The sequence below is a fragment of the Pongo pygmaeus genome, chromosome 4 (genome assembly GCF_028885625.2).
Source record: "Pongo pygmaeus isolate AG05252 chromosome 4, NHGRI_mPonPyg2-v2.0_pri, whole genome shotgun sequence".
NCBI lineage: Eukaryota > Metazoa > Chordata > Mammalia > Primates > Hominidae > Pongo > Pongo pygmaeus.
The window spans coordinates 170,335,898-170,407,986 of record NC_072377.2 but is presented as its reverse complement, the minus strand read 5'-3'; the positions used below and the strand labels follow the sequence as shown (position 1 = coordinate 170,407,986).

At 34.5% G+C, this 72,089-nt stretch overlaps 1 protein-coding gene and 1 long non-coding RNA gene across 2 annotated transcripts; one reads left to right on the top strand and one right to left on the bottom strand.

The window, feature by feature from the left end:
- The first annotated feature begins 27,489 nt into the window (after positions 1–27,489).
- LOC129036830 (NADH dehydrogenase [ubiquinone] 1 alpha subcomplex subunit 5-like) lies at positions 27,490–28,070 on the top strand. The gene has a single exon (XM_054488460.2). The coding sequence runs from the start codon at positions 27,493–27,495 to the stop codon at positions 27,841–27,843; it is 351 nt and encodes a 116-aa protein (XP_054344435.1). The 5' UTR covers positions 27,490–27,492; the 3' UTR covers positions 27,844–28,070.
- Positions 28,071–28,497: 427 nt separating this feature from the next.
- On the bottom strand, positions 28,498–63,180 carry LOC129036831 (uncharacterized). Its single transcript, XR_008502659.1, has 3 exons — positions 62,876–63,180; positions 51,325–51,477; positions 28,498–30,988 (listed from the first exon to the last, which is right to left on the bottom strand). It is a non-coding gene; the product is annotated as an uncharacterized LOC129036831 (long non-coding RNA).
- Positions 63,181–72,089: the final 8,909 nt, after the last annotated feature.

Sequence of the window (72,089 nt, the reverse complement as noted above, 5' to 3'; positions counted from 1 at the left end):
ATGAGCCTATTATTCAGTCTCCAAATTCAGAAAGTGTAATATATTTGCTTAAATGCACTCTTAAATCCAGACACACAGAACCTCTATTGATTATATGTGAGAAATGATTATCCTTAGAATATAACAAAAGCTAGAAATCCAAGAATATGGATATATACAGTCATATTCAGTGATTATATGTTTTCCAGAGATGTTGTCTTTGCTCAAAATCATTTGTCACTTCTTTTTTGAAAACAGCTTTTCATAGCATGTTATTTATTTTTTTAATGATCCAAATAATTTTTCCTGGAGTATTTTACTTTTGTTTGAAAACCATCTAAAGTTATTCAGAGCTAAAATGTGAGTGATTTAGAAGACATAGCATATGGTTGAGGCTTAAAAAAATTATATTTGTGGTAAGACTTTTAAGCTTATAGGTCACAGAAACAATTGCACAAGAGGGACTTTATAAACACATGGGATAATGGCCACGGAATCTGAAAACATCTATAACCTATTATGGCTATTTTTCCGAAGCACGTGCTTCATTTGTGCATTTAAACTTACATAAAAGGATTATTTAATCCCTCATTAATTTAGAGATATATGGACAAATGTGCATAAAGCCTACAGATATCATGGGTGTGATAAAACAGAAACTTCTATCACTTATTTTGAAGTTTTTAAGAAAATTCTGATTTGCCAAGAAACGATATATCCCCAAACCAACTAGATATTTTCTGAGAGAATTTTGAACTCTGGTGAAAATGACCAGAGTGGTTACTACGCTATAACTTGAAGTTCCCCATTCTTAACAAATAACACACATTAGCTAGAACTCAGACAAAAGAATTAGAAACTTTAAGTAGAGATTCAAATGCAAAATGGTAACCACTGCCTACATTGGTGGCTTTAAGTTTCGGTCAAGCTAGAGAGTCACAGAATTAAAAATTACAACTAAATCGCCTTTTCAGTTTACCAGAGAATTTCCAAGAGTATGTTCAAATTCCTGTTGAATTTGGAGATATGCTACTAAAATCAGTATACTTTAAAAATACACATTAAAAGGGTAAATTTATATTCAATATTCCTATATTTTAAAAAATGCAATTGAAAAAATTGATTTGAGATCTTAGGGTAGTTGAAAAGTCTCAAATTACAAAACAATGTCTACCGTAATGATAATAATAAATCCAGTATTTGCAAGTACTACGAAGATATGGTTAGAATAAAAGTTCTGCTTTTTTTATCAGTAGACTAGTACCCAGTTATGTTAGAAATTGCAGTATAACAAATATATCTGATGTCTTAATGTGTTTAATTTAAATTCACTGCTACTTGACTAAATTTCAATACTTGCAGAATGCAAAAGATCAGTAGTACATTTCTACAATGGCCAGTAACAGGTTGATTTTTTTTTAAATCGAATTTGATTACATGCAGATTGAAAGTACAGCACAAGCCAAATCTATTAAGATCCATGTACCTCAGATTTACCCTGGAGCAATCATCTTTTAGAGGTCTAGGAGAGGAGAGGAGAAGAAACCAGCAAAGGAGATTAAGAGCGCCCAGAGACAGAGGATAAAAACCAGGAGAAAGTGATGCTCTGGAAGTCAAGGATGAAAGCGTCTCAAGGAAAACAAACGTTAACTGGCATGAAATGTTGCTGATAAGTGAAATGTGGAATGGAATAATGGATTAAACATTGTGGAGAGATCGATGATCTTGATGAGACAGTCTGATAAAGAGTTGACGGAGGTAACCTGATTAGTGTGAGTTCAGGAGAATATGGGAGAGCATTAATTCTTTGATTAGTTCTGCTATAAAACAAATAAATGGAGTGGTAACTACAGATGAAAGTGGGGTGAGTAGAAGATGGTTTTAAGGTGGGAGAAATTATAGCATATTTAAGTGATGATGAAAAAGATTTGATAAAGGGTGTGAAAATACAAATTTCAAAAAGTTAAAAAAAGTTATCCTCAAACAAATGATTGTCAACTCTTTATTTAACTTATTGAGAAAATCAGTAGGTGGTAAAAAAGATTTAGAAAAAGATAGGAGTTTAGAAATAAGAATGTAGGAACAAGATTGCAAAATCATATAAAAAACTGACTGATATCTTACAGCAATTGAACTATTATTATCTTTGGGATCATTTTTTTCCCTGGGGGATAGAAATAATGTGTATCTTTACAGATGAAATAATTTGAAATTTATCAATTCACAAGTTAATGTCTAATTTTACAAGTTTGGGGATATAACCAATGTAGATAGTAAATCTAACAAAACTACAGGCCTGACGTTTACTGATTTTATGTTATTTTAAAATGCACCAAATACCAGATCAATTAATGGATGAAAAGTAAAGTAGATTGATAGATTGATAGGTGAGAAAACAAGCATGGTAAAATATTATCAATTTGGTCATGAGTTGTTCAATGTAAAATTCTTTTAATCTGCAATATGTTTGAAAAGTTTTAAATAAAAACTTTAGGAAAAATACCAAAGAGCTTAGAGAAAATGCCAAGGATTAAATAGCTCCTAAGTAAAATTCTTAGAAAGTGCTCTAGTACTACTTTAGGAGAGCACAAAATAATCTTGCCTTATCTCAAAGTTTGAATTCTTTTTTGTTCGTAACAGAGGAAAATAATAATGTAGAACAAAGAGGGGAGAATTGCTGGACTAATGGTCTAAGGCAAGCAACAGAAGAAATTCTATGCACAAGAAAATGTGTTGGCCTTAGCCAGAACCATCAGTCATTCAGAGTATTCCAGGAAGGCAGAGTGTTTGGCAAGAAGATAGTTCAGGGTACATAGCGGTAGAGGTTTATGGACATTCTCTTCTGAGTGCTTCTGCTGGAAGCCAGAACTGAGATTTGAGGAAAGGAGACTTAAAATAGTCAGTTGAGAACATGGCAGAGCACGAGTTGTGTGTGTTTCTCCACCTCTGTTCACTTGTGCAGGTGCAGGTGTGGTTTGGCAGCACGTTGTATTTGAACAAGGGTATGGTTTTATCAGGTGAAAATGATTGTGTGCAAATGCCTTTGTAGTTCAAGGGAAACAGTCTTTAGTCTGTATTGGTAAGTTTTATGAAATTATTATAAGAAATAAAATATTTTTTACCTAGAAAGAAGTTAATTCAAGTAAAAATTGAGTTGTATGAGTGCAGTAATCCAGCTTTCCATTTCAATTATTCAGTTTACATTTTTGAAGTGATTCTTTGCTCTGTAACATTAAATAGTGAGTCTTTCTGCTTAAGGATACATGTTTGGACATAGTTTCTACACTTCTCAAATAGTGCTTTTTTTCTTTTCCATTAATAATTGTAAGAGCACATTGAAAAGCTTGGTTTAGCAAACAGAATACAAATAGTTATGTATTGTTCTGGGGATGCAATAATAATCATAGGAACTGAGCTCTCATAATTGAAGGCACATTAATAAACCCTTAAAATTTAGCCCACAAGTAAGACAAGAAAATATTCATAATGGAATTTTATACTGGGTTATCAGAATATGTTTCATGAAACTTTGCATTTTAAGTGACTTTTTTTAAAGCTCTGATTAGCTTTTAATTTAAATCTGAGAAATTATCACTTGTTGCACTTTCGCCTAAAAAAATCACCCTACATTATAATGTTAACTCATATCAAACTTTCTGTTCTTAAATGCATGCATTTACCTTCTTGTTACTTAAAAAAAATCACCTCATGCAAGTTTAATGAAAAATTAATTATGGTTTTCTACCAGTATACTTAGACAAACAGTAATTGTATTATTGGTCTATCTTCTTTTCTGTTTCTCTGAAAAGTTGTGTTCCTCAAATGAATAATTACCTACAGAATAATTAAATGTTGCTGATATCGTCTGCTCATCCCCCTTGTACATAAAAACATCACATTCTGTCTTCTTGGAAATCTATCTCTGTCACGTTGTATAAGTTTACTGTCCATCACACAACTGGCATCGATCCCTACTCAATTACACAAGAACATAGCACTATATTAAAAGACAAATAAGGTTTAATTTTAATTATTGACAGTCTGTGAGTCCATGTTCCATTATAGATTAAAAGAACCAATTATTTTTAAAAATAAAGCTCTAATGAAAAGTATTATGAATACATAGACAACATGGCTCTGTGCAATCTAAGCGACACTCTCAGGAGAAGTGTGTAAATCCTTTAGACCATCATAAATATGGCTATTGCTTTTCTTTGAAAACAAGACTCTTGCAGTACCTGGGAAATTATGACATTGGATTATCTGCACTTCTAACTCTGACACAGTTAAGAGTGAAGCAGCTATTTGGACACGTAGATTACTCGGTGTGGTGATAACATTGGGCTCTGCTAAAATCATGGCAGAAATGTGATGGGGTCTTCCACTCAGAAGTTCTTGAGAGGGACAAGAGAACATTAAGTGGCAAAGGCAAGGACAAGAAGGCAGCAAATCCAGGTAAAAGTTCTAAATTTATAAAACTTGTAGACCTCTTACAGGGTGGTCACTATTGAATGTGCATGAGTATGCTTGAACTCCAAAAGGATCAAACATCTCCATGAATTCCAGGACAGGACAGCCGAGTCTTTCTGACCTGAGCACTGGAAGAGTGCCAGTCTAAAGGATGACAACTTCTCTACAAAACTCAATCTCAAAGGAATGTCATTCCTTCCACCATACATAGGATAACTGCAATGTTAGACACTCCCAAAACAAGAATGGAGCTTAGGCCGGCCGCGGTGGCTCATGCCTGTAATCCCAGCACTTTGGGAGGCCACGGCAGGCGGATCACGAGGTCAGGAGTTCAAGACCAGCTTGACCAACATGGTGAAACTGCGTCTGTGCTAAAAATACAAAAATTAGCCAGGCGTGGTGGCGGGTGCCTGTAGTCTCAGCTACTCAGGAGGCTGAGGCAGGAGAATGTCGTGTACCCGGGAGGCGGAGCTTGCAGTGAGCCGAGATTACGACACTGCACTCCAGCCTGGGTGACAGAGCCAGCCTCTGTCTCAAAAAAAAAAAAAAAAAAAAAAAAAGAATTGAGCTTAGTGAACAACAGAAGAATAACCGACTATCTCAGGAATCCTAATAGCAAGAAAAAAAGCAGATAGAATAATCACAATGCCAAGTCAAATAGAACTGCTGGAGTGCTGGAGGAGCAAGACAAACACCTAGAAACAACTAAATATATATTCTTCATATATAAATATGTATGAGTGTGTGTGTATACATATATATAGAGAGAGAGAGAGAGAGAGTACTTTGGGAAATTAAAATACAACATGCACATACACACATTCACACACACTCATACTTCCTCAACTCCCCCCTGACTGGTCTTCCTTTCTGTCTTTAATTTTTTAAATCATCTTTACTGAGATGTAAATGATATAGAATAAACTGCATACATTTAAAGTATATGATTATTATACAGTGGCAAATCCATCATCATAATCAACAAAATAAACATGTTGGTCATTTCCAAAAGAGTCTTTGTACCCTTTGGTAATGTCTACATCTCACTCTTCCCAAACACTTTTTCCCTCCATACTCCATTCCTGGACAACCAAAATGTAATACATTATGTACTCTCTTTTTCCTGGCTTTTAAAATTAAGCATAATTATTTTTAGATTCATTCATGTTGTTGTATGTATAAATAGACGATGTTCCTTAATATTTATTTATTTATTTATTTATTTTTGAGACAAGGTCTCGCTCTGCCACCCAGGCTGGAGTGCAGTGGTGCAGTCTCAGCTCACTGCAACCTCTGCTTCCCCTGCTCAAACGATCCTCCTGCCTCAGCCTCCCAGGTAGCTGGGACTACAGGTACGCGCCACCACTCTTGGCTAATTTTTTTGTATTTTTGGTAGAGACAGGGTTTCACCATGTCCAGGCTGGTTGCAATTTTTAATTTTTTAAATAGAAAAAGGTAAATTTCTTTAAAGGTGAAGACATTTTTATTATCATTTTTAGTTGACACATAATAATTGTACATCGTACAGTGTGATATTCTAACACGTTTACAATGAAAAAATGATCAAATCAAGGTAATTAACATATTTTTTACCTGAAACATGTATCATGTATCATGAAAATCCTCTCTTCTAGCTTTTGAATATATATAATAAATTTTTATTGTTAATTATAGTCACATTACAGGGCTATATAACACTAGAACTTTTTCCTCCTACCTAGCTGTATAATTTTGTATCCATTACCCAGCCTCTCCCTATACTCATCTCCCCCTTACCATTCCTAGCCTCTAGTAGCAAATATTCTACTCTTTACTTCTATGAAACCAAATTTATTCACTGCAACAAAAGAGTGAGAACACGCAGAATTTATTTATCTGTACCTGACTTATTTCACTTTACTCGATATCATCCAGGTCCATTGATGTTGCCACGAATGACAGGATTCCATGCTCTCTTATGGCTGAATAGTGTTTCCTTGTGAATATATACTACCTTTTCTCTATCCATTCATCTGTGGATGGACATCTTAGCTATTGTGAATAGTGCTCTGATAAACATGAGGGTGCAGCTATCTCTTTGATAGCTGTCTCTTTGATAGTGACTTCTTTTGAATATATACTCAGTAGTGGAATTGCTGAATCATATCTTAGTTCTATTTTTTGATTTTAGAGGAACCTCAAAACTTTTTTTCATAATAGCTGTATCCATTTACATTCCCACCAACAGTGTATAAAACTTCCCCTTTCTTCACATCCTCACCAACATTGGTTATTTTTTATCTTTTTGCTAATAGTCGTTTTAACTGAGGTAAGATGATTTCTCATGGTGGTTTTTATTTGAATTTCTCTGATTATTAGTGTTGTTAAGCATTTTTCCTCCATAAACCTGTTATCAATTGGTATGTCTCCTTTTGAGAATGTCTATTCAGAACATTTGGTCACTTTTTAAATTGGATTATATGTTTGTTTGCAGTTTATTTGAGTTCCTTGAATATTCTGGATATTAGTTTCTTGTCAGATAAATAATCTGCAAATATTTTCTCCTGTTATGCAGGTTGTCTTTCCACTCTGTTGATCATTTCTTTTGCTGTGCAGAGTTTTTTTAGTTTGATATAGTTTCATTTGTCTATTTTTGTTTTTGCTGCCTGTGCTTTCAGAGTCTTGCCCATAAAATCTTTGCTCAGATCAATGTCTGGAAGTATTTCTCCTATGTTTGTTCCGGGAGTTTCATAGTTTGGGTCTCACATTTAAGACTCTACCTATTTGATTTCATTTTTTGATATGGTGACAGATAGGTGTCTAGTTTCATTTTTCGGCATATTGATATCCAGTTTTCCTAGCACCATTTATTGAAGATACTGTCTTTTTTCCCCAATATATGTCCTTGGCACCCTTGTCAAATATCAGTTGGTTGTAAATAGGTAGATTTATTTTCTGAGTCCTCTATTCTAGTCCAACTATGTCTGTTTCTACATCAGTACCATGCTATTTTGTGACAACAGCTTTGTAGTATATTTTAAAGTCAGGTAGTGGGATGCTTCCAGCTTTGCTCTTTTTGCTCAGCATTGGTTTGGCTATCTGGGATCTCCTGTGGTTCCATATAAATGTGGGGATTGTTTTTTATTTCTGTGCAGAGTGTCATTGGTATTTTGATAGGGATAGCATTCAATCTGTAGATCACTTTGGGTAATATGGCCATTTGAAAAAATTAATTCTTTCAATCCACAAACATGGGATGTCTTTTTATTGTGTGTGTGTACTCTTTTTTACCAATATTTTATAGTTTTCATTGTAGAGATGTTTTTCTCTTGGTTAATTTTTTTCTAGATAATTTATTTAGTTTGTAGCTATTGTAATGGGATTGCTTCCTTGATTTTTTTTATCCAGTTTGTTACTGGTATATAGAAACACTACAGATGCTTATATTTTGATGCATCTTGCAATTTTATTGAATTCACTTATCAGTTCTAAAAGTTTTTTGGTGGAATCTTCAGTTTTTTCTCCATATAAGACCACGTTGTCTATAAACAGTAACAATTTGGCTTTCTCCTCTCCAATCTGGGTGACCTTTTTTCTTTCTCTTGCCTAATTGCTCTCTCTAGGACTTCCAGTTCTATGTTAAATAAAAGAGGTACAAGTGAGTATCTTTACGTTTCTCTAGTTCTTAGAGAAAAAGCTCTCAACTTTTTCCAGTTTAGTATGATGCTATGGATTCGTCATATATGGTCTTCATTGTGTTGCTTCTATGTCTAATTTGTTGAGAGTTTTTATCATGAAGCAGTGTTAATTTTTATCAAATGCATTGCCTGTATCTATTGAGATTATCGTATAGCTTTTATCTTTCATTCTATTGATGTGGTATATCACATTTATTGATTTTCATATGCTGAAACACCCTTGCATCCCTTGTACAAATCTCGTTCATCATGACGTATTATTTTTTGATATGTTATTGGATTTGGTTTGTTAGTATTTTGTTGAAAATTTTTGCATCTATGTTCATCAGGGATATTGGTCTGTAATTTTTTGTGTGTGCTCTTTTCTGGTTTGGGTACCAGGATAATGCTGACATTGTTGCATGAGTTTGGAAGAAGTTCCTCCCTTGTATTTTTTGGGATAGTTTGAGAAGAATTGACGTTAGTTATTCTTAAGTGTTTGGTAGAATTTACCAGTGAAACTATCCAGCCTTGTGCTTTTTTGTTGTTGTTGTTGGGAGACTTTTGTTGTTGTTGTTGTTGGGAGACTTTTGTTGTTGTTGTTGTTGGGAGACTTTTGTTTCTGATTCACCCTTGTTACTCATTACTGATCTACTCAGGTTTTCTGTTTCTTCCTGGTTCAGTCTTGGTAGGTTGTATGTGTCCAGAAATTTATCAATTTCTTCTAAGTTTTCCCTTTTGTTGATGTATACTTGTTCATAATAATCCTAACTATCCTTTCTATTTCTGTGGTATCAGTTGTAATGTCTCCTTTTTTACTGCTAATTTTGTGTATTTGGGCCTTACCTCTTTTTTCTTATCTAATGGTTTATAGATTTGGATTATCTTTTTAAAACCAATTTTTGTTTCATTGATCTTTTGTAATGTTTTTTGTCTCTATTTTGTTTAGTTTTGCTCTGATCTTTATTATTTCTTTCCTTCTACTAATTTTCAGTTTAGTTTCCTTTTCTCTAATTCCTTGAGAAACTTTTCTAGTTTCCAGGCCTTGAGGCATTGTTAGGTTGCTTATTTGAAACCTTTCTACATTTTGATGATGGCATTTATTGCTATAAACTTCCCTGTTAGCACTGCTCTTGCTGTAATCCCATAGGTCATGCTATTTTGTGTTTCTATATTCATTTGCTTCAATAAATTTTTTAATTTCCCTTCTAATTTCTTCATTGACCCATTTGTCTTTCAGGAGCATGTAATTTCCAAAATTGCATTTGTAAAGTTTCCAAAGTTTCTCTTCTTACTGATTTCTATTTTATTCCATTGTGGTTTGAGAAGATACTTGATAGGATTTCAATTTTTTAAAATGTGTTGATACGTGTTTTGCGACTTATGTTTTCTGGCCTAGGATATGGTCTATCCTAGATAATGTTACATGCATCGCTGAGAATAATATGTATTTTGAGCCATTGGAGGAAATGTTCTGTAAATGTCTGCTCAGTCCATGTGGTATGTAGCACAGTTGAAATCTAATGTTTCTTTCTTGATCTTCTGTCTAGATGACATATCCAATGCTGAGTGTGTGGTGTTAAAGTTCCCAAGAGTTACTGTGTTAGGGTGTCTCTCTCTCTTTAGAGCTAATAATATTTGCCTTTTATATCTGGTTGCCTAGTGTTGAATGCACATATACTTACAATTTTGATATCTTTTTGCAAAATTGATGCATTATTATTTATTAACTTTATCTCTTTTTTACAGTTTTTACCTGAAGCTTATTTTATTGGATGTAAGTAAAACTACTCTTGCTTGGCTTTAGTTTTAATTTATATGGAATATGTATTTCCATTTCTTAACTTTTGGCCTATGTATTTACACAGGTAAGTGAGTTTCTCGTAGGCAGCATATAGTTCACTCTTACTTTTAAAATCCATTCAGTCAGTGTATATCTTTTAATTGGGGAATTTATACAATTTATATTCAAGGTTATTATTAATGAGGTGAGGACTTACTCCTGCCATTTTGTTAATTTTTTCTGGTTGTTTGGTATATCTTTTTAAGGAATTCTCTCTTATTTATGTTTGCGGTTTGGCGGTTTTCTGCAGTGATAGGATTTTATTCCTTTCATTTTCTCATTTGTATATTTGCTCTAAAGTGAGGTTTTCTTTTTGTGGGGGGTTCATGATGGTGGTTATCATCTTTTCACTTTCAGATGTAGAACTACCTTAAGCATTGTTGTAAGTCTGGTCTAGTGATGATGAATTCTCTGAGTTGCTATTCTGAGAAAGACTTTATTTCTTCATTTCTGAATAATAGCTTACTGGGTATCATATTCTTGGCTTACAGGTTTTATTTTTCTTTCATTACTCTGAAGATATCATCCCATTCTCTCCTCAACTGTAAGGTTTCTGCAGAAATTTGCTGTTAGTCTAATGGATATTCCTTTATGAGTGACTTGACACCTTCGCTGTTTTAGAATTCTCTTTTTGTCATTAACTTTTGATATTTTCAATATAATGTGCCTAAGACAGGACATTTTTGTACTGAATATATTTGGGGAACTTCGAGCTTTCTGTATCTGTATATCCATATATTTCCTAAGACTTGAGTTTTCAACTGTTATTTCATTAAATAGGTTTTTTATGCCATTTCCCATTGCTTCTCGTTTTGTTGCTCCTATAATATGAATATGAGTTCTCTTAATGGTGTCCAATAATTCCATTGGCTTACTTTGTTATTTCTTTTTTTTTCTATTTGGTATGATTTTTTTTAAACTTGTCTTGAAGTTTAGAAATTTTTTCTTCTCTGTCATCTATTGTGTTGCAGCTGTCAATTGTATCTTTTAATTTCATTAATTGAATCATTTAGCTCCAACAATTCTGTATGGTTCTTTTCTACATCTATCTCTGTTGAACTTCTCTTTCAGATTATACATTGTTTTCCTGAATTTGTTGAATTGTTTATCTGTACTCTTTTGTATCTCAAAAGATTTCCTTATGATGATTATTTTGAATTTATTTTCAGGCATATTATAGATTTTCTTTTCTTTGGGGCCTATTATTGGAGAATCAGTTTCTTTAGAGTTTTGTTTTTTTTTTTTTTCTTAATGTGAGTGTGTGTGTGTGTGTTCCTGTCTTGATATCTACACATCTGGTGGAATCGTCACCTCTTCAAATTATATTGGATAGCTTTTGTAGGGAAAGGCTTTTTCCTGTAGTTGTATCCTATAGTGTTGGATGGGTAAGGTACTTTGGCTTTGGTTCTGAGTTGGTGCATTATTATAGTCCTGTGCGATTTATTCATCTGTAATCAATATTAGCAGTATCTGTGAGTGGCTCAGTAGCCTAGACTGATGGTGTTTGTGGTGGCAGTGGCTTGGCTTTACTGTGGGCAGGGGCTGCTGGGTGAGATGATTCTTTGTCACTACAGAGAAACATGCTGGGCGTGTCAGCTTTGCTGGTCACAGGGGCAGCTTTCCAAGAAGCAGTGGGTACTGGTCAGTAGAGTCCTCAAACTCTGAAGGTGTATGCAGTGCGTGATGGCCTTGCTCCTCAAGGGGTGGGATTGCTGGCAGTGTGGTCATCAAGCAGCTGGTCCTCAGGCCTGGGAATGGGGAGGGCATGCATCAGTTCCCTCATTCTTGGGGGTGGTCTCCCTGTTGTGTTAGACCACTTGTTTTTTGGAGTGTAGAGCAATGCATGGGCACAGGTACCAGGTTTACAGTTTTACCACTGGGTCTAACTGGGGTTGTGGTATTGCAGCCTTTTGTGTGGGTGTGGTGAGATAATAGCAAGGCCCGTGGAATGTAGAGATGCAGGGGCTATTGGCCCCCCAGGGAAGGATGCATTCTAGCAGTGGCTCTGTTCTCAAAATGGCATCAAGCTATAGCAGCTTGGCTCCCAAGGTAATGGGGACCCAGTATGAGTTCCTTTTCTGCAGCATTGTAGCCGTGTGGACACCAGGCAGCTCCCTATACTGGGTTCAGGGTCTGTGATAACTGTGGGACTTTTCTGTAGCAGGCACACATGGCAGTAATGGGGGCAGCTGAGGATCTAGCACTTACCTATTACCTGCAATGAAGAGTCGTTTTTGGTTCCAAGCCAATCCTGGCTGGGTGCTTTGCTTCCCTTGCTATGCTGCCATCCTGAGTTTCTGCGCTTCAGAGGGTTTCCATCACTTCCTTGCTAAATTTCAGTGTTGTGCCTTAGATATTCTACCTAAAGTTTAGTTTTATAGTTGTGTTGATTTGTCTTTGTGGAAGAGATAGGTGTTGAGCACCTTCAGTTAGCCATTTAATGTGTTTATTATGTTTTAATGTTGAATAGCGTTCCATTGTATCTACTACATTTTTTTTTTTTTTGCCATTAACCTAATGAGAGGTATTTGGACCATTTTTATATTTTCAAATAAACTAGAATTAAAGCTTCTCTTAATATTTATTGGCAAGTGTTGTATTAAAACATGCATTTGTTAAATGGCAAAGAATGGGATTATAGAATTGTTTGAAAGATCTACACTTAACTTTTTAAGAAACTACTACATTGTTTTTCAAAACAATTTTACCATTTTACATTCTGACCAGCAGTATGTGGAATTACCAGTTGCTTCATTTCCTTGCCATCATTGGTTATGGGCTTTCCTCTTAAATTTTAGACATTCTACTAGATGTTTGATGTTATTTTATTGTGGTTTTAATTTGTATTTCCTTAGTGAGTAATGATGTTGAGCATCATTGCAGGTGCTTATTTCTCATTCACACATTCTCAGTGGTGAAGTGTTTGTACAATATTTTTAAAACTGCTTTATTTAATTTGTTATAGTTGAGTTTTGAGATCTCTTTATATATTCTGGATACAAGCACAAGTTTCTGGATTATCTATTTTGTTTTTTTGAAGAGTAGATGTTTTTAATTTTTCTTTCTGTTGTATTATATTTTAATAACCCATTAAAGTGTATAAAAATTAACAGTAGATGGTTAGCATGGAACCAAACAAAGAACAAAGAGTTTGTAACAGTTTCTAAATCTGGAATACAGAAGTAATGTTTCCAAAACACAATTCCAAAATCCCTGCATTCTTTTTTCCAAATTACTTAACTACTTTTAATATATAGAGAAATCAACAGCCACGGGCCTGGAAACAAGAATACAAACCAGAAAACCAACCACCAGTCTTGAACCATAATCATGATCTTTGGCTGTTATAGGAAAGCTCAATTTCTCTCTGTCTCTCTTTCTCTCTCACACACACATACACGCAGACACACTCTTATTCACATCCATTCTCCCTCTCTCCAGTTCAAAGTCTAAGAGATTAAAAGACGTTTTTAATTCTGATTAACCCCAATTAAAAGAAAATGAAAGTTAGATAACATGCTTTCATGTTGCAACAAATAAATCCTTGCCTAAAACAAGGTCAACAAATTTTTCTCCTATATTTCCTTATACAAGTTTTATAATTTTAAACTTTATATTTAGGTATATGATTTGAGTTAATGTATGCATATAATAAAAGTTTCAGGTCAAAGTTTAATTTTTTGAAAGTGGATATACAATTATCTCAGATCGTTTGTTGAAAAAACTTTTCTTTTTGTACTGAATTGCCTTTTTATATTTGTCAAAAATCCATTGACTATATATAAGACTCTATTCCTGGACATTTTATTCTATTCCATTGAAGTATTTATCTTCTGGTCAGCACAGCCTTTATCAATAAAGCTTTAAAATGATTTTTGTAGTGTGAATCTTCCAACATTGTTTTTCATTTTCAAAGTTGTTTTATCTAGGTTTGTATTTCCATATGAATATTAGAAATGGCTCATCAATTGTTACATAAACATTATTAGAATGTCGATTAAAATTTTAATAAATTCATATATCACTGTGTAAGTAACTGACTTCTTTTTGTCTGTTTGTTTTTGAGATGGAGTCTTGCTCTGTCATCCAGGCTGGAGTGCAATGGTGCGATCTCAGCTCACTGCAACTACTGCCTCCTGGGTTCAAGCGATTCTCCTGCTTCAGCCTTCCGAGTAGCTGGGACTACAAGTGCCCACCACCATGCCCGGCTACTTGTTTGTATTTTTAGTAGAGATGGGGTTTCACCGTGTTGACCAGGATGGTCTCGATCTCCTGACCTCGTGATCCGCCCGCCTCAGCCTCCCAAAGTACTGAGATTACAGGCATGAGCCACCACTCCCGGCCGCAAGTAACTGACTTCTTAAACAATATTGGATTTCTATTCATTAACACATCACTCCATTCATTTAATTCCTCTTTAATTTCTCTTAAAATGATTTGTACATTTTGGTACACATGTCTTTTTTATTATATTGATCTCTAAGTCTTTTATATTTTCTTTTATATTATTTGGTTATTTATTTATTAGAGACTAGGTCTCAGTATGTTGCCTAGGCTGGTCTTGAACTCCTGGCCTCAAGCGATCCTCCCACCTTGGCCTCCCACAGTGCTTGGATTACAGGTGTGAGCCATTGCACCTGGTGTTTTATATTTTTTTCTATGTCACCAGAAATTGTATTTTATTATGATTTTTGAGTGTTTTTTGCTAGTACATAGAACTGAATTTTTATATTGGGCTTCTATCATACCAAATTGATAAATTCACTTAGTTATAGCAGCCTTAAAAAATTCAGTAGTATTTTATACACAGATGATAATATAGTCAATGAATAAGGTAGTTTTGTTTCTTCCTTTCTAATTGGTATGACTTTTTTCTTTTTCTTTTTTTAAATAATGCCACTGGCTAAAACATGCCATACAAAGTGAAGAAAGTTATAAGAAAGAACTTCTTTGCTTGTTTATGACCTTAGGTTAAAAGCATTCAATTGCTCCTCATTAAATGTCATGTTAGCTGTATATTTTTCACAGATACCCTTTATTGGCATGAGGAAGTTCCCTTATATTTACAGATTGCTGAGAGTTTTTATTGGGAATGGATGACGGGTTTTGTCAATGCTTTTTCGGCATCTAATGAGATGACCATCTTTTTTTTTTTTTTTTTTAAGTTTATTCATGTGAGGAATTACATTGATTTAATTTATTTAAAATAGACTTTAGTTTTAGAGCAGTTTTAGATTTAAAGAAAACTTGAGAAAATACTGTTACCATATATTCTACACCAGTGTCCTCTATTATTATAACTTAGATCACCATGACACATTTATTACAACTGATGAAAAATATTGATATATTATTAACTAAAATCCATAGTTTATTCAGATTTCCTTTGTTTTCCCTTAACATCCTTTTTTCAGGATTCCATCCAGGGCACCATACTACATTTATACATGTCACCTAGGTTCCTCTTGTCTGTAAGTTTCTTAGACTTTCCTTGTATTTGACCATTGTTTGAAGAGTATAGGTTAGGTATTTAATAAAACGTCCTCATTGGAATTTTTCTGAAGTTGTTCTTGTGATTAGATTAAGATTATGGGTTTTAGGTAGTAAAATCACTGAGGTAAAGTACAATTTTCATTACATCATATTAACAGTACATACTATCCATGTGGTTTATAACTGTTGATGCTGACCTTGATCATTTGTCTAAGGTATTGTCAGATTTCTCTACTATAAGTTTATTCCATTTATCTCCCTGTTTCCATACTTTACTTACTTATTAGATGGAAGTCACTAAGCACAGCTCACACTGAAATAAAAGGACACTCACTGATTTTTAAATGTTAAGCAAAATTTGCTTTCTAAATAAAAACTACTTGGTCATCATGCACTATGATTTTCCTATAATGTTTTTTGCAAATTTGCTAGCATTTTAAGGGTTTTGACTCTTTAGGAAGGATATTGATTTATCAATTTTTTTTGTATTATTTCTTTGTCTAGTTTTCATATAACAATAATACTGATTTCATATAGAGAGGTGAGGAATATTGCCAATTAAATTTTACAAAACAGTTTATTTAGGATTCCTTTTTTCTTCCTTAAATGTTTGACAGAATCCCTCAGGGAAGCCATCTGGACCAAGGATTTTCTTTGTAGAAAGAGTTTTCACTACAAATCTAGTTTTTAAAATAGATATAGAATTATTCCAGTTATCCATACCTACCTGTGTGAGCTTTTCTATTTTGTGTCATTTGAGAAATGTGTCCATTTCATCCAACATGAAAAATTTATTAGCATGACATTGTTCATAATATTCCCTTATTGTCATTTTAATATCTGTATATTTTATAGTGATATCATCTTTTCTCACATTGGAAATGTGTGTCTTATCTCCTTTTTCTGATTAACTTATCGAATGATTAATGTAGAATTTCATCAATTTTCTTGATCTCACTGCAACAACTTTTAGTTTCATTGATTTTCTTCTATTATTTTTTCAGATTTATAATTTATTGCTTTCCATGCTGGTCTTTATTATAACCTTTCTTCTACTTACTTTGGGTTTAATTTGTTCTTCTTTTTGCTTTTTAAAGGAAAAGATGAAGTCACTGACTTGAGTGACCTTTGAGACTTTTCCTGTTTCCTAAGATAGGCTTTCAGTGTTACACATTTTCTCCTAGGTACTGTTTTTGTAGCATTCCATTAATTTTGATATGTTATTGTATTTTCATTTTCAGTTAATGCAAAATACTATTTAGTTTTCCTTCTAATTTTTTTTGCTTTGTTGATTATTTAAAAGTATGTTATTTAGTTTGCAATGATTTGGGAATTTTTATAGATATGTTTTATTGTCAATTTCTAATTAATTTCATTTTAGTCAGAGAAGCCATGTTTTATGACTTGCATCATTTTAAACTTATCGAGACTTGCTTTATGCTTTAGAATATATCTAATTCAATACATGTTTGGTGTGTATTTGATAAAAATCTATTTCATATTGGTGTTGATTGCAGTGTTGTATAATTTTCAATTAGGTCAAATTGTCTGACTAGTTCAGATTTTTCCATAGTAATATTCTATCTACCTATTCTAGATTTTTTAGATATGGCACAAAAAGGAGAAGTAATTTTAAAGGTAATAAATTAGATTTCATTTTCAAAATTGTACTTTTCTAGCCACCATTAAGAAAGTGAAAACACAAGCTACCAATTAGGAAAAACACATATACAAAATGCATTTCTGATAAAAAATTGTACCCCAGATAAAAACTCTTACAACCCAATAATAAGACAAATAACCAATTTAAATGTTTTTAAGTATTTGAATAGACATTTCACCAAAGGCCATATGCACATGAAAAGATGCTCAATACTGTTAGTTGTCAGGGTAATGCAAATTAATATAAGGAGGTAACATGTTACTTCCAACAGAATTCCTTCAATTTTTTTAAATAATTAAAAATTAACTTAAAAAACTAAAAAACAAATGGTAACAAGTGTTTACAAGGATGTAAAGAAACTACAATCTCGTACATTGCTAGTCCAGAATGTAAAATGGTACACCAACTTTGGAGAACAGTTTGGTAGTTTCTTAAACAGTTAAATATACATTTACCATAAGACTCAGCTATTCCACATCTAGATATTCTCCCACAAGAAGTGAACATATATACCCACACAAAGACTTGTATATGAATGTTCATAGCACCATTATTTATAACAGCCAAAAGGTTGAAAAAACCCAAACGACTACAACCTGATGAATAAACAAAATGTTGTGTCCATACAATAAAATACTATTTTCTAATTGCTATAGTTTGAATGTACCAAACAAAACTCATTGAAACTTAGTTGCCAATTTTACAGTACTGGGAGGCAGAACATTTAAGGGGTGACTAGATGTCCTCATGAATGGAATAATGCCATTATTGTAGGAGTGAATACTGATAGAAATGATAGGTTTGGTCCAATTTCTCTCCCTTGGGCTTGCTTGCCCTTCCACCATATTATGTTGTAGCAACAAGGCCCTTGCTAGTTGCCAGTGGCATGCTCTTGGACCTCTCAGCCTCCAAAACTGTGAGGTAAATATACTCACTAAAAAAAAAAAAAAAGTATTCACTCATTATAGCAGCAAAAAAATGACTAATATAATAATAATTTTAAAAAGTTCTGATACTTATTACATGAATGAACCTCAAAAGCATTTTATTAAGTAAATTAAGTTAGTTTCAAAGTAGCACATGTAAGTGTGATTCCATTTACGTGGAACACTTACCATAGACCATCTATAACAATGGATATTAGGTAAGAGTTTCCTGGGGCTGGGAGGTGGTGAAGTGTTAGGGAGTGATTGCTAATGGGCAGAAGGGAACTTATTGGCATGATAAAAATGTTTTGAAATAGAATTGTGTTGATGTGTACAACTCAGTAACTTTACAAAAAAGAATTGAACTATATACTAAAAATAAGTAAATTTTATTGAATATAAATTATTCTTCAATAAAGTTGTTCAAAAGCACGTATAGGCAGCAAATAAGAAATTATATTATGTGTAATTATGTGTAATAATTATATTATGAATTTGTATAATAAAGTAGTTATTAAAAATGAAGTATGATGTTTGTGACCTATTTTCAAGTGGTTTGGCAATATATCACACATACAGGAAAAGGAAATATGCTAAAATATTAATAGTTATTGAACTACATAGAAATTAAACAGGTATCATTTGTATTAGTATTAAACACCTCAAGCTGAAATATTTTATTTTATTTTATTTTATCTTTTTTTTTTTTTTGAAACAGAGTCTCATTCTGTTACCCAGGCTAGAGTGCAGTGGCGCGATCTCAACTCACTGCAACCTCCGCCTCCCGAGTTCAAGAGATTCTGCTGTCTCAGCTTCCTGAGTAGCTGGGATTAAAGACAAACACCACCACACTTAGCTAATTCTTATATTTTTAGTAGAGACGAGGTTTCACCATATTGGCCAGGCTGGTCTAGAACCCCTGACTTCGTGATTCACCCACATCAGCTTCCCAAAGTGCTGGGATTACAGGTGTGAGCCAGCCACCGCTCCTGGCCTATTTTATTTTGTCTCTAGAGATATGGTCTCTTTCTCTTGCCCAGGCTGGAGTGCAGTGGCACAGTAATAGTTCACTACAGCCTCAAACTCCAGAGCTCAAATGATCCTCCTGCCTCAGCCTCCTGAGTAGCTGGGGCTACAGGTGTGTGCCACCACACTTGGCCAAATATATAAATTTTTTTGTAGAAACAAGGTCTCAGTGTGTTGCCCAGGCTGTTCTTGAACTCCCAGGCTCAAGCAATCCTCCCATCTTGGCCTACTAAATTGGTGGTATGATAGGCATGAGCCACCATGCCCAGCTTAAAAAATCTTATAATAGACATGTTGTAAAAAATGTCATATCATATTAAATGTTGGAAAAGCATCAGGAAAAATTAACTAGCCATTCTTTGTGGAAATTCTAACTGAAGTAGAAATAGAAGTAAATGGCTTTACATTTAAAGAAAAAAAACAATTATTATAAACTCTAAGCATATATTGTACTAATGTTGAGATATTAAACCTATTTTACAGTAAATCAGAAACTAGAGTAATATCTGCTAATATAATTTTGATTTAATATTGTATCTACATTTTTAAATGCAATGACAGGAAAATTAATAATTAGAACACATATTGAATTCTTTAATTTTTTCTGGTGACCCAATGACTTCAGTAAAAATCACTAGGTTTAATTTTAAAAATGTGTAAGATGGCTGAATAAAAGTAAAATATAGGCTGGGTGCAGTAGCTCACGCCTGTAATCCCAGCACTTTGGGAGGCCGAAGCAGGTGGATCACCTGAGGTCAGGAGTTCAAGATCAGCCTGACCAACATGGTGAAACCCCGTCTCTACTAAAAATATAAAAACTAGCTGGGCGTGGTGGTACGCACCTGTAATCCCAGCTACTCGGGAGGCTGAGGCAGGAGAATTACTTGAACCCAGGAGACAGAGGTTGCAGTGAGCTGACACGGTGCCACTGCACTCCAGGCTTGGAGACAGAGTGAGACTCCGTCTCAAAAAAAAAAAAAAAAAAAGTAAAATATAAAAGCCATGAGAGCATTTCTCTAGTCTTATAATAAGTGCTATAAATCAAAGAGAGAATAATTTCATTTACAGTAACAAGAAAAACTACAAAATTTAAAAACCCATTTAAAGGAATATACTAAGGAAAACTGTATACGAATTTATCATGAAATAGTAATTTTCCCCAAATTAGTATATAAATTCCATGCAATTTCTATTAGAATACCAGAAGTGGGCTGGGTGTGCTGGCTCACGCCTATAATCCCAGCACTTTGGGAGGCCGAGGTGGGTGGATCACTTGAGGCCAGGGGTTCCACATCAGCCTGGCCAGTATGGTGAAACCTGGTATCTACTAAAAAGACAAAAATTAGCTGAGTGACATGGTGCACACCTGTAATTTCAGCTACTCAGGAGGCTGAGGCAGGAGAATGGCTTGAACCTGGGAGGCAGAGGTTGCAGTGAGCAGAGACTGCGCCACTGCACTCCACCCTGGGTGATGGAGTGAGACACTGTGTTTCAAAAAAAATATATATATATATATCAAAAGGGTATTTTGTGAACAACTGAATAAAATAATTTTGAAGCTCAAATGGAAGAACAAGTACCTACAAATAGCCAAATAAAGTAGAAAAAGAACAGTGAGGGGAAAAAACTACCTTCCCGGGCAACAGAATGTGCTGTAAAGTGTCCGTGATACATTTAATGTGGTGTTAGTATAGAAAAATACATATGGATCAGTGGAACTGAGTGGAGAATCCAGAATTAGACCCCTATATATAGGATGTACATATAGAGCTTTGGTGGTTACTTAACGAGAAAATATTCTCAATAAATTGTATTGACAAAGCAGCTGTCCTTGGGGCGAGGGGGGTTAAAATGTCTTATTTCTTACATTTACAAAATTAAATATTATGGATGGATTAAAGCAAAACTTTAAATAATATACAATATTAAACTCTTGCAAAAAGTAATCATGAAAAGGGTGATGGTTACATGGTACACAAAGTGAGACAGACTATGAGACTGGAATTCCAGAAGTTACAAAATAAATAGAGCCAAATTTGAAAATATACAGCTTAAAAGGTTCTGACAAATAAACTGACAAAAATTCATACGTAAGTAAAGACATTAAAACAATTGAAAATCAGATGACAAAGGTTGTGACTATAATACCCGAAGAAATTTTCATTGACAAGTTGCACACAAATAATTCATTTGAGATATAAAGAACATGAATAAACATTTCACAGAAAAGGAAAAGCATATATCCAACTAGCTTATTAAAATGCTATAATTTACCAGTAGTCAGATAAAATAAAACTAAAGTGATATTTATTTTTTACAACTACCTATTTAGCATAAATTATAAGGAGCTATAACACTCCATAGTAGGAATGTGTAAAAAGGCATACTCCTGAATTGATAGTGAAAATATAAACACATATCTATGACTACACTATATAGAAGTGTATACTTGAGTATGTATACATATTTGTATGTACATGTAGGAATAGATAGGAGTCCTTGTACAGCTATGCATCCCATAACAATGTTTTTACCAACAACAAACTGCATATAGGATGGTGGTCCCATAAGATTATAACACCATATTTTTACTGTATCTTTTCTACATTTAGATATGTTTAGATACACAAATACCATTGTGTTACAATTGCCTACAGTATTCAGTACAGTAACATGCTGTACAGGTTTGTAGCCTAGGAAAAATAAGCTATATCTATACCACATAGCCTAGGTGTATAGTAGGCTATACCACCTAGCTATATGTGAGTACACTCACCTGATGTTCCTGCAATGACAAAATTGCCTAATAATGCATTTCTCAGAATGTATCCCTATCATTGAGCAATGCACGACTGTATTTATAGAAAAAATACACACTCATACACTAGGAATTATGAAGGATGGGGTCAAAGAAAATAAGACTACACTAAGAATACAAATCCAAACGCATAAGCACTGTTTGCATTCATATAAACTTTCTTCATATTTCTTAGTGAATAAAAATTAAAAAGGAAAACACAAATACAGTATTAATATGCAATGTAATATGATCCCAGTGATAATTATTTCATGCCTCTATTATTCCAGTTGCCCTCTAGCACACTTTTTGCACTCAATCACTTCCCACTTAATTTCATTGCATGCACCACAGGTTAAGTCTCCTCCAAACCTATTTTCACATTATCATCCTTCTACAAATGGCATCAGAGGTGTTATACCATCGGCAAATCCAGTTCAACTCACTCAAACTATGGTGGAAGATTTTGTCTTATCGTCTCTCTAAGACCTCCTTTTTGTTTCTCAGTTTATTTTATAAATGCATTTCTAACCTTAACTCCTCAGTATTACCCTCATTCCTACCAAATCAATGTTTGCTGTGCCAAACCGCATATTAGGCTTACTGCTATTTCCTTGATCATTACAGTTCTTTCAAATAAAATATTCCCCAGCCTCCCCTTCAGCAGCTCGTGTCATTGACTTTCCTTAAAATACCACTTTACTGCAAATTAAAAGACTTACACCCATCCTTATTCATTGATCCATTTCTGGGAATAGTCACTGGGGGTCAAAAAGATTTAGTGACAAAAATGTTCACTGAAACTTTGTTTATAATAGACACATCATCAGAAACAGCTGTATGATTAGAAGATAATAAGTTAAATAAATTCTAACACATCAATACAACACTAAAGCAGGCATTAAAAATCATGACTATAAAAATCACGGCAGTAAATATTTTAGTGTTTATTCTTAAATTTAGAAAAAAGATTTCAAAACACAGTAATTGTTTAATTGATGAAGTTGTGTATTATGCAACACTACAGAGATAATTTATAAGGAAACGTAGTAATTAGTTTCACAGGGTGGTTTCTTATTATATTCTTCATGAATGAATGATGGTGTCACTGCCAAGACCAATTTGTGAAAAGCAATTCAAAGATACTTTAGCACACACACAAAAAAGGAGGTAGGAGAGTACATGGTGCTAAGCTGGATGGCTTATTTACAGAATAGAACTTAAAGAATTTGGAATGGGCAGGCCACATTCTTCAGTAAAGCCTTCCTAAACATCGGTTCTCTTAGCCACAGTTACGTCTAATTATGAATACTTACTTAGAGACAGTGAGTTGGAAATTATATTATCTGGCATGTCTGGAGGGCAGATACTTTCTGCTATCAGTTAAATGCAATCGACAGAATTTATGTAAAATTTACATTATCAGGTAAAAATTGTAAAACCTGATGTGATAGATGCTGACCCAACAGCCCTTGGCAAACTTTTTCTTCTGATCTTTAGAAGCATAAAGTCTGGAAAACTAAGTACTCACTTTTACAGTCTTCTTTACAGCTGGGTTTGCTTATGCAACACAGTTGTATACCATGAGATCTAAGTAGAAGTTTCTTGGGATTCTGGGAATTTCTGCTTCCTTGATAATAAGAGACAGATACACCCAGCACCGTCCCTTCCTACTTTCTTCTTGCCTTCAACACAGAGATGTTGCCTGGAGCTTTTCAAGCTGCCAGGAGGGAAGGGCCAAGGGGACTGCAGCTATTAAACAGAGATTTGCTCAAATAATTTGAAGTGTTATAGTTTAGACAACTGCCTCAAAGGAAAACTAGAGAGTCTCCAGCTGGTGCTAAAACATTTGATCTAATAAATAATAAACATAACAAAATATGTGAATGCATTTTCATGATAAACATCCAAATAATACTGAAAAGTACATTAAGTGAAAAACACATACCATACAACTTTCCTCAACCCCAGACGCAATTCCCTTATCAAGAGGAATCATTGAAAATAACTAGCTGTTCAAGATCTCTGTTTAAGAATTTATACCCCTATATATGTAGCATATATGCATATATGGTTTAGTTTTATATGAATTAGCCAGAAATGATAATGTCTGTACCATTTTGAAACATTTCTTCATCATTTATTAATGTGACATGAAAAGTCCAGATGTGTCCATATAGTGGTAATTTCATTCTTTTTATTTGCTGTATTGTAACTCATAAAGGCACCACTGTTTTATATTCCATATTGAATGAAACTTAGGTGATATTCAAGTATTTCATGCTACTCAAAATTCTGCTACATTAAACATTCAAGCACACATATTTTTTGTGCATATGTGTATCTAATTCTTTGGGCTATGTACCTAGCAATACAATAGTCAGTGGATGATTAGATAAGCAAATTCTAAATTTTGATAGTTACTGTAAATGCTGTATAAGTTTACACTTTTATTGATAAATGAGATATCGTGGTTTACCACGACCTTAACAAAAATTGATTTCAATCATTTTTTGTTATTCCTGTGAATGTAATAAGCAAATTAAACCTACTTTTGTTTTCATTATTTTGTCAGTTATTAAAATATATTATCTTTTGCACAGACTATTCATATATTTTGTCTTCTTTTATATAACTGTCAGTTTCTTATTAATCTTAGTAGCTTTCTTATATTATTGATATTAACGCTTATCTATTTTATAGAGGGGAAATAGAGACTTTACCTGAATCTGTCAGTTTAAATTTTATCTTTGTTGACATGTTTCATTTCTACAAAGTATTTCATTTTTATATAAATTTATCCATCTTTTTCTTTAGGATTTCAGGTGCATTCTTTTGCTTAGGCAGGCTTGCTCTTACAAGAAGGTCACAGGAGGTATTCAAAACTTCTTATTAATGCTTTCATATTTTGGCCTTAAATTAAACTTTTTAGCCCATTTGGAAAGTATTTTTATATATATTATAATTTAGAATTTTGACTTTGTTTTCTAAAGAAAAGTTCAATTGGTCCATTTTTTTAGTTGTTATGTCATTATGAAATATTACACACATCCAGAAATCACAATGAATATTATAGCAACCAATTAGGTAGCCACCATCCAGCTGCATTTTTAATCACAACATTTTTTCTTTGAGATTATAGGAGAAAAAATTCAGTATGCATACTAGTCCCTTCCATTCTTGATATTATTCCCATCTCTATTTAGAGATTATTACTCTCCTGAAGCAGCTGGTCATCATTCACATTCATGTGATTGTATTTTTTCTACATTTGTATGTAGCCACAAAGATTAAATAGGAGAATTCTCCATGATTTTCAGATTTACATTTAAGTTATTCAGACTTCTAATAAAATTCCAGGATTTCTCTCCCCACCATTTTAATTCCTTGAAATGTTTTCCAGATTATTATATTTTACTACTGAATGACTTTCATGTTTAATCATATCACTGGTTTCTCTGCTTTTTTATTTCTCTTATTCTACATCTGCCTTTTGAATGTTTAAATCTATCTTGCTAACCTATATTTTCATAAAATGTTTTAGAATATGTCTGTGGGAGGTAAGGATTCTCAGTTCTTGTATCACTGAAACTATTCTTGCTTTTCATTCACTCTTGAATGTTGCTACAGCTCAGTACAGAATTCCATTGTTCTCTATCATTCAGTGGTTGTCATGATTCTGTTGGGACACTCTTATTCTTTGTAGTTCATTATTTTTTAAATTCTTTTTAGAAATCTTAAGATTTTCTCATCATTCTTGATTTAATGACATCTCTGCACAACATATGTGATGCAGTTTTTCATTTATTTTCCATGAGCATTTGCAGTCCCCTCCCATGAATAATTATGACTTCATTCGCTTGTAATGTGTTTTTCTATTACCTCTGATTATTTCTTTTTCCATATTTTTAATTTCTCTTCTTAGAAATCATGTTAGATCAACAATGATTTTTCTTTCCTTTATCTAGGCACTTTAAATTCCTGTATCATTAAACTTTGTTCTTCTTTATTTTTAGGAAGTTTCTTCTCATTTTCACTTTGTAAAAAAATGTGTCTATTCTATCCATGGGCCTAATTAAATGTTTTCCTCTTTGATAATCTTTTTATTTTTTCAAGATACTGATTTACAGGCTGGGTGCAGTGGCTCATGACAGTAATCCCAGTGCTTTGGGAGGCCTGGGTGGGAGGATCACTTGAATCCAGGCGTTCGACACCAGCCTGGTCAACACGGTGAGACCTCATCTCTTAAAAAGTAAATAATAAATAAAATTTTAAAAATATATGTATTAAAAATATATATTTGTATTGCCTTCCTTTTAAAATAGTCACTCCCATATCCCCAACGATATGATACCCACTCTGAATGTTTGAGAATATAAAATATATTTTTTAAAAAATTTGCATGGGCTCTGTTAACTTTGAGGCTTTGGACATTCTTCCATTTTTCACTTTGACTGTTTATCTTTTAATTCATCAGTTTCTTCAGATGCTCGTTAATTTTGGGTTATGTGTTAATATTCATATTTGCGATTCCATATACACCTGTTCTGGGGTGCTATTTCTAACTACCATATACTGCTTTTAGTGATTAAGAGTGAACCGCGATTGCTATTAAACAGCAATGTGCCAGTAGTTTGAATTCTGGCTGTGGAGATCCCTGAGTCCCTAACCACTAATAATGTCAGTTGGCTTGCTGAATGCAGAGAATCTTTAAAAATTATTTCAGTCCAAGGATAAACGTTATTCACAGCTTGGTATGGAGGAGGACCAAGGTTTCAAACCAGCCACGTAGCTTCACTGGGATATTTTCCCCAAATATATTGACAGGTTCCCTAGGACTCTTATTGTGCGTCTTATAAACACTGCCCCTGAGTGAATGGTATAAGTCATATGTGGCATCAGAGTCATTTCTTTCAGGTTCAGGCTTTCAAGTGTCACGGAAAGAATACCCATTTAAAAAATTAAACACTATATTATAAATCTTCTCATACTACTTGGGGTAGCCACATGGCCATGGGTAAGTAAGTTAACAGGAACAATTTTCTTTTTTGTAAGAAGTATAATAGCTTTATCACAGATTTGTAGTGAGGGTTAGAGATACTACATGTAAAATATCCTAAATAAGATTTGGTGCATAGCACCTGCTTAAGAAGTGATAGTTTACCCCATTATATTTAAATGCATTAAGTATGGTAACTGGTGAACAGTTGTCAAACAAGATGCTTTTTTTTTTTTTTTTTTTTTGAGATGGAGTCTCGCTCTGTCACCCAGGCAGGGGTACAGTGGCGCACGATCTCCCTCACTGCAACCTCTGTCTCCTGGGTTCAAGGGATTCTCCTGCCTCAGCCTTCCCAGTCGCTGGGATTGATTACAGGCGCACGCCACCATGCCTGGCTAATTTTTGTATTTTCAGTAGAGACAGCGATTCACCATGTTGGCCAAGTTGGTCTCCAACTCCTGACCTCAGGTGATCCACCCGCCTTGGTCTCCGAAAGTGCTGGGATTACAGGCGTGAGCCACCGCACCCAGCCAAGATATTAACGAAGAGTTTACAGAAAATGTTTGCAAAACTGTGGGTACCATATAGGTAAATTTTACTGGGTTCAGAGACTAAGAAATATTCATTGTAGGGCGCTGTTATGGTGGGTGTGCTGAAGAAGACCACTGGCCTTGTGGGATTGGCTGTGTGCAATACTCCACACGAGAGGCTTAGAATATTGTACACAAAGATTCTTGATGTTCTTGAGGAAATCCCTAAAAATGCAGCATATAGAAAGTATACAGAACAGATTACAAATGAGAAACTGGCTATGGTTAAAGTGGAACCAGATGTTAAAAAATTAGAAGAGCAACTTCAAGGCAGTCAATTAGAAGAGGTGATTCTTCAGGCTGAACATGAACTAAATCCGGCAAGAAAAATGAAGGAATGGAAACTATGGGAGCCATTAGTGGAAGAGCCTCCTGCCGATCAGTGGAAATGGCCAATATAATTATTAAGTGACTTTGGTGTGTTGATGGGAAACTGATGTAATTAAACATTCTGTTATATTAAGAGCATGTTCATATTACTGACATTTTATAATCAAGAAAAGTGATATAGAAAATATGTAGGAGACTGTTAAAATTGGTGATTCTGGTAATATGGTCATGTGAATCCATTTTTGATTTATAAAGTATTCACACAAGTTATTTCAAAGATGATATTTCTATGAACAGAGGGGTCACGGGAAGATTTGAAAATTATTAAAGAAAAATTCCTACAGATCTTCAATGCAGAGACCATAATCAAAAAGTAAAGTTTCTTTAGTAGTATGTTCAAGTCATCATTAATTTTTTAAGTTATCCTGAAGAAGAAAAGGTCCTTAATTATTATAATCTGAACAAATTTATAGATCACTGTTTGAAGTAAATAATACGAGTGAATATTTTCAAACGTGATAAAATAGCACAAGTGGCTGGTGATAAACTTTGAAATTATGGTTAACCTCAGCTGTGATCTTATGTATGTAAAGTAAAATTTAAATATATACTTATAGGTTGATTACAAAATCCATAATGTCATTTTATTTTAGTCATTATTTGAATCATACCATTTACTCTGTTTTCTTATAGTCTTAATTTTATTATATTTTGTTTTTACTGTATTATATTTGAAAACCTTCAAATTAGAATACATTGTACAGTTGAAGAAATTGACTTGGTACTTAAAAGAAAGATTTCCCATTGCATAGAGGTTACTGGAGAAATTTTCCTTTTGTTGCATTTGTGGAAGTTAGTTTTCTGGCCCGTGGCCTTTAATTTTCTTAATCAACCTAATTACATAAGGATAGAGGTAGAGGTTCTGTAAAAGAAGAGACATTAAGAGTTCCTGAAGTTTATATCTGGCATACAGATAGGCTTATATTCAAAACACCTTAGTCATATGACTATAAATTAAAAGTGGAATCACTAAATAGTTTGCAGTACGTTTCTAATATAAGTGTAGGTGGATATCTAAACAAGACAAATGCTGTTCAGGGAAAGAAGTTGGCAAGCTTAAGGTTAAACAAAAATAAAATTACATGTGTTTTCGCCTTTAAAAAAAAAAAGAAATATTCATTGTATGAGATGCATTGAAAGCTCCAATGAGTAACAGTTTAAGACTTTGGAAGAGGCAAAAAACAAAAAAAGAAATCCTGCTTTTCAGCACTGACCTTGTATACTGTCTTATCTAAATGCATATACGTGATTCACATTATTACTGCTTTCATTTCAGATTTCATGAAGATAAGCAAGTGTTTGTGATTAAACATTCTTACTGTGATTTAAAATAATTCCTAGTTTATGCAACAACTTTGGATACCTAGTTGAAAGAGTAGGAGAGAAGTCACTCAAGAAGCAGTGATTTATGCAGATACCTACAAAGATAGGTAGTTTATTTGGAATCCAAATATGTTTTTCCTTACTATCATTTCGAACTTTCTACAATTTATAGACAAGGGTCAGTTTCTGAAGCTGCACGGCAGATTAGATGCCATGATAGAACTGATTCACTTCATCCATGGTCAATGTGATTCACTTTTCTAGAGCAAACAAAATAAATAGACCAATTGTGCAGATGGTTTGTGATCTAGATAATCTTACTATCTCAACCAGACCAATAGGTTAGTATCTAATCAATTTTATTAGTTTAATTTATAGAATAGTTTGAAAATACCAATTGGATTTCCAATTTGCTAAATTGTTTCATATGGATTCAGTTATTACACAATTTCTGATTCTACTAAGCTCTTAAAATACAAACAAGAGAAACTACAAACTTTAAAAAATGTTAATATGCATAAATTACATATTTTAAATAGCACATGAATCTTTTCCTTCAAAAATGAAGTGAAAAAAATAAACAATTTTTTTAAATTAAAGAAAATATGATGGTAGAATTATTGGCTGTTTATGTATACTAGCTTTGAAGTCAAATTACGCAAATAAGTTTTGATTTACCTATTTAAAAGCCACATGAGTTTAGGCAATTTCTCTGACCTCTCTAGGTTAATTTTTTATCCAGTCTGTAATATAGAGATAACAATAAAATACTGCGTAGGGTTGGGGTGAGAGCTAAAGAAGACAAGGTACACAAAGCATGTTAATACAGTGAAAATAATAAGCACTGAGTAAATATTAGCTATGATTATTTTACTTGCATCTATTAAGCCCTTTTCATTCCACATTTTACAGTAAGAATAATAGACAAGTTTGACACGTTAAGCAGATTTTGTTTTCACAAATACTTAAACCTGGCAAAGAAATCTCACCCAAAGATGGACAGGTTTTCTGTATATTTTTGTTCATCCTTGAACCAATGTAACATAAGAATTGAAGAAAAAAAAACCCTCTAAATTAGTTCTCCATGTAATCAAGACTGAAAATTAGATTAGCATTTTGGAAAAATAATGAATTTGTGAAACAAACAAACAATTGATTAGCAAGTAAATAGAGACATCAACTTCTTTATTTTGTGATCTTTTTAATTACAAGTTAAGTTACAGAGGATCAGAGAAGTTAGAATTTAGGATCGGGAAATCTTTATTATCCTTAATTATAATACAGAAACTTACATGCTAGCCAAAATCCTAGTATAAAAAGTCAAACCATGTTTTAAGTTAAATTTATGTTGACTGGGTCTTTTTTACTGTAACTAAGTTCTTTTTACTGTTCTCGTTTCTTCTAAATAGCACTGAACACAAAATCACTAAATATAGCTAAATATTTTGAGTAGATTCAATGACTGTATAAAAAACCAGGCACATAAATAATTTCTTTTATATATTTTCATTTCTAAAACAATTGCCGGATGTGAGTTGTTGACACTTAGTGTAAAATTGTGATGGCTGTTTTTCATAGTATCTTAAAATTTTAAGCTCTTATTTAGTTCCCTTATTTTTGCTTTGTCAGGAAGATTTGTTATTTGTATATGATAATGAACTTAATCATTATTTTAACACTTGAGTATAAAGATAAGAGGACCTGAAGTCTCTCAGGATGATTTAGACAGGTGTTTATACCATATCAGGAGTCAGAGCCATTTCCTTCTTCATTTAAGTGTTCACTCCATGAACTGTTCATGCCATGGAGACAGACCATCAAAAGTTATTCAATCTGGTATTGGGGAGGAATAGAAAAGGGCTATTTGTAAAACAGAAAGTTACATTTCTCAATTTCCTGAAGCTTTACTTAATATTCATTTAGAAAATACCTAAATCAGCCATTATTGAGTCATTTTAAAAATACCTTTAGCTTTACTGTTAATTTTTTGATATTCATATTTTTAAAAAATTTTGGTCACTTCACCAGCCTCCAGCTTTAAGTATATTAATTAAAAAGTCCTGCATATGATGAAGCGGTTTGGAAGAGACCAAAACTCCACTGAGAACAACTAAAAAAGCTGAACATATTTTTAAAAGTATTTTTGGATGCTTAGGAGTACAGCTAAAGCAGGCAGAAATGGAGGGCTCAAGATAATAGAGAGAAGGTACAACAATGAACCAGGATTCTACACTCAAAACTGTTAAGCGTATTTATAGTGCTGAAAAAAATAAATAACATAGAACTCTATATCAATGAAAAGTGGCCTTAAAAAATAGAAGTGGCTCCACTTCTGAGAAAATAGCATGAGGAACTATGCAGACTTACTTCTCAGAGAAACAAGAAAGCTGATGAAAACTATTAAAAAACGCAAACAAAACCCCAAACCCAACAATTTAATATATCTGGCATTGTTCTAAGGGAATAGGGCGAATTGTAAAACATGTATTAATGAAAATGTACTAAAACATGGTTTAAAAAAAATCAAGAACCTGTGGTATTTTAGCCACCGCATGATCTCTACCGTCCCACTCCCAACTCAATTTGATACAACGTCCATTATGGGAAGATGTGGCCCACAAAACAGAGCACTCTTCCCCATCAGTTCCCAGTCAGGCTTAACTATATCTCACTTGGAGCAGTAAGCCCCCAGCATTTCTTATCTCTTCTAACTCCAAGTTGAAGAGGCTAAATTCCTCATGAATATGGCTAAACGTTTGGGGTTTATGTCATCCACCCAGCTTCCACCCATAGGACAGAGATTTTGTCTCCAAAAATAATTTTAAAAAGACATATAGAAAACAAAAACTAAAATGGAAAATATCAATCCAGTGATATCAATAATACCATTAAACATACATTCAATAAATAATCTAATTAAGTCAAAGATTGTCAAAATAAACTAAGGACAAGATACAACCATATTCTGCCTACAGGAGACCCAGTTTAAATTCAAATATACACAGAGGTTGACTTTGCCACTCCAGTAAATTCACTGAACCCAAAGTCATGGGAAATCCAGCTTGAAACCAGTTAATCAGAAATTTCGGAGGTCCAGATTTGTGACTGTTGCTTGGGGTTGTGAAGGACAATATTGGGGACTGAGCTCCTAGCCTGTGGGATCTGACACTCTCTCCAGGTAGATGATGTCAGAATTGAGTTAGAGGACACTCAGCTGGTGTCCACTGCTCAGAGCGTGGGGAAAAGCCCCCAGACATTTAGTCATGGAAGTCTTCTGTGTTGATGCTTGTGGTGTGAGAGTAGAGAAAAACATGGTTAGAGAGAGCTTTCTCTACACAATAGTAAAAGGAAAAAACGAAAGCTGAACCTAGAAATACCCAATGGCTCATCAATTTCAGTCTAGGAGAATACTAAATAGAAATATGTAAATATGTGCTTAAAAGGCATATACAAGAATATTCAGGGCTGTGCTGTTTCCAGTAGTAAAACCTCAAAAATATCTGAATCTATCAGCAGTAGAATGGGGAGAGAAATTGCTATATGTTCACACAAAGTATTCTATAGTATGAGAATGAAAAAACTATTTTCTTTATGCAATATAGACGACACTCTCAAACATAATATTGAGTGAAGAAAGTCAACATAGCAAAGTTTATAAATAGAAGGAACTAATCTATGGAAAGCAATATCAGAAGTCAACATAGTCGTTTCCTTTTACGTCAATAGGATAGAGACTGAGACAATGTTTAAGTGTGGCCTCTGACATTTTGGTCATGCTCTAGTTCTCAATCTGTTTGGCTGTTGCATGGTGTGTTCACACCGCAACAATTAGTTGAATTTATGAGGAGCAAACTCTTCTGTATATATGTCAATAAAATTCAAAGATAAAAATAAATTGAACTGGCTGGGCTCAGTGGCTCACACCTGTAAATCCCAGCACTTTGGGAGGCCGAGGCAGGCAAATCAGCAAGGCCAGGAGTTGGAGGCCAGCCTGGGCAACATAGCAAAACCCCATCTCTACTACAAATACAAAAATTAGGTGGGCGTGGTGGCATGTGTCTGTAATCCCAGCTACTTAGGAGGCACAGACACGAGAATCTCTTGAACCTGGGAGGCGGAGATTGCAGTGAGCGGAGATCATGCCACTGCACTCCAGCCTGGGTGACAGAGTGAGACTCTGTCTCAAATAAATAAATAAATAAAATAAACTGAACTTATTAAATATATCTACTGATATATTTACACTAAAGTTTAAAAATATATATATTTTTTGCTTTTAAGATAAAGCTCACCAATGATTTAATAGAGTTCTGGTGTTTGTGAAATGGTTCCTAACAACAAGTAATGAACTCGACTTTCATGGTTTCATTACCATTAATGTATCTACATTGAGCTATGTTTAAATGATGTGGGCTTTTGTAAAAATATATCTATACATATGCCTCATCAGATATTTTAAACATTATAGTGTACTTAATTACAAAATAAACTTTCTAAAAATTGACATATTTAGTAAATGTATTTTAAACAGTATTTTAATCACATTTCTTCATAATCAGATCCCTAAATAAAAGTGATAGTTAAAAAAATTAATGTCATACACATACACTAAAAAATAGCTTTAAAGTTGCAGAAATACACATTCTAACTCCAGTATATACTCAGGGGCATAATCCCAGGTCTTTCATTCTAATTTCTATTCTAATAGATCTTGTGAACAAAAGAAATGTGTGTGTGTGTGTGTGTGTGTGTGTATACTTTTCTATCACCACCCTTAACTAATTCTTTTGAATATGTTAATAGTCAGAAGTGTAGTTCATTTATTTATCTAATTTTATTTTTTCATTTTTTTGTTTTCTCTCCCTTCCTCCCTCCGCCCTCCCTCCCTTCTTTCCCTCCCTTCCTTTCTTTGTTCCTCTTTCCCTCCCTCCAAGCCTCTCTTCTTTCCTCTCCTCCTTCCCTTCCCACTTCCTTCCTTTCTTCCTTTCATCTTTCCTTCCTTTCTTTCATTAACCTTTAATATTTTGGTTAAAGAATACTGTCTCCAGATGAGGAGGGCAAGATGACATTCAGCATATAGAATGACTTTCTGTAAGTTATCAAAAAGCATCCTTTTCTCTAGGGCACATGGTCCAGGTCATCTTTGCAGAAAGAAAACAGACTGAAAATTCAGCTACATTGCCCCCTCATCTTGGTAGCCAAGTGAAGGACATGACTAACTGCTGTCACTGACCCTGATGAAAAGAATGGAGACAAAGCATTGAGAAAGAACCCTTTTCCCCCAACATGTGACTAGTAAGTAATTAAATCACTGGTGATTCTGGGAATGTAAGCATGAAATATAGACTATGACTAGCAAAAACATTAATTAGCAGAAGAATAGAATTTTTGAAATGTCAAAAGCAGAGAAAAACAGAAAACCTACAGAATACTTGAAAACCCCTTTTTAAAACCCTGGGCAGGAGGACCATAGGATACTGGTCAGGAAGGACTTGAAAAGATGCAAAAAGCTTCCACATGTGTATGGGAAGTAAAAATACACCACCTTAAAGGAAAGAGCAGTCAAAGTGAGGTGAATATAGAAATACATATGCAATTAGACATGAAAATACACCACCTTAAAGGGAAGAGCAGTCAAAGTGAGGTGAATATAGAAACATATATTGTGTGAATGCAATCAGATGTGAAAAATGGCCAATAAAGTAAATCAAGTGGTAATTTTACAAAGACTTCAAAGTCAGCAACCCAATAATCTTTATATACGATGTAGCGAAACAATGGGGCCATTTGATGATCCTGAAATGAAACGTGCAGTAAGGGATAAAAACAGTATAGCAAAAAAAAAAATAATTTGCTTCAGTGTACATTGAAAGACTTGAGTATAAGCCAAAAAGAAAAAAAAAAGGCTTTTGAACCATGCACCTTAGAGATACTAGATCAAATTTTGCTAAATGCGCAGAAGATGAAGTAGATACACCTGATATAGACAAATCACAGCACGTGGATGGCACACACTGAACCATTTTGGGAAAACTGAAGGGTAAAATTTTAACTGTTACATAAAATGTATGGCTTGTCCTTACAACCAGGCTAACAAGCTGGAGACGTGTGCATTGCCAATATAACACTAATCCATAAAAAATGGTTCTGGAAAGGCTCTTGAGTGCCAGAGCCATTCTTTCTTTCTTTAATTGCAGATTCCTCTGCACAAGGCAAGCTGGTGGGATCTGCAATTAAAGAAAATGTGGGAGAAAGTGACATACATTTATAAAGAAAAATTATGTTATGCCTATTATTCATAATTTTATTATGTTAATCCATTTATATAATCATAATTTTATTCTCTATAGTGTTATAGTCTATAAGAGAGGGATTTGTAACATAGTTTGGAGATTTCCAGAAGGGGGATGTGGTATAATAAGAAACATATTTAGTCTTCGTTCCTGGCACAAGGCTTCTAAAAGCCTTGGAATTTTCTGAGTGATAGGAGTGTCCTTTATTATTTATAAAGACTCCTTTTGATCACACCTGAGTTTATGCTAATATGGTGAATCAGGGTGGGATCTCTAGATAGCTTCAGGATGAGGATGGTCCCCAGAAAGACCAATTGATTAAAGGGTTGGAAATTTCAGCTTCACCCACCAACCTCTGGAAAAGAGTAGGGGGTGGCTGGAGATGAAGCTCTGTAAAAAATCTTGAACAATGAGATTCGATGAACTTCCCAGTTGGTGTACATGTCGTGATGCTAGGAGGGAAGCACACCTGAGAGGACATGGGAGCCCTCTACTTCCCACCCAGACACTTTTCCTACCCATCTCTTATTTGGGTGTTTGTGAGCTGTATTCTTTATAATAAACTGGAAATGGTAAGTAAGGTGTTTCCCTGAGTTTTGAGAGCCATTATAGCAAATTTTTGAACCTGAAGAGGAGGTCCTGGGAATATTTGATGTATACCCAAGTTGGACAGAAGTGTGTGTAATCTGGGGATCCACTACTTGCGAATGGCATCGGAAGTAGGAGGCAGTCTTGCAGGACTGAGTCCTCAACCTGTGGGTCTGCACTAACTTGGGGTGGTTGGTATCAGAACTGAATGGAATCATCAGATACCCAGTTGGTGTTCACACAGTTGGACAACTGGTTGTTGATGTGAAATAAAACCCACACATTTGGTGTCAGAAGTGTTGTGAGTAGAGAAGCAATGATTCCATTAAAAGACATTACAGCTTGTCAAGGTAAGTAAAGTATTTATTCTAAAGCAAGTATTTGACCTGAGTCTTAATGCATAGGACATATTCACACTGGGACAGTCTGGAGGGCATTTTGGCAAAAGATAATGGTTGAAAGAATGAGAAATGTAAATACTAAGAAAAAAAGACTCAAATTTATCACTGTCTTCTGTTTTATTTTCATCTTTCCACATATGATACAGTTGTTCACCTAAACAAAAAATAAATTCACATATTTTATAATTAATAACTTGATAGAAGGCTAAAAGATACCCATATCAATAGCTGTCTTAGAAACCATCAACAACGAATTAGAGAAGATATTGAGTAAAGTAGAGATCTAACTCAGAACAGCAACAGAATTTAAAAAGTCATAGAAACAAACTGAGTAAGTGATGTGCAAAATAGAAAACTATAAAACTGGAAAAATGAACATAGATGCAATAGAATTAATGGAGAGTCTTGTCAAAGTAAACAGTAGTAATAATTAAGACAGGGATATTTCAATTCTCCCCTAATTATTTTAATAGAAATCAAAGTGAGCCAACATCTCATTTTTTGGTGGAATGTGGGAGTATGCAGTATATGAAATGTATTCTAAATTTCATTTAGAATAATATGTGAATAAGGAATGTCAGAAACATTTTCAAAAGCAATAATAATGAGAAATTGTCTCCACTACTATGATTGTACCAGAAACACAAGTACTGATAGAAGAAAAGTTTCCCAAAGGAGTGGAGGCATGGAAGAGCGGCTCTTAAAAGAAGTGAAAATGGGATGCTGGTTCTGTAGAAACATTAATATTCAGAACAGAGTTGTTCACTGTTTCTAGGCATCTAGAACAAAATATTCTTTCAATAAGCGTGTTTAGCAATGATAAAAAAGATATGACCTTAAACAAAAGTCGAAATAAATTACTTTTAAAATGGTTGTGCATGGTGGCTCATGCCTGTAATCCCACTAATTTGGGAGGCTGAGGTGGGGAAATGGCTTGAGTCCAGGAGTTTTAGGCCAGCTTCAGAAAGATGGCTACAAAAAAAAAAAAATAATGTGGCATAGTGGTGTGTACATGTCATCCCAGCTATTTGGGAGGCTGAGGTAGGAGAATCCCTTCAGCCCGGGAGGTTGAGGCTGCCATGAGCAGTGATTGCTCTACTGCCCTCCAGTCCGGGCGGGCAATAGAGGAGGACCCTGTCTCAAAGAAAAATAAAATAAAAATTACTCTTAAAATGGACAGAGCATAAACCAAAAAGGGAGATTAAGCTTATCAATGAGAAAACATATTGCATCATTAAGATAAACCAGAATGTTTGGGATGCCTTCCTAAAATATGGATATTAATGGAAAGGAGATTAAAATGACCTCATGTCTCCTGATGTGTCATCAGGAATGGTTAGATACATTAGGTATTTCTTCTTTTAGGATCACATTGCAGTGAAGGTGTCTTATAGTACTCGCAGATGAAGCTCAAAGGTGAGAAATCATCCTGATGTGTCCCCTGTACTTGGCAAGAAAGAGATGTGGCATTATAACGTACTTAAATCATGAAACCCATTTTGGCTGAAAAAGCCGGGTCTTGAAATGTGCTTGCCAACAGAGTAAAATGATACAAATATGCATGTTGAATTATACATAAATATGAATATATACATAGCCACCCCCACATAGCATGTTTGGGTAATAAACAGATGAAAGACTAGTATGGAGCTCCTCAGTCAAAGGGTAGTCTAGGAGGGCTCAGAGTGCATTGTTCTTCAGGAAAACGGTAAGTCCCTACACACAGTAGCATGTTTTCCACAACCCATTTAATCTGGGTTCAAAGGGATTTGAGGCTCTTGAACTGTTAGGACTTGAAAGATGAGAATGGGCTGCCTATGACACAAGCCACAAATCTTGAGCATATGGAAGGGGCTGACCTGCTGTGCTCCACAAATGAGAAATTTGTCTCTCTTGGCTTTTTAGGAGGTGCTATGTGCTGAGACACTGGGAAAGAACAGCTCTACCAGCAAAGCCTGAAGTGACGTGCTTGTTATTCATAACACCTTGAAATTTAAGTTTGAGGCTGAATCTAATGTGGTAGGAAAGAGGTCAATTGTAACAAACAGAGGGGAAAAGAGCCCCACAGCTGTAACTTTCACCAACAAAGTTTCTCAACTTGATTTATATTTCAAATGGGAGGCAGAAAAAGGTTTGAGGAAACAGTCTAGTTTCCCTCTAAAGAAGATAAAATGAAAATATTATGGTGTATTCTACCGTGGGAAACTGACAACCCACACTGAGAATAGTTACCTTTGAAAACTTCGGGAGTGGGGTGAAGGTGGGATCTGGTTCATATAAAAAGGATTTAATTTTACTTTATTAATAAATGAAGTTAAATAACTAAAGATCAAATGACAAACGATGCTTAACCATTTTCATTTTCTCCTTTACTTGTGATGGTTTACATTCTTTGCCTCTCCTGAGTCTGTAAAATATACAAAATGTTAGTGAGCTGGAGAAGCTGAGCTATGTTTGCATTAATAGCGCCTGGAATCAACTTTGACAGGTGACACTTGTTGCCTTATTAGGTAACAGTGGAAATCATTTGGCTCTCTAATTGCTCTCAGGAACAAAAGGAAACACCTGCACCCTCAGTCCTTCCTTCTCTCTAAGGCAGGCTTGTGGTATTCTTAGCAAACTCACCAGTCTTGTGCCTTCTCAGATCAATAATGGCAGTCCTTAAATTCTACTCCCTATGGTGAGTATTTTCCCCCGCCTCATAAAGTCATCCTTCACATGTCCCTCTGAAATATATATCTTAATGAAATAATCGGTCCAAACAAATGAGTTTCTCTTTGGATGACACACTGGTCTGCCTTGCCGAAAAGAAGATGAGGTAAAACATGAAGGCGGTGTTGATGATAGTGATTAAAACACCAGCTTGACAGGGCAATAACTATAAAATCTTGCTGCTAGTAATAATCTCTACAATACAACTGCAATACCAGTGCACCACATGTCACAGCGTCGCAATCCATCTCTCCATGTGTCACTTACTTAAGCAGGTTCCAGAAGAACCTATCATTATTTTTAAGTAGGGGGAAAGGACACAATTCCATCGCTGTACTACATCAGTCACTCTGATTCTAGCCTTCAGCTGACTTATTTATTTTCATGAGAGGGGATCTATAGACTTCAAGCTATTCGATCAGATATTATGAGATGTGTATTCTTCAGATCATTTATTTCTTATTCTGCAGTCTTCTAGAAAGTGTGAGCTTGCTTTTTAATAATGTTGAAATGGAACAACAAAAAAGTTTCTGAAATTTGTTAGTAATTATTCAATCAACTGTATATACATAGTCGGATGTAAGAGGTACTCACTCCCTACAGCTGGACTAACAGTTGGGCTTTAAGACCAGAACAGAAACCAACAGCACCAGAAGGACAAAACCACAAATTGGCAAGAGAGAATCTTCTTTAGAACTTAATGATGATAATGATAACTTGTCTTTAAATTATGTTGGACCTTGACAAGGGCAGTCCCTTGACTAAAGTAACTACCTCTAGGCTCCATATTTGCAAAGCAAGAAACGTTGATAATGAATAAGTTAATTGTGTAACTGGAGTGAAAGAGGAAAAAATCATTTTCTCTGGCCACTGTTTGTTAGAAATACCATCCACAAGCTTTTATGCAGTCTGTAAATTTAATATTTTTCTTTTCAGAAAGACCACTTTTACTTTGTGTATTACATATCATGTTAATAAATTATTGGAGGTAATAGGGCCAGTTGCTTAGTGTTTCGTGACTCAGTTTCTTCCTCTGTAAAATAAGGATAATAATAATAAAACCCACCTCAGAGGGTTGCTGTGATGATTAAATAGTTAATATATAGTGCAGTGCTTAGAAGGGTTCCTGGATCATAGTGAATGTAATGCAACGGTTGCTACTATTTTGTTGTTCTTGTCATTATTTAAGAGTTAACTATGGAGTCGGAGGAGACTAAATTCAAGTCCTGGGCCACCAGTTAGCTGGGTGATAGTAAGCCATTTTAAGCATCTGTAAAATGGGCATAATAACAGTATCTTCCTTAGGCGGGGAAAAAGTAGATGAGATCACGTGGGATAAGCCACTCCTGTGTCTGGCACAGAGTAAGTTTAGCTGTTTACAATGATGACAACGAAAACATTTTTCAATTATACTTTTTGTCACATTAAAATAAGAAAATCTATCTAAGCAAATAAAATTTCCTTGTGTTTTCCAACCTTTTAAATTCACAAATTCTACCAAAATCAGTTATCTTCTCGCTGAGTACATCCAGATAATCCCCCATTGCTCAAATCATATATGGGGCTTTCTCAGGATTTGATGCAATGATCTGAAACAACTGTATCATGTTATAGGAACTGGCGCAAATATTTCCAGTCAAATGTAAGGTACAATGTAGCTGGCTTCTAAGGAGGAGACAAGTGGCAACACATTCTTTATGCACTTCTCCAGCAAGGTGGTATTTCAAACTCCCCAGCAGATGGGCAAAAAACATGCAGACAGCTTGTTAGAGAAAGACCCAGACGGTTAAGTCCATCGCAGCTCGCAGCTCTCTTTTTCTTTCCTCATTAATTCTCTGATCCTTATTCCATTGTGTAACTTAACAACTATCTCTATAGGCAAAAAAAAAAAAAAAAAGTATCTAGTTTCCACTACCACTCTTTAGACGCTTGTACAGTTTTTGAGGAGTAAACCAAGAGGTTCTCCCTAAATGAGAAGCTGGCAGGAAACTTTCACCTACTCTGCAGGCAAGCAACACTTTTCAGTGAATCTCAATGAACTCACTACAACTGCTCTTTTGTTTCAATGTTTGATGTCACAGGTAGAGAAGATATTTCACTCCTGAGTACCACAGGTGGACTTACGCATTCAAACAGAAACATATCACCAAAGATTTAAAAGGAAAAGATGAAAGAGGGAATGTGAGTATACACAGAAAATAATGTGTTTTAGTTGATTTTTACACAGATACATTAGTTGCGTAAATCAGACTTGCACAGTTGTGTACTAAATCTGTGCTTATACCCCCATGTCACTCACTCTGGTTGAGATTGAGCCAGTGGTGTTCCCATGGAGATACCTCACACTGCTCACCTAGGGTTTGTTTTCTAATTAATGATTAATGCCATCTCCTAATTACAGAGAGTAGCAGATTCAATAACTTAAAGGACAGCCAGAATCTTTGAATTCCTGTAGCTTTCTTTTCAGTCTATTACTAATTTGTGAGGCTAATAAGCAACTTCCTTTTACATTTTCCTCATCTATAACGGGGAAGAAAATTCTAAAACAAAAAAGGAGATTTTGGGAAAGGAAAACCTGAGGTTGTATTAGGGTGCCCTGCACCCTAATTTGCCCTGCACATGTAGTTAGGGTGCACCCTAAATACCAGCCCACAGAGATATTTTGCTGGCAAATGTTTTAAACCAGGGATCTCCAAACCCCGAGCAATGTAACCAGGCTGCAGAGCAGGAGGTGAGCAGTAGGTGAGCGTATTCATCTGTATTTACAGCTGCTCCCCATCACTCACATTACCACCTGAGCTCTACCTCCTGTCAGATCAGCAGCATTAGATTTTCAAAGGAGCGCGAACCCTATTGTGAACTGCACATGTGAAGGATCTGGGTTGCATTCTCCTTATGATAATCTAATGCCTGATGATCTGTCCCTGTCTCCTGTCACCCCCAGATGGGACTGTCTTGTTGCAGGAAAAGAAGATCAGGGCCCCCACTGATTCTACATTTTGCTAAGTTATATAGTTATTTCATTATATATTACAATGTCATAATAATAGAAATACACTATACAATAAATGTAATGTGCTTGAATCATCCCCAAACCATCACCCCTCACTTGGTCCTTGGAAAAATTTCTTCCACAAAACTGGTCCCTGGTGCCAAAAAGGTTGGGGACCACTGTTTTAAACGGTTTTAAAAGGCTTGGGCTGGGCACAGTGGCTCACGCTTGTAATCCCAGCACTTTGGGAGGGCTTAGGTGGGTGGATCACTTGAGACCCAGAGTTTGAGACAGCCTGGCCAACATGGTGAAACCCCATGTCTATTAAAAAAAAAATACAAAAATAAGCTGGGTAGTGGCACACGCCTGTAATCCCAGCTACTCAGGAGGCTGAAGCAGGAGAATCGCTTGAACACAGGAGGCGAAGGTTGCAGCGAGCTGAGATTGCACCTCTGTGAGATTGCACCTCTGCACTTCAGCCTGCGCAACAGAAACTGTTTCAAAAAAAAAAAGAAAGAAAAGATAAAAATAAAAGGCTTGGCATATTATGCTAATATTTAAGAAATCTTGAGAAGTAGTGATTTAGATTTTGAATCTCTCTTGAAAAACTGGAAAATCTCACAGCATTAGACCAGAACATCTACATGGCAAATTTATCTAAGTAGCTATCGCTTCCTCGAGATGGAGCTTTTGCTCGCCAGTTTACCAGAGACTCTCTTGTCTTATCCACCCCACCTCACTCATTAACTGTACTTAAATGGCCTTGTAGAGTCCAGTTTTAGCAAGCATCCTAAGTCAGAATCCCCACCCCGCAAACCCCGGGTGTCTGATCATTCTTGATATTTGACCAAATCTCTCATCCCTCACTATCCCCTAGTTAATATCTTACCACCCTGGCCGTCTATGAGCGAGAATGCTGTTAGGTGGTTTAGCAGAGAATTACCCTGTGCTCACAGTAATTTTCCGTCCACCAGCCCCCACTTCCCCTGACTCTACTCCTTGGCTATGAATCCCCACTATTTTTCTTTGTATTCAGAGTTGCGCCCAATCTCTCCTTCCCTACTGCAAAACCTCACTGCAGTAGTCTTCCTTACCTACGCTGATAGTCCTGAATGCGTCATGGAAAATTTTTATTCTTTAACTTTATGCGAATACCAGTAGACAAATTCTTCAAAAAAGGTAAACTTAAAAATCCACAATATAATTGGTTGAAAAGTGGAAAAAACTCAATCAATAGGTTGCTGATTCTAACACCGAACAATTTGTCCTAATGTTTGGACTGTTAGTTAAGATATTTCATGTCTTAGTAACACAGCTATTATGATCACATCATATAAATCTCTATTGTGCTATTTCTAGGTGATTCCTATTTGCCTTTTAAATGTTTTCACTAACTTTATCCTTGAGTGTTTCATTTTAATTTTGACTCAGTATATTTCCTATGATTAAATGAAATGTACATAACATCAGGTATAGGTATTCTGGGTGATATCCACAAATAGATCTTAAAAATTTATGTTCATCCTGCTGGTAGGTTCATACCTACTTCTTGATAATTTCTTTTCAATCAGTTCTCAGGTTTTCACTTGCTTTTATAGTTATCTTATTTTTAGAGAGTTTATTCTATTTGATAATATCCTGCTATTTAGTCATAACACTGATATATTTAGCTTCAAGTATTCAAACACTTTAAAGTGTTTGATTTATTATAAGTATTGTATTATAAGCTTAAAGTGTTTGATTTATTATAAGTATTTGTGGAAAAAATATTTCCAATTTACAGATCTTGTACTTGGTTATCTCTAAACAGCATTTGTAGTAAGTATCAAAATGGTTTCATTTATTGTATGATAATATATAATTAATTTAATTGTAATAATTAAAAAGTGGATCTCTACATATGCTATTAAATTAGACTTTTTAAAAGAAAAATAACATGATCATAAATATTGTATTTCAAGAGATAATTTTCATAGATAATTGTCATGCAATCATCTATGTCTTTAGATATTTTGCAAATATCAACTGTTATTTATAATTATTAAAAACATGAAGTTGTACATCAAGAGACTAGGTCTATGAAGTTACAATTACTTAGGAAATTCAGAATTAACAGCTTCTGCTAAGTCTTGATTTAATTCTTATTTAATAGAAAGTGAAATAACCAACAAATGGCTTTACATATTTTATAGGTAAATAAGATTTAAATTACTAAGTAATTTTTAAATTATATTTTCATTCCATTATCCCAATTCATCCAAAATAGTCTCTTGAGTCCCTTACTTCAGAGAAGGAGATTACTGAAGTGATTTTCCAGAAGAATCTATGAAAACAGTATTTTAGCCCAAACTATCAAGAAAATTAAGGACTTTGCCTATGTTTATTGAATGAATTGCTGTCAAACTTTATTCTTAACAAAATACTGTAAAATACTAGTCATTCCACCTCCAATAATGCAACTGTAATGTTAAGAAGTCATTATGTGCAGTTGAGTCACTCAATAGATAAATGTAGAATAAATGCATGTGTATATAATAGCAATGGTTAAGTTTTTGTTTTACTTTCTTTCTTATTGTTGCTGCTGTTGTTCTTATTTTACTGGAGGGTACTGTGCCAAGTAGAATAGTTCCACATGAGGGCAAATCAAAGTAAGAAGTTTACTTTCCTTCAGTCAGCATTATTGAATGCCAACATTTCCTGCTTGTAGCAAAGGGTAGTATCTTGAATTATCTACTTCGGAGTGCCTATCTAAAGCTTTCTAGAAGTTTTAAAGGTACAGGTTAGCTATCAAATTTTATTATGCATAATTTGAACTTAGATCTTGTAAAAATTTGAATTCCACACTGGATAGTCTAATTCCATAGGATGAAGTCTATAAGTACTTAGAATTTGCATTTTAAACAAGTAACCCACATAATATTTTCGCTAGCCATTCTTAGGTCATACAATAAACATTGCATGTTTATTATATAAAAGTTTTTTAGGCAATACTTGTTTTTCACTCTAAATATATAACAAACTTTAGGCAATAGCTGTTCTGCTTTCTACCTCCATAACCTGCTCTTAAACATTTTTATTGAATTACATTTAATGTTATGCACCTAGCTTTAATTAGTGATATAAGAATTGGCTACAGCAGTTTCTCTTTATTTGCAGGAGATACATTTCAAGACCTACAGTGGATGGGCCGAGCACACGGCTCACACCTGTAATCCCAGCACTTTGGGAGGCTGAGGTGGGCGGATCACGAGGTCAGGAGATGGAGACCATCCTAGCTAACATGGTGAAATCCCATCTTTTCTAAAAATACAAAAAAAAAAAAAAAAATTAGCCAGGTGTGGTGGTGGGTGCCTGTAGTCCCAGCTACTCGGGAGGCTGAGGCAGGAGAATGGCGTGGATCCGGGAGGCAGAGCTTGCAGTGAGCCGAGATGGCACCACTGCACTCCAGCCTGGGCGACAGAGAGTGACTCCGTCACAAAAAACAAACAAAACAAAAAGACGTACAGTGGATGTCTGAAACTGCAGATAATAGCAAGCCCTATATATACTGTGTTTTATCCTACACATAAATACCTGTGATCAAGTTTAATTTATAATTTAGGCACAGTAAGAGATTATCAACATTAACTTATAATGAGGTAGAACAATTATAACAATATACTGTAATAAAAGTTATGTGAATGTGGTCTTTCTTTTTCTCAAAATAATCTTATTTTGTGTAATATTTTTGGACTGCAGTTGACTGCAGGTAACTGAAACTATGGAAGGCAAAATCATGGATAAGGGGGGGTACTACTTCATAAAATATTATAATATTCTTTAAATCAAATATTGATATAAAATATCATGTTTTATTGAAAATATACAAATATATTTTAAAATACTGCTTAAAGTCCAAAAGAAAATTGAATGTTCAGGTATAATAAATATAATAGTTTTCATTAGTGTATTTCTTCTTTCTGCTTATCATGTTAATTAGTTTTCTTTCTCTTGCCATAACAGATGCATATCAAAATCACTAGCAAAGTAGTTTCAAAATCCACAGGCCTATCTACTTTTGTAGATTGAAATCTTATTGGAAGTATCATGTGGCATTAGTTTTGGAAGTATTTTTCAGATTTATACCTCTTGTCCCCTCAGCTAAATTGAAAACCACAGCTATAGACAGTGAGAAGAGGTCATCTCCAGGATGCAAATTAATATAATAAAATTATCACCCTGCTCTCAACCAGCTCCTACAACCAGATCTGCATGCATTTTTTAATCAAGCTAATACTAGAAATGCAAATTCTCCAACAGTACTATTGAGTAATGTTTCTAACTGAGGATTTCATGAAGTCATGAGTGAATTATACCTAACAGAGCAAAATTTCTTCATTTTAATTGTTTTTTTCTTTCTTAAAATGTCTCTATCTCTCTCACAATCATGTTCTCTCTTTCGTTCTCTCTTTCCTTTCTCTTATTGAAATCCCCTCTTTATTCTAAGGCACACAATCCCTCACCTCACATTTTGACATACCCTTCTGATGTGCAGTAAATGAATTCTCAGACTGACATCCCATCCACTCCCACTTCACAAGAACAAGAACAAAAGCTGCTCTTCTTCAGATCTACCCCCATCTTTACAAGTAAAGAACAAATTCATTTTTCTTTCCTGTCAGTAAAATGGAGTCAACTAAAACATATGCCTGACTTGAATATAGTGTATAGTCTATTATGTTAGTATATTTAAAGTTACATGGTATCAAAAGAAGAAAGTTGTTAAAAGAAGATCAGAAAATTGGGGCATCAGAAAGAACAAATTTCCCATAGATTACCTAGAACACTTGAATCTGTAGGGGGTGAAAATAATAAGTATGGTATTGTCTTACCTTTGCTAGGTGGGGAGGGGAAGAGAAAGGGGAACTTGCTGTTTTGGTCTGGCCTCAATCTTAAACGTCACTATCAAGTTGACTGACACACTAAAATGGATCTGTACTTGCTGAACTGATAAATATTCATGATAAGATTTAAACATGTTTTAGAAAAAAGCAAATATTATGATCACTTTGGAATTTTCACCAAAAACAAACAGTCCTCCAAAAAACAAAACTGACTTTGCTTAATCCTGAGTAGAGTATTTGCTGGAAACCTCCATATCTGAACTGCCATGTTTTTGTGTAGACAGTCATGTCACACTGAAACGACTTGCGTTTTTCAGCCTTCCTTTCTTTGAACTTTGGTCAGCACAAGTACTTTAAAATGCTAAATATTTTCTAAATACCTAAATTCTTAGGATGATGGGAATGCCTTAGTCCAATACCTCTTTTTTTCTCTAAATAAATAAAGTATGATGACACGTAAGGAAAACAAATCTATAAAATGTAAATTATATATTATTTCAAAAAAAGATTTTTCATAAATATATGTAGCTGAAGTAACCAAGCACTAGGCATATGCTTCCCATGTTTAGGCATAAGCACTGATTTTTCTACGAGAGGTCATGTTTTTTGAAGTGACAATTCAAGTGGCAGTATTTTGCCCCCAAAGTCTTCATTCAAACTATTTTCCAGTGGTGTCACAAACAGATAAATGCACCTAATTACTAGATTGCACATCCTGATGTATATTTATTTGACTATGCAAACAACCCACCAAATGTACAATTTTCTCTTCTTAAAAAACGTAGTAATTTAAATGCAAAAGATATGTTAATCAGTATTATCATTAAGATTTTTCATATGTCAAGTTAGGATGCTTGGAATTATCATTTTGCTGTCAGCAATAAAGCAGCTTACACTGGAAATCTACTATGGAAATACTTCAACAAACTCAATAAAATGGAACTCAGAGTTCTCCTGACAGAATAAAGCAAGCGTGGTGGCAAAAGACAAAATTATAACAAATTTACTTTAAAGATCTTAATTGGCTTTAATTTGCCATTCTAGAATCAGGCAACACCTCATCCAACAAAACAGAAAGAGTGTTCCAATGAGCTGAAAAGAAGAGGTTGGCTTTAGAGAGAGAAAAGGGCTGAGAAAAGCAGAAACGGAGGGAAAAAAAGCTTTTTGGGTTTTCAAAGTTATTTCCCTTGTAAAGGTTAAAGCACAGGGGACTTAACATGCCAGCTAAAACTGGCCTGCTGGGGAATTTGGCTATTATCTCTCTTCTGATTTCTGGGAAGGTTAGATAAGCCATTTAGTTTTGGCTTGGTTACATGGAAGTTTAGTCTCAGTGACTCCGTTTTGGTTTGGTCTGTTGGACCTAGTGCAGGAGTTCAGGCCAAAACGGTGGTTTCTTATACATTTTATTTTATTTTACTTTTTCAGTTACTGACTTTAGCTCATTATAAATTATATTTAACAATGGTGCTGGCTTTTACATAATAATTTAGTAGGTACAAACTGTTTCTGAGAAGAGTAAGAAGAGGTGAAGCCCAGGCTATAATACTGTAGAAAGGAGTCTGTAAAACATCAAGAAAAGAATTTGAAAATGAAGGGAATAAACAGAATGTGCTCTTCCAAATTACTGTACAAGTTTTTTTTTTTTTTTTTTTTTTTTTGAAGTAGAAGTAGTCATTGCAATATGAAAACTTGAAGTTGAGGAGTTTTAATCATACCAGGAGTGGTGGGGACTCAACCAGCAGAAGGTACTCCCATAAGCACCTCCTGCAGTAATTGTTATTTTAATTGGCTGAAATAAACTAAAATGCCCTCAGGCCAGTGATGAAGCTGTGTACGTAGGCAGCTTTATTCCCTTTAGGAAAGAGACCCACTGTGAACGTTTATACTTTGAATTAAAAAGAGAAAAAGAGTATTGTTACTCATTAGATCAACGTTAAATTACCTGAAATCTGTTCTCCCATGTCCCCTCCATCACACTTTCACTTGTCACAGAAAAGTTGTATTTTGTGTGGGAAGGGGCTGCTTTTTAACTAGTAATTTACCCTATATTGCTTCCAAACTTCCACCTGTTTTCCCACATCCAAAGCCTTAAAACTGAAAGGTCTTGTTACTAGGTTACAAATTCTAATTAATAAATGGAATGGGCAGTTACAAATTTGTGGGAACACAGATCCTTTAAAAACTGCAATCATGGCCAGGCATGGTGGCTCACGCTTGTAATCCCAGCACTTTGGGAGGCCGAGGCGAAAGGATCACTTGAGGCCAGGAGTTCGAGACCAGCTTGGCCAACATGGTGAAACCCAGTTCCTACTAATAACAAAAAATTAGCCCTGGGTGGTGGTGTGCGCCTGTAATCCCAGCTACTTGGGAGGCTGAGGCAGGAGAATCGCTGGAACCTGGAGGGTGGAGATTGCAGTGAGCTGAGATTGTGCCACTGCACTCCAGCCTGGGCGACACAGCAAGACTCCATCTAAAACAAACAAACAAACAAAAAACCGAAAAAACAAGAAACTGAAATTATTTCATTCCTGATACATTCAACTGCATGCTTTCAAAGTATAAAGCCATGCACTGACTGATGGTATGGGATTTCAGAGATGAAAATGCCATTCAGTTCAAGATTAAAAATAAGGCAATGAGATGCATGTAAAATTTTATGAACTGGTAGAAACAATAGAAGTACTATTTAAGAAATCCAATTATTTTACTTGAGTACAGGCTGAGTTTCAGTTTGGGGGTGTAGAGAAAGAGACCTATTAGGAATAAAATGTTTAGATCAGAAAAGAGAGCATGAAAGCTTGAAGAAGGTTAAGTTGCACTGGGACTCTGCAAAGAGTGAGTAAAAGATTTATCTGAACGTAAAAACATTTAGCATAAATGACTAATTCTATAATCAGGATTTTTAAAAAGATGAAAGATCAAAAACATGATAGTGGCATAAATCCTGGAAAACTGAGAGAACAGCAAAATTGGAAAATAAATGAAGTGAAAGATAATTAGCTTACATTGAGGTAAGTTGAATCAATGACACATCTATATTTGTTCAATATTTAGAAATCTACATTTTAGACACTTATGTGTGAGTATGAGTGAAAGTGGTGGGAGTGAAATACAGTTATAGTTTATTTCTCAGTATTCCAGGAGCTAAACACAGCGCTCTTCTGCCCTCTCAAAGGATATGATGCAAATATTACGGTGAAAACATAGTGTACATCTATCATTTCAGAAAATTATGTATTATAAAACCTTATCAATTACGCCAATGGATTAAATATTCAAGCAATATGATAATATTGATATTTCTGTAACCCGAAGCACCATGGCTTGATACTGTGAGAGACACTATGATTAACACAACTAAAGTTTCCCCATAGCTTCCAAGAAATCAAACAGTGAACTATTCTTGGAACAAAATTGAACTTTGAGTGCACTTCCTTAATTTATCCTGTACAATCTTTAAGCCGCCTCCCATGTTGCAACTTTTTAATAAGGGCTTGAACTATTGACTTTGGTTGATGTTTCTCCTTCCACAATCCTTGTAGATGGTTATTCATCCTGAGGATTCAAGTGCCGTCTTCAACTGAATCCAAGTGTCACTTCTTTTCGTGTAGAATGTATCTATAACCCTTCTGGAGATTGGCAAATTTACTGAGAATCATTCCAGAAGAGAAAACAAATCAAAAACAAAAAATCCAGCCAAATTTTATATAGGGAATCTAAGAAACAGATCCTTAGAAAAAGTGCTGCTAACCTAGTGTGGCTTTCCTGAAAGTCTGCAAATCACAAAGAAACAAAAAGCCTAACCTTCCGTCATAGCGAGTTTATCTCCCTTGTGGAGATGATGGGACAAGAGTAACAGAAAATTGTTTACTCAGACCATTTCACTCAGACCTAAAACGCTTCTGTTTTTGCATTCATAAACAGAATAACCTCTCTTTCCAAAAAAAAAAAAAAAACCAAAAACCACAATTTTTGTGTCCATAGCTATTCAGTGGCTAGAGGCATGCAGATTTATCAAAATGGCTGTCAGCAGACTACATAGTTTAAAGCAACCTTCTTTAGAATAAACCATAAGTCACCTGTGGAATTCCGAAAGAGGAGGCAATATAGAAATGAGTACATTTTCTACTGAATAAAATCATTCCAATTTAGAAAGACTTTAGTGAGATCTTTCCCATATTGAAAGTTAATTTTATTTTTACATTTTAGAAATAAGGGAAAAATAAAACTCTTTTTCCTATGAAAGGAATTCATTAAAAAAAAAAAAAAATCTTAAAGAAATGCAGGTTGATGAACCTACCTCTGGTAAAGATCAAGTTTTCTGATGATTGGAGCCAAGATGAGGATTTCCTGCAGACCAAGCTTTCTTAAAGTGCTTCAGGGTCCCTGTCTGCCATATTTTTAATCTAATGTATCTTCACCTCGAAGCCCTTAATGGCAGTGTTCTGAGGACCTACGAAGGGGGGAAAATAACATTTTAAAAAGACTGCTTAGTTACAGCAAAGTCACCTTGCCTTTGCTTCAGTTGTTGTGCATTCCAGAATATAAAACAGAAACATCTTGTTTATAGCAGTCAACTTGCTCAATGCGGGGAAAGGGTGGAGAGGCTAAGACACATCCAGGTAGTATAAAAAGGAAAAAAAATAAATAACAAAGGACTCTTACTGTATACAAGGCCAGTTTAGTTTTGAGAATTGCTTTTACAAAGGATGTTGCTGCATTTTGTTTGAGAAAAGGGCTGGCAAGGGCGAGAGGAGTTGGAGGGAGAATTCTGAGCAATGTAATTATTCAACACTTATATAAGGAGTGGCTTCTACATGCAGTTGCAATGATGAACAAAGTAGTTACAGATTATGCCTTTCCAGAGTTTATACTGCAACTGGATAAAAATAAGCAAACATGCAATTATAGTGAAATGAGATAAATGTGATGGTAGGTGATGTGCATGAATATGTGGGAGGTTACAAATTTCTTGAACTTGGGAGGCAAGAAGAGGGTCAGGGAAGCCTTCCCAGCAGAAAAGTCACCCAACTAGAGAGCTGAAGGAAGTGCAGTATTTAAACATGTTAGAACCTCAGAGCTGCAGGTCCAGAGAGGCATGTGCAAGAAAGGGGAAAATGAAGAGCATGAAGCTGTAAGAAAGACTGGAAAGGTGAGGAGACAAATCTCCCCTTGACTTCTACGCCTTGTTTAAGAGGGGCGACTTGAACTTGCAAATTACAGTGAGATTTTGAGTAAGAAGAGCAATGCCTAGCAGGGTGTCAGGCTCACTGGAGGCCTTAAGAAAGTCTTGCTGAATTATGTTAACCAACTTACTTTTAACTCATTAATAAAAGTTTTTCTAAAGCTAATTTTAAAGAGTTTCAATTTAATGTCTTTTGGGACTTAAATCAAATGAATATATGTAACATATGTAATTTTTTTTTAAAAAACGAAACCAGCTTTTATTTTTTAAAGACTGAAGAAAGAAACAAGTTTTTCTTTGGATTTGGCTAAGCTGGGATGCTGATAAGATGGCTGTTTGCAAATGGACCAGTTTGTGTCCACAGAGTGATATATATAGGCTCTCATATAAATATGCATACACATATGTATGTACATGTATTATTTTCTCCCTCTTTTTCTCCTTCTCTCTTTCATTTGTTCTTTCTTTCTTTCTTTAAACTCTTCTGTCTTTTGGAACTATGAGGGCAAACCTAAATATGTTGCGAGGTAACTTATTTTTATCTAATGAACATGCAACAGCCAATTGAACAAAATAATAAATAGTATATTTTAAGTATTAACGTCTACTTGATCTAAAGTGTGGAAACAAAGTCATCTGAGCTACTTATTGGACTGAAACGTGGATTTGCATGATTCTCTATGTAAAGTGAGTTTTTAAACTAAATTTCTTGACAAAGAGGGAAGAGGGAAGAGAAGCCCATGTTTGGGATGTATAAGCATGGTGGCAACTCTTTGGATTTTTGTCCTCTCACACAGGAGAACACTAGTCACCACGTGGGCTTACTTCTCTTTTTGATAGCTTCAGAGCCCCCATCCAATTATCTTTTGCCTTAAACTTCAGACAAAAAAAGAACTGTAAACGATTAGATACTGCAGGTGGTGGGTACAAACCGATAATGTGTTTTACTAACCATAGGTAGAATCGCTGAACCTACAGGTAGTTTTTGATCTCATAAATGAACTTTGTGCACTAGATTTAAACTACTATTCCATCAACTTGGATTAGATTGAGTTGTATGCATTTCAATACCTACTTGGTGGTCTAAAAATATAATTATTATTACTATTTGTTTTAGAGACAGGGTCTTGTTCTGTCACCCATGTTGGAGTGCAATGGCGAGAACATGGCTCACTCTAGCCTCCAACTCCCAGGCTCAAGTGATCCCCCTGCCTCACCCTCCTGAGTAGCTGGGACTGTAGGTATGTGTCACCATGCCAGGCTATTTGTTTCATATTTTGTAGACATAGGGTCTCACTATGTTGCCATGCTGGTCTCAAACTCCTCAAGTGATCCTCCCACATTGGCCCCTCAAGGTGCTGGGATTACAGGTGTGTCCCACCACACCTTGCCTAGAAATAGAATTATTGAATGAACCAAATCATAGTTCTGCTGAATAGAACTGAAAATAGTTCAGTTCAGGTTAACAAACTGATAAACATTAGTTGTTATAAATCCCTAGTATGTGATAATACATAGAAATTATATTGTATCCTTTTATACTTGTAAAACATCATATTATGCTAAATTTTAAATGCTATCACTAATCGTCCATTAAGTTATAGTCATATTATAGCATCCAACTAAAAAAAATAACTGCTTCTCAGTCTAAAACCTCCAAAACAAATAATTTAGTCAAACAATAACATTTAAAATTTTCAAAATTTATTTTATGGTTTCAGGCATCAATGTAACAAACATGTACCATTACACATATTGTATATTTTATTATGTGCCATTAACTATTCAGAACAAGTGGCTTATTCTCCTCTAACTGAATGTTGCTATATGAGAAATATGTTGTGGTAGCCCACCCAGAACCATCTTTCCATCTTCTGTAAGCAAATGATCTCATCACATTTCTTTCATTTGGCTATAATTTTGGTGGAACACTTATTTGAGTTACTGACAAAGGGATGGCAAATAACCCAAATTATGTCAACCAAAATCTGTCTCAGGAATTGTAATCCTTAGTAAAATGAAGTAAGGATAGAAAACAGTTGGAGTTCATTTATTCTGACATTGGGACCTTGATGATTCTCTTCCTCTGTTTTAGTTACTGATATCTGAGGAGTTTTCCTATTTCTATCTTTCTTGAAGTCCGGTTGTTCTACTTTTCCGTCCATTCCACGAGCTGCCCCATATGTTTTATTTTACTTTTTAAATTTCAATAGCTTTAGAGAAACAAGTGGTTTTTGGTTACATGGATGAATTGTATAGTAATAAAGTCTGGTCTTTTAGTGTACCTGTCACTCGAATAGTGTACATTGTACCCAATAAATAGGTAATTTTTCATCTCTCACTCTGCTCCCACCCCTGACCCTCCCACTGCATCTCCAATGTCCATTATATCACTTTGTATGCCTTTACATACCCATAGCTTGGCTCCCACTTACAAGTGAGGACATGTGGTATTTGGTTTTCTGTCCCTCATTTACTTCACTTAGGATAGTGGCCTCCAATTCCAACCAAGTTGCTATGAAAGCCATTATTTTCTTCATTTTTATGCCTGAGTAGTATTCCATGGTGTGTGTGTGTGTGTGTGTGTGTGTGTATATATAATATATATTCTATATGTGTGTAATATATATACACATATACATATGTATATGTGTATATACATGTCTATATACACACATATACACATATATACATATATACATATATACACACACATATATGATGTGTATATATATAGACATATATGTGTATATATTATATATAATGTGTATATATAGACATATATACACGTATATGTGTATATATTACATATACATATATTATATACTCTATTATATATAATATATATTATATTATATACTCTATTATATATTATATTATATTATATACTCCATTATATATGTTATATTATATACTCCATTATAGATAATATATATTATATTATATACTCCATTACAGATAATATATATTATATACTCCATTATAGATAATATATATTATATTATATACTCCATTATAGATAATATATGTTATATTATATACTCTATTATAGATAATATATGTTATATTATATATTATAATATATAATTATATAATTATACAATATAATTATATATTATATAATTATATAATTATACATTACATTATATAATATATAATATATAATTATATATTATATATTATAGAATTATATAATATATAATTATATATTATAGAATTATATATTATATTATATATTATAGAATTATATATTACATTATATATTATAGAATTACATATTATATTATATATTACATTATATATTATATATGATATAATTATATAGTATATTATATATGATGTAATTATATAGCATATTATATACGATGTAATTATATAGCATATTATATACGATATAATTATATAGCATATTATATACGATATAATTATATCGCATATTATATACGATATAATTATATCGCATATAATATGCGATATAATTATATCGCATATTATATACGATATAATATATCATATAGTATATAATATATGATATAATTATATATTATATCGTATATTATATAATTATATATTATATCGTATATTATATAATTATATATTATATCGTATATTATATAATTATATATTATATTAGATAATATGTTATATATTATATTAGATAATATATTATATATTATATATTTATATATAATTTATATATATTTATATATAAATATATAATGTATATTATATATGTGTATATATAATATTATATATATGTAATATTGTATATATATGTGTCACATTTCTTTATCCACTCATAGGTTGATGGGCACTTAGGCTGATTCTATGTATTCATTTATGACTTGTGCTGTGTGCAGGTGTTTGCTTTCTTTCATAATGACTTCTTTTCCTTTGAGTAGATACACACTAGTGTGATTGCTGGATCTACTGGTAGATCTAATTTTAGTTCTTTGAGGAATCTCCATACCATTTTTCCACAGGGGTTGTATTTTATTTTTTTCTTTCTCTCTCTCTCTCCCTCCATCCCCCCCTTCCTTCTCTCCCTCCTTCCCTCCTCCCTCTCTTCCTTCCTTCTTTCTTCAAGTTAGCCATAGATGGTTTCTATTAGCTGTAACTAAAGAACCGTAACTGATACTAAAAAAGTGATAGCAAAGCTCATAGATATAACGTAAGTGCTAAAAGAACTATATTACAAGGCAAAAATACAAGTACCATAAAGGAAAAACAACATATTACAAGGGGTATAATGAAAGAGGCAGAACTAGCTCATGTTTATTAAAATTAAAAGAGTTTTAATGGAGAAACTGAAAGTATGAATAAAATTTTCATAGATTAGGAGAACAGAGCAAACACCAGCGAAGTGATCAAGGGAAGACAAGTTCAATATGTGCTCAATGGTTAGGAATAACCCTGCTTCACACATATAGAAACATAGAACATAGAAAGAAATGAGAGAAAAGATTGGAATCAATGATTTGTTCATTTTAAAAATAAATATTTATTGTGGTTCTGTGATCCAACAGTAAATAAGACAGGTGCGTTTCCTACCTTCAGGAAACTTATATTGTCCTTGAGGAAAGAGACAAATAGCTACCAAAAAAAGATTCTTGAACAAACAAATTTATTACTTTAAAAATGCAATAAGTTCTGTGATGAAGAAAACAAGGAGCTAAAATATAGAGTATGGATGGTTGGGTAAGGTAGGCAGTTTAGGAAGGGCTGGAGGAATGTTGTGATATTCTAGCTAATAAATGAATCATGAGAAAATGAGAGAAATGGAACTTTCCAGGCAAAGGGGCAGATAATGCAAATGTCCCTGGCACAGGGAAGAATTTGACTTGTTCCTAAAATTAATTAAAAAGACTTCAGCCAGGTGAGCAAAGTAGGGTGCACTGTGAGATGATGCTGGAGAAACAGCCCCAGGCAAGATCCTGTAGGGGCTTAGATTTTATTCTAAATTTGTGAGGAAACTGAGAGACGGATTTGGATTTTATTCCAAATTTGTGAGGAAGCTATTTACATTTTATGAAAATCAACTTCACGGCTATGGAGTTGGGAGCAATTATTATGGGGTGGGAACAATTATTACACTATACAATAATAGTCTTGAATGATGGGTTGGATTAGAAGATGCATATATGGGAGGAATGAAGGGTACATCATGGCAGATATAATGGGAGACATTAAATATGAGGATATAAGTTTTTGTTATTGAGTATATAATTTAGAACTCTTGAAAATGTTTGTTTTAGGTACCACTGTCTTCCATAATGACACTATCCCTGATGCGTATTTCTACCTCTAATCTTCCCCAGTATTTATACTTCCTGTCATATGATTTAGCACTTAATTACATGCTGACCAGTACTCTGCAATTTACACTACATTTCCCAACTTGATTCAGAACATCTTAAGGGCAGGGCCAGTTCCACACATTTCTGGATCTTTCACATGACCTAATATATTTTGATATAAATATCAATTAGTAATAATAACAAGTATATATTTAATTATCATGTTCTTGGCACTGTTCTAAGAGTTTTATGTGTATAATTTCATTTAATCCTTGTACAAAATCTATGAAGAAATCCTGGTTATTATTTTGTGGTGAGAAAATTCAAATTTACTATGATGAAGCCACTGGTCTACTTATTATGAATTGATTCATTTCCCTGTAATATTTTTGAAGAAGAAAAAACAAGCACCTGGTCAGATAGGCTCTTGGTCATGGTATATTGAAAGAATACACGTGAATAATATTTTCACGATATTATAACACGTCCTAGTCCTCCTAGTAATCCACCACATATCTGTTGATGGTGATAGAATTCCACATATTTTCCCCAACTGCATTTGCTACCTGTATATGTCATTTAACTACAAAGGTTTAATTCAGATCACATGACACTCTGCCTCACCTGCCTTCTCTTTCAGTTAATTAAGCCAGCCCAAATTTCTCCCACCACTAATCAGAGAGATTACAGGCGAGGTTCTACAATAGATGCCGCTGGTTCATTCTGTTTGGATCCTGAGCATTTCTAACATAAATATCCATGGAGAAATACCTATCAAGTAATTATTGTGACACAGATTATGATTGTAGTGCAGTTATCTCAACACATGCCAAGAAGTTAAAAAAAAAAAAAAAGGGAGATGGTGATACAAATGAGGGAGAAAAACAAACACAATACTAATGGGAATTAGAAAGAAAAATAAAGACTGTCAAAGAACATTACTGATGGGCAAACTATAGGAGGACACAGAAAAAAAAGTAAAATTTAAAATAATTTAGATTCCACCCTGAGGCATTCAGATATAAAAACAATAGAGCAATTTTAATTGGGCAAATAGACTCTAAGTGTTTGCTTAAAACTATTTCTCTCCTTAAAACATAGCGACAAGGATGACATACTTGACTTTTGCTCACACCCTGTTTTCCTCATCAAAGTTTAAATTTTAGAAACAGAAAATTCCAATTTCTATTTTGGTTTATAGTATGAACTCAAATAAATATGTCCTCTATGTCGTGGGTGTGACTGGCTGGGGTCGCCGTCGTGGGAGGTGAAAGAATTTACAAAACCGTCGTGGGTAAATAAAGGCAGATTGATTAGAGAAAATACGAAGATATGTTTTAGGAGAGCAGTGGGCAACACAGCAGAGAGAAGCCTGTCTGCCAAGAGGCAGGGCTTGTAGATAAGTTTTATAGGGTTATGCTGGAGAGGCTAGGTGCAGGTAGAGTCGTTCTGCTGGGGCTACCTGCCGAAAGAGGTATTTGGGAACAGGATGCTGTACAAGCGGTTTGTTTTGTGGTTAGCCGTTTCTTAGAACAATTGTTCTCCCGCACCTTGGAGCCCTTTCCTTATTGTTGTTAACATATTAGGACTCCACGCCCTGTCTCCTTAGGAAGAGAGTATTTAAATCATAAGTGGAAGATGATATTAAAATAGATACTATCATGCCACTGATTTGTATGGAAAAATAGACAAGGCAGATGAGAAACTTGGCAAGTAAAGAACAGAAGAAGTAAAATGGAAGAAGAAGAAGGAGAAAAGGAAAGAGAACAGCAGAAACAACAAAATACACACACATATCAACTGTTGATCATTTTGAAAATTTCAAGTGTTCAGGTTAGCTCACAGTTTTTCCAGGGGTCATTCATTTTCTGGCCATGTTTGATATCTTGTCCACCCCCTCGTCCCCACTCCTAATTTGGTGTAGGTTGCTTGGCTTACAGAAAATAGTGTCATTCAGAAATGCTAGGATCACAACAGGCTGATTAATAACTGTGTTGAAAAGCTAAATTTAGGTGATAGACTATATAAATCTCCCTTATATGAAATGTCGGCTCTGCAGCCTATAGTGTTGGGCATTTATCTTAGATTTTAGCTGAGGTTCTTTAGGAGCCCTGGCAAAGCAGGACCACAGAGAAAATGCTATTAGAGTCCTTTGCATTTTCTTAATGAAGAGGTGGAAACTTGGATCACAAGAACCCTGCAAATCAGCATCCACTATTCGGGTGAAGTAGGAAAAAGTAGCGTAATAACATGGGAATAAAAATGCTTTTAAAATATTTTTAAATGCAGCTCTCATTTCTTCAAAAATTTAGAGAATTAGTCACATGGCATCTCATTTAATGCTCAAAGTTCAATTTAGCCTAAAGCATTCTAATAAATATAAAAGACCTTGGAAATATATAAAAATAACATTTTGTAAACATCATATGGCTTCACAAATCGGGGACAATTTACTCACGTTACTTCTTTTCTCATATATTACAAAATATTCTTATTTCTGCCCTTTTACTTCTCTGTAGTCACACTTTTTTTTTTTTTTTTCTTACTACAGAAACATTTTGGAAGGAAGGGTAGGAACGCCTATCTAGATATCATGGGACACTATTGTTCATTAAGCATAATTTTAAAAATGCTAATTTAAGATGTTTTTCCCTTCCCTTCCCTGAATAAAACACCATCACTCAGACACTAGGTCAGGAAAACAGCATATAGAAAACAAGAAAGAGTCTAACAGCTGAAGACTAAAATGCAAGGGGAAACTGCTTTAAGAGAAGTCACAGAATTAATGCCCGTATACATTCTGAAACTTTTTGAAAACCAGCCACCTTTTCCACCTATAGACTGAGTTGTGGCTCTATCCTAAACCTTGCAGGTCTTCTCTATGCCTATGATTGTCTTAATAGCTTACATTAACGTTGGCACACTGTTGTCCTCATAACACAGACCGTAGTACATGCATGACTGTCCAGGTTCAAAGCTCTGCTTTGCCTTACCAGCTTTCTGACATTGGTGGGTAACTTAACTTCCCTATGCTCCAATTTCTTCATCTGTAAATGGGCATACTTCTCAGGCCTACCTCATAAGACTGTTATGTTAGTTATAAGAGGTTCAGAAACATGCCTGGGGCAGACTAATGCCATATACATGTTTGATAATTGCATATATGAAATTAAAAAGTAGATTAAATCAGTAAATATGAATTAGGCACCTACACTGTTGCAAGCCATGTTACAATAAAGAACAAGATAAAATTGGCCAAATCAGTGGACTGGAACTTACATTCTAGAGAAAAGAAACAGGAGTAATCATGTAAACAAATAAACAAGACATTTCTATATGGAGATAAGTGCTATAAAGAAATGACTGTTATGTGATAGCAATAGAGGAGACTGCTTTGGGAAGGCCCTTTTGGGACCTGGGATTTGAGGTGAGACCTGAAAAATGGGATGCTGTTCAGGAATAAGAAACAGGAGCTCTAAGTACTCAGCAACTAGAACCACTGTCTTGCTATGGGACGGAGGAGACCTGGGTATGGAGGCGGAGAAGGAAGGAGATGATAGGGTATAATGTCAGAAAAGCAGGCAAGAGATCTGTTGGTCAGGTCTTGGAGTTTGGCTTTTACTTTTAGTGCAATGAAAACCATTGCAGGATTTAAAACTGAGGAGAAGGGTGACCTAGTTTAACTGCCAAAAAATTCCTTTGTTTCTGAATGTCTACTGAAACTATTCACTTAATGCCAATTTATTGACTTACTTTATGCATTGACTTGGTGGTTCGGACTCTAAATTTCACCTCGTTGTTGACTCAAAAAATGCATAAGATACTAGATGGGAAGTAAATGTATTATCTGCCACTAAGAGATTTTATTCCAAAGTACTTGGTAGCTACGTTTGTCTAGTTTTACATATATGTAGTTATGTAAACCTTTTCTTTGACTGTATTTCACTCATCCAAATTTTGCATAATTCATCTGTAGTTTCTTGCCATAAACCCTGGACAGGACCAGTTATATGTACAGGCTACAGGCAGCTGCCTACATTTATATGATGTGTGAGGCACTACACAACATTTATGTGATAAAGACTTTCTTAATCACTAGTCCATTGTGGTACATAAAACTCTTACCAATAGATTTATAGTATTGGGTTGCAGAGGTTAAATGTCAGAGCAAACAGAGGGTGTACATCTTACTGAGGCAAAAGAAAACATTATCAGAGGATAGGGGCCTGGACCAATTAGATAGGGAACAGAGTAGATTTGGCAGAAGTACTAAGCCTTGAAGGGCCCATCCAGTTGGATATCTACTTACAGACATGCATCACTTAACAATGGGGATACATTCTGAGAAATGCATTGCTAAGTGATTTCATCGTGTAAACATCATGTAGTGTACTTACACAAACCTAGATGGTACAGCCTGCTATCCACCTTGGCTATGTGGTATAGGCTATCGGTCCTAGACTAAAAACCTTACAGCACACTATTGTACTTAATACTGTAAGCAGTTGTAACACAATGGCAAGTATTTGTGTATCTAAATACAACTAAGCTTAGAAAAAGTACGGTAGAATGGGCACGGTGGCTTATGCCTGTAATCCAAGAACTCTGGGAGGCCAAGGCGGGTGGATCACTTGAGGTCAGGAGTTCAAGACTAGCCTGGCCAACATGGCGAAACCCTGTCTCTACTAAAAATACAAAAAAATTACCCAGGTGTGGTGGCAGGTGCCTATAGTCCCAGCTACTCGGGAGGCTGAGGCGGCAGAATCGCTTGAATCCAGGAGGTGGAGGTTGCAGTGAGCCAAGATCATGCCACTGCACTCCAGTCTGGGCAAAAGAGTGAGACTCCAACACACACACAAAAAAAAAAAAAAAAAAAAAAAAAAGAAAGAAAAGGTACAGTAAAAATATGATATAAAAGATTAAAAAATGGTACCATCAATGGTGTTTTCAGGACTGGAAGCTGATCTGAGAAAGTTAATCAGTGAGTGAATGGGAGTGAATGTGAAAGTGTGAAAGCCTAGGATATTACTGTACACTACTTTATAAACACTGTACAATTAAGCTACATACGATAAATTTATTTTAAAATCTCTCTTTAATAATAAGCTTTAGCTCTCTGTAACTTTTTAACTTTATAAACACTTTAATTTTTTAAACTTTTAAACTCTTTTGTAACAACAACATAGCTTGAAACATGAATACATTGTAAAGGTGTACAAAAATATTTTTTTTCTTTATAGTGTTATTTTAAGCGATTCTATTTTTCAGTGTTTAACATTTTTAACTTTTTTGCTAAAAGCTAAGACAAAAAGACACACATTAGCTTAGGCCTACACAGGGTCAGGATCATCCATCTCACTGTCTCTCACCTCCACAACTTGTCCCACTGAAAGCTCTTCAGGGGCAATAACACGCATGGAGCTGTCATCTGTGATAGCAATGACTTCTGGAATATCTCCTGAAGAACCTGCCTGAGGCTGTTTACAGTTAACTTTTTAAAAAGTAGAAAGAGTGTACTCTAAAATAACGTTAAAAAGTACAGTAAATACATAAGCCAGCAACATAGTTATTGATTATCAAGTATTATGCACTGTATATAACTGTATGTGCTAGACTTAATACACCTAGCAGCACAGTTGGTTTGTTTACACTGGTATCACCACGAACATGTGAGTAATGAGCTGCATTATGAGTTATAATGGCTATGATGTCACTAAGTGACAGGAATTTTTCAGCTCCATTATAATCTTATGGGACCAACATTCTACATGTGGTTCCGTAAGATTATAGACTCATGTGGTGCATGATTGTATACATCCTGCCTTCATCTATTCATGATTTGAACCAATACGTGGATGGTCAATCCTTTTCGCATTTAAAATTATCTTCAGAAGCCATTAATCTTACAAGTCTGTTTTCCCCATTCTGTTTTAATGGACTCTAATTTTTATCGGTGAGACTCTTTATTTCTAAATTTCTAAAACTGTTCAACTTAAAAAACTATCTGGAATAACAACAGAGATGCATACAGTTTTAAGAAAAGAGAGTCATGCTTCTCAAAACTGAGATTTATGAGAACAAACAATTCAAACAAAATTAGGATAGGGTATCTTCTCCCCAGGAGCTAATAATAAAATTACTTTTATACCAATGTCTTAATTTCATTAGACTGTTCATAGCTCTTTATACATTTTGTCCTTGCTTGCCTAGGAGTCTTTATAGTTTTGGATGTAGTTTGCTGATTGGTTGAAGTTAGTAATCACAGTAGTCAAATATGTAATATTTAAATTGATGCCACCTGTATTTCTCCAATAAAACTAGGTAGTGGAAGAAAACACATTTAACATGAAAAATCCCCATTTTATGGATTCAATAGCACAAAACTGATAGGTAACTTAACTTCCCTATGCTTTGATGTTTTCATCATAAGTAAAACCAAAATTTATACCAAAAGTGGGCAGATATCGGCATTCTTAAAGCGCAGTTACTATGATCTTACTAGAATGTTTTCCTCCAAACTGTGTCTTCATATTTAATAATTAGCTTTATTTCCACTCGTTTGCAAAGAAGTTTGTACTTAATTATTTAAAGGACTTGCCACTATTTTCCAAAATAACCATTTTGGAAAAGCCATGTTGGTTAAATATTAATGGTGTTCTTTGGTATATTCCAATTCTAACAATAAATTAGGGGACTTGTTTTTGGCATTCAAGCACTTTCTTACTCAGATAAGTTGATTAATTCCACTTGTGTCTTATAGCCTTATGAGGTATGTGATTTATTTCATGGCTGTTAATATCTTTATCTCTTTTTTATACTTTTTAGTTTTTATGATAAAGACCCTGATTTCTTTAAACTCAAACCATAAAATTATGTATATGTATAGCGTTAGTTTCTTTGAGTCTATGTTAAGCTAAATATTGACTTTGCAAGCTCTATATCATTTATTATTTATCATTCTCAATCTGTGGAATTTATTAAAAAATTGATAAGAATGCCTGATGGTGAAATCCCCACAGGTATCAAATTGGATGACCCAACCAAGTGAATTACAAAATTGACAAATCTGTGGTTACTTCGATAAAAGTGACACAATTTGCTTTTAACAGGGACTGATATTTTTTAAGGACACTTTGAGACATTTTCTTTGAAGGAATAATGTTCTTCAATTTTAGAAAGCTACCTTTTTTTTATTCTTTTCAGAAGATTGCCTTCTTGTGAGGCTTGTTAGCCTTTCTGTTCTTTCTACCTTTTTCCAGAAGTTGATTTCTCATTCTTTGGCACTTTAGAGAATGTTGGGAGAGAATTTCAAGTATTTAAAAAAATATTTTTAGCAGATTTACCTTTTGTGCGAAGTGTCAGACAGTTCAAGGGGCACCCTGAGCTTTCTCACATCTTTTGTCAGTGGAATAGAATTTCATTCCTAAAGAACAATTGTTCACATTACAAAAATAAGCTTCCTACATAGGTGCCCTTGCCAATAGCCTCCAGAGAAAGGATAAAAAAATAAATGATCTTATAGACTGATTAATCTACTCTTTCACCCCACACAAAATCTAGGGCTCTTAGTAAGGTTGTAATGAAGGTTCCTGGGAAAAATGCTTTGCCATTTTCTAAGCAGTTTTTAAACTTCTAACATACAACTGTTTTCTAATTTAGCTTCTTGTGAGCAGAGGTTAAGTACGTAAAAAAAGTCAAGTGAAATAAAGTCACCTTGAGGGGAATGTGAAAAATATTTGTGACCATTCTTTCATAGCCATGAGGTTAAGAATATCGATAGTTTTGGTTAAAAAGAAGGGGTGTGGGGGAAAAATAGCTATTTTCAATTCAGCGCAGTTATCAAACAAAACCTCTCTTTCCCTGAGTCATTCAATCTATCTGTTCACACATATGTAGTAGCACAGTTTTGCAAGCCTGGCTCCATATTAGAACCACTTGAGGAACTTCTGAAACTTACCACAGCCAGGCGTCTGACAGCCTGGGGGTCCAGCAGAAGAGAATCTGCTTTCCCGGGAGCATTAGCGCATGCTGGTGCTCCCCCAGGTGACCCAGAGTTGAGACACATTGAGTTAGACTGACACTTCTGCTTTTAAGAGGATGCTTGAAAACATCTGAAAGGAACATTTTTTTCAAGGAATTTTTCTTTCCAATGAGATTCAGACTTGTCTGGGGATGGTTGGCTGTGTGTTTCACTTGTATTTATCTTTCTAGTAATGCTCTATGATTTATTATTGTTCTTAGTATCATTATTAGAATTACAGCTTCTGAGACATAGCTTTCAATTAATCAATGCATTGACTGATATATGTAGATATCCTGAAGAAATACCCAACAAAAGAATTTAAAATATTTTGTGTCCTCAGGACACGTATCCATTTTATGATGAAGACAGTGCAGGCTGAGGAAGTACAGATGACAAGGAGAGAAGGACTGGGTTTGTGCTCTGTTGCATTTCAAATATTGAGGATTAGGGTGAGAGAAGTGTTTAGAAAAGATGGGCCAAGTCATAAATAGCTGCAGGTGATACCTGTTAAGTGTTGTACTGTATCATTGAAGATACCATAGTCTTAAACTCTTGACTTTAGTCAGGGAAAACACTTCATATCCCATCCATTCCTGCTTTCCCGTTCATCCAATACTCAACCATCACCAAGCTGGGATACCACAGCATGTATTGGATGTTGTGCCTCTTACAGTAGAAAAGAGTGTTTGCAGTAAAATGTCACTGTACAAGAAGACTGGGAGGGAGGTGTGGTTATATCTGCACTAACAACAGAGATAAGTAATAACCTGTGGTTAATTTTTGAACACTAATGCCTGCATGTCTCGACATTTTATTTTAACAGTGATTCAGAGCTCTGACTCTGGAATCAGACTCCCTGGCCTCTAGGATTTCCTATCTAGGTCTGCTCAGACTTATGATTTAATCCTGAAGCCTCAGTTATTCACAGCCCTACACTGGGGGTAGTGACAGTATCATTTTCAGATGGTTTTGTAAAATTACATTCTGGAATCCATATCAAGTGCTTAACAATGTACCTGGCACATGGTAAGTTCTCAAGAAAATGCTAGTTTATAGTTGTTATTGCCTTTTGCTGTTATTTATTTATTAAAACAAGTAATACATATATGCCTCACTGTATGACATGAGGTAAAGGAGCACCAAGCAGCAAAATAAACAGAGAATGGTGAAACTCAACTAACAGAATCGAAATTTAAGAAGTTACATTTGAAAATCATGCTGAACCTAAAACAGTGCCAAAGGCGCATGAATGACCAAATGCGCTTCATGAAAATGGGAAATGTTGTAGGAATTCTCATTAGCCACTGTGTAAAAAGGCAGTATCAATTTTTCAATAATGACAAAGCATGGGAGCTAGTTAGACTATTCAAGAAAATTAAGTTAGAAATGCTAATTTTAGCTTTTGTAGGTTACGGTTAAGTAATTCATAGGAATTCAGGAAATAAGTACTTGTGAAGAACCCACAGATATTACACAATCAGAAGTCTATGAAGTTTTTGTAAAGAATATTTTCTAGTTTATATCAAGATGCTAGATCCCAGTAGAGGACATTTCAAGGTATCTTAAATGGAACATCTATTATTAAATCTATTACATGACTTCCTTTTTCTTTTTTTTTAACTTCTTGAGGGTCAAAAGTAAAACCAAAGAAAACATGTTTATTCAATCAGAGTCATATCAAAAGTACCCTCAAAGCCTGTCAAAAAGCTAAGATTTTTTTTCAACATTTTCAAAAGGTAAATGGAATATTCCAGATGTCCAGAGTGTCAGTGCATAAATGTTGAGCTAAGAATCTGCTCTATGAATGCATGCTGATGCACTTAGAGTGACTGGTCCAGACTATGAAAGAGACAGAGAAAGTCCATTACTGTTGATGTGAAGACAGTGAGCTTGATGGAGGATAAACAGAGACAGTGTCTGCAGCTTAAGTTCTTAGACTCCTGCAAAGTATGGGCCATGCCACTTGCTGGAAATGTAAAACATTAGAGTGGAGTAGGAGGTAGCAAAAGGGGCTGGGACCAAGATGGAAACATCTGAATATGTTGAAGGGGAATATTTAAGGTTGGGTGGAGAGGCTATTTGAACAGAGAACACAAAAGATGAAAATGAGATTGCTATCTGATCATGCAGCAATTTTTACTCTGGTAGTAGGGACTATGCCAGAGCAAGTCCTGGGGTGAACAAGTCAATGTTTTGAGTTTGAGTCCTTTTCTATCTATACTGTCTACACTGTACGTTATCTACAATACCGAGAAAACTGGGCAACTCACATGGTGAGCATGCAACAAACAATTGGTAAATGGATGAATTAACCTTATGTTATATAGGTTAATAACAGGTTACAAATAATAAGTGGAGGAGAAAGTTGTCAAAAAAAAAATGGAACAATCATGGAGAAAGAAAGATTGAAGCCAGCAAAATTCAATATGGTTGAATGGTGGTAAGAAAAGGACACTCTAAACAAGAAGAAATAAATGTACAAAACATTTCCACAAGTATTTAGAAATAATAACCTTTATCCCATCCAAGAATCTGTATGCTCAGTTTCACCAGTGGACTTCCTTGATGGTGTCAGATAATTGTGCAGTGCATTTTATTAGAAGCAATGTTTTTTAAAGAGTTGCAAAGGAAATATTTATGATTTATCTGGATAGATTTTTACCAGCTAGAATTGGCTTTGGATGGAGGGAAAATGATATTAAAAAGTTTACAAATTTAGGCATAAGACATTTGACTCTAGCTTTGTAGTGAACAGATAAATAGAAACAGCATGGGGAGTAAACTTTATGAGCTTTCATTATGTTTGGCTACACTATTAATAAAGCTTTCTCCCTGGCAAATCTACTGTAGTGTCATATCTATCAATACGCACCGTCCACTGTTAATGCTGTGGACAATCAAGCAGTGATCACAATTTCACTAGTGCTTACAAAGAGCTTATGGCCTTTCATTTGGTAATGAGTTACACACGTGGTCTGTGACTCTTAATATGCACCGTGTGTGTGTGTGTGTGTGTGTGTGTGTGTGTGTGTGTGTATCTTTTCCAGGAACCAGGGTAAGAATTAAGAGATTCAGATCCTAAATGCCTGTGCTTTTCTCACTACTTAAAAATACATCTTTAATATGAAGATGTAAGTAGGAAACTCTTAGAGGAAAAGTGAAAGTGGACAGTATTTTACATCCGCAAGTAATTATTTAGTAGTTCCAAACACAGACGCTTAACGAGGGAGGTTAGTTTGATGTCTAGCACTTCTACACGACTCTATTTTTACTTCTCAGTCTATAATAAAAAATGTTTTAACTCATTTAAATCCATAAAATAGAAAATTCATTTCACCTGGTTTATTTCCTTCAATTGCAACGTCTTTATTGTAATGTTCTTTTGTTGGAATCAAACTGAATTCTTAAGAGGGTCACTTAATTCTACACACTATTGGGATAATGGGGATAAAGTCTAAGAATACACAATCAAAAATTACAATAACATGATTAAAATCAAATAAGCTGTATTTTATTTGAAATTATATACTGTATAGGAGAATTCCAAGTTAAAAATAGGCAATGCTCCAACATTTTATCAAAAATAGAGTATTAGGATTTAGGATACAATTTTATCTACTAAAATGTGTTACAAATAGTGTTCAGATTGCCAGGCACATCTCCCAAATTAAATTTAAACTACAATATTATCAATATATGATTTTGTGGAGAAAGTACAACAAATACTGTTGTTACCCTAGAAACAGACATTTTTAAATAGAAATTAGCTTTTTATTCATTTTGATCTTGGGTGCTTGAAGCAAGAGAGGTTTAATTAGATAAACAAAAAATGTCTAAGTTTGTCGGTGTCAATTCTAAAGAAAAATTGAGTGGGATCTTTTTTAAATGCCTACTATGTGTCAAAAGTACTGTGCTAGAAGATTTACATACGATACCTCAATTAGACCTCAGACTAACTTCAAGAGTTACACATTTTATCTCATTACAAAGATGAAAAAAAAATGGGGCATATTAAAGTTAAATAATTGCTTTAAGTCACATAACTTATAGGTGGGACATATAGGATTTTAAATCAAGTCTGTCAAATGTTTAGCAGTTTAGGATTCTGGGTATTTGCAATGACGAATTTCACTTCTGGATATAACTTTTCTTTTCCATGATAGTGGATCAGAAACACTGGGAGAAGAATACAGAGGCGACAATGCTATGCACTATCAAAGGAAGGTCTGTCCTTATCATTTTAATCATTTTTCACTATTGAGGTCTTACTACGTGCAAAACACTATACAATGCTCTTTACACTTAGCTTGTTTGATTCCCTAAACAATTCTATGAAGTGATCCAGTTATTATCCTTATTTTTCAGTGAAGAAGCTAAGAGCCTCAGCACTTAGCTTCTTCAATATGTCAACCATTACTTCAATAAGCAATTGTTATTCCTTTACCAAGATAGGCTGACTTCAGAATTCATTTCTCTCATCTACTGTTTTCAAATGCCACGCTACCAGCATCCATATGGATCCACTGTATACTCAAATTCTGTTTCTTATATCCTTTTTAGTGTTTAAAGATTTTTCACCCTAGAAGTTATGATAGACATTTTCAGTTTTGCTAAATTAGTAGGATTTTCTCCCTCCTGTTTTTACATCTCATTACCTGGAGCTTCCTTTCTGGGGAGCAGTTGTGTTTATATTCCCAAGCAGACTTTCACTGAAAGAGAGCCGGAACCATGGCTTGGCTTCAGACAGTATATATACAGGAAACTCCCAGTGGCTGCTTTGATTATATGGCTGGTATAAGACACATAGGACCTTCTAATGAGAATCAAAGTCATATTTTGGCTCAGAAGTTAGATAAAGAGAGAAAAAAAGAGCAAGGAAAAAGAAGCCCTTTGAGGCAAACTTTGAATGTAAAGTTAAAAAGCAAACCTGGGTTCAAGTTCTGTTTCTATGGCATTGTCAAAGCTGGTATTTCGGAACTTTAGTTTTCTCATTTGTTAAAAAAAGCAAGTAATATAATAATGTATTCCATTGAGTCTAAGATGTGCTTTTTTCACATTTTAATATCTTTGAAATAAGAACATGTCTTATAATCAGTGACAGGACATAGTTTAATTGAAAAAATATTTTATTTCTTAGTGGCACTTAAATAATGTGTTTTAGAATTAATGGTATCTTAGATTTGGTTAAATATAATATGTCCCTTACCAATTATTGTATTCATTTAAAAAAATTCTCTGCCATCTAATTCTCCTCAGATGATTTAGTTCTAAGCCAATGATTGTACTCTCATTTTTCTTGACAAATACATGACTGGCTAACTTCAGGGAAAACTTTCAGCCCTAATAGGAAAGCCAGAAAGAAACAGCTTTCTAAACATTGTCATGTTTAAATGTGACTTTTATAACAGGAGGAGACATTTCCTTTCCAGCTTGATGTTTTAAAAAAAGTTAGCAAAGCACAAAACCACAAGAAATGCTAAAAAGAGGGATGAGCCATGAATCATGCCCAGAGTGCTATAATCCTTGTTATACATGACAATACATTGTCTTCTTATTAATAGAATTTAGATCATGGATGATTTGTGTTGTATGTTTATGAAAGGGCTCAGTGTAACACTGCTGAAGATTAGCTAGGTACCAATAAGGTTTTGTTTTGAGCTATTTTCTTTTCAACTATTTTTATCAATAAATTGAAAAAAGGTAAATAGAAATTATGATTATATGTTTATCATTTTGCATTTGAAACAAAGTTAGAAAATATGTGATATGGTCAAAGTTTAAAATAATTCTTATATTATATAGGTTAATAGCAGGAGTTCTGGAGTCAGCCTGCCTGGGTTTGAAACTTGGCTTCAACTCTGCCAGCCTTAGTTTTGTTATAACGGAAAGATAATGACACATTCCATGATGGTTCTTGTTAGAAGAAAGTGAGTTGATACATATAATACATGTAAACAAAGTGCCTAGCTCATAAGTGTTCATAAAGGTTAACCATGAGTATTATTCTTAACATTATAGCAATGAAATATTTTTTCTCATATATTATTTATAATTTAGTATTTGTCAGGAGGGCAATCTAATATATTGAGGAAGCAAAAAAGTTTTACATTTAGTAGCATAAAAAATGTTGTCAGTGAGTTCAAAGCAGATGTTGGGAGAACAGGAAAAGAGGGGACAAGGAGGTTATGGAATAAGATGAGTCACACTGGGAGTTTCATTAAATAAAGAAGAGAGTTTCAATGGGATTAAATCGTGTAGCTACCATCCCTTATGTTTTAGTCCTGGCTGCTCTCTCCATATGATAATGATATTACAAACATAAGCTATATGCAAATGAATTGAACACTGATGAAGAGCAAAATAGAACAGAATCTAGCTCATTTCATCTTGCCTGAAGACTCAGAGATAGGTTTAGGAAAGGTTTGTGCAGGAGACAAGGATAAGATTACAAGAGAATGGGCATGGCTTTTACACAATAGAAACTATACTGAGATGTCCTCTTCTGAAATTTGTTTGGTACTGCAGAAAGCTTGCCTTACCTCCAGATGTGGTTTTAGTGT

Bases quoted from the DNA above. Each gene is read 5' to 3' on its own strand.
- LOC129036830 (XM_054488460.2), top strand. From the start codon at position 27,493: ATGGTGGGTGTGCTGAAGAAGACCACTGGCCTTGTGGGATTGGCTGTG.